General features: G+C 33.5%; 1 protein-coding gene across 2 annotated transcripts; it reads right to left on the bottom strand.

The window, feature by feature from the left end:
* Window positions 1–17,197: 17,197 nt before the first annotated feature.
* On the bottom strand, window positions 17,198–58,373 carry LOC123551988 (uncharacterized). Of its 2 annotated transcripts, XM_045341326.2 has the most exons (4): window positions 58,091–58,373; window positions 25,499–25,636; window positions 24,927–25,056; window positions 17,198–23,179 (listed from the first exon to the last, which is right to left on the bottom strand). In XM_045341326.2, the coding sequence occupies exons 1-4, from the start codon at window positions 58,193–58,195 to the stop codon at window positions 22,695–22,697; spliced, it is 858 nt and encodes a 285-aa protein (XP_045197261.1). In that variant the 5' UTR covers window positions 58,196–58,373; the 3' UTR covers window positions 17,198–22,694. The 2 variants fall into 2 exon arrangements, with proteins under 2 accessions (XP_045197261.1, XP_045197262.1); XM_045341327.2 differs by lacking the exon at window positions 25,499–25,636.
* Between the last annotated feature and the right edge of the window lie 13,716 nt (window positions 58,374–72,089).

Below are 72,089 nucleotides of genomic sequence, written 5' to 3'. Positions count from 1 at the left end.
CTTGCCCTAAACTTAAAATACTAACTTAGTACCCTTAATACCCTGAAAATCTTTAGTTAAACCGAATGAAAACCTTTGAGTTAACCAAAAAAAAAAACATTTAGTCTTTGGTCCGGACTGACCAATGCTGGACAATTAAAATACTTTAAAATCCACAGATTTTAAACAGACTAAAAAGTTTTAAATACATATGATATAGATGAGTTTACAGAATAAAATATACTGATTGAATGAAAGAAGATTTACTGATAATATAAATCCTCATTATGTTACAACAAAAAAACGGGAGAAAAATGATAAAGGCTACTTGTTCATCTTGTGGAAAAATGAAATCAAAGTTTGTTAAAAGTACAGGGGGTAATTTAGATATTCACAAAGCAATGTTACCTTTATTACCTAAGAAAGGTTTAACACTTCCAGGATATAATTATTGTGGGCCAGGAAATCCCCTAGATAATGGACCCCCCGTCAATGAACTGGATGCAGTATGTATGGACCATGATTTTTGCTATGACAGTGGTGTAAAAAAGGGTATATGTGATAAGCAAATGCTTTCCAATTTAAATAAAACTAAATCAAAAACATTTGGAGAAAAGATTGCAAAACATTTAGTTGTAAAACCAGCTATCAAAACGAAATACACACTTGGTCTCGGACAAAAATCAAAAAACGGGAAAAGGGGGTAGAGTATACCCCCGGAATCACATGGAGCGATGAATTAGCAGAAGAATTACACAAACCAATTAAAAGAAAATTTAGGAAACGAAGAGTGATAGTTAATGATATTTATGATACTTGGTCAGCTGATTTAGTTGACATGCAAGCTTTTTCAAAATATAATAAAGGAGTAAAGTGCTTGTTAACCGTTATTGGTATATTTAGTAAATATGCTTGGGTTATTCCATTAAAGAATAAAACTGGAGAATCTGTTACTGAAGCATTTAAAAAAATAATTTTAGAAGGACGATTACCAGTAAATTTATGGGTAGATGAAGGAAAAGAATTTTATAATAAAAAGTTTGAATCATTTTTGAATAAAAATAAGATTAATATGTATCATACATTTAATGAAGGAAAGGCTTTAGTAATAGAAAGATTCAATAGAAGTTTAAAAAGAATAATGTGGAAATATTTTACAGCAAATAATACTTATACTTATTTAGATAAGTTGCAGGATATGGTTGATAAATATAACAAAACAAAACATTCTAGTATAAAAATGACACCAACCGAAGCTAGTAAAAACTTAAATAAAGGTACTGTTTACTTTAATTTATATGGTGATTTAAAGATACCAAAGAGTAAAACAAAATTTAAAATTGGTGATCGAGTTCGTTTAAGCAAACTTAAAAAACATTTTGAAAAAGGATATACACCAAACTGGACAGAGGAAATATTTATAATTTATAAAATTAATAATACAAATCCCAGAACATACACTATAAAAGATTTAAATGATGAAATAATTCAAGGTTCATTTTATGAACAAGAACTTTTACCTACTACACAAGAAGTTTTTAGAATAGAAAAAGTTATTAGACGAGACTATAAGAAAAAACAAGCTTTAGTAAAATGGAAAGGTTACAATGAAAAATTTAATAGCTGGGTACCATTTAGTGAATTGGAAGAAATTTGATTTAAAAAATATATTATATAAATGAGTCATAAAAATTTAGTTTCTAATAATGGAATAGAAACAATAGATCAGTTAATCATTCACTTAACCAATCTAGCTGCTGCTTACAGAAAAAGTTATAAATTTTGTGGGAGAGTATGTACCGGATTATATATAACAGCAGGTGTCTTTGGTTGTTCAGCTGCATTAGCACTTGTTCCAGCTATTCCTATATTTGTAGCAGTTGCTGGCGCTGTTCCATCAGTAATTGCCATATTTACTAACAGACTAAAACTTGACGACAAGAAATTTATTTTAAAAGCACATCATCACAAAATAAAACAACTTATAACAAAAGCACGGATTGCAGCTTTAGCTGTTCATGACCCTAATGATCCTGGAAAAGTAAATAAAGAAGAAGAGAAACAAGTTATTCAGGATATTTTTACAATACTATTAGAAATGCAGAAAGAAAAAAAATATTCAATGCCTTTTGAAACGTATATGAAGGAATTTAAACTTAACGGATATAAAAGTAAAAAAGAAGAAGAGTTGTATTAAAGATTATTAAAGATTTATTAAAGATTTTTTCTATAAGTATTTTATATAAATGAGAAAAATTATATCAGTTGAAGGTAATATTGCATCAGGAAAAAGTACGTTTTTAGATATTATTAAAGAATATAATCCTAATTTTAATATAATTCCAGAACCAATTCACGAATGGCAAATGTATGAACCCAAGTTATAATTCATAAAACCCTTTTTGAACTTGCTGCTCAAGAACCTTCCAAATATTTATTTCCTTTTCAGCTAACAACTTTAAACAGTCATATAAAAATGTTATCTTCTGCTAAACAGTTTGATGGTGTTTCTATCCTTGAACGTTGTTATTTAACTAACAGTAACGTTTTTACAAAACAACATCACGACAATGGTGTTATAAATGACCCGAGTGGGGAGTATACAATCTTTTCTTAACTGATCATATTATAAAACCATACGGAAAAAATCCAATTGATGGATTTGTTTATTTTTAAAAAACCGCCCCAAAGAAATATGCTTTAAAAGGCTTCAAAAAAGAAACAGAACGGAAGAAAATAGAGTTGGTTTAGATTATTTAGAAAAACTACACAAATTACACGAAGAATGGTTAAACAAAATGTCTCAAGAAGGTATTAAAATTTTAACAGTTGATAACAATTTAGAAAAAATAACTTTAAAATCTTATTCAAAAGATATAGATAATATTACCTATTTTTTAAATGTTCTTTAGGTGCGTTTTTAGAGATTTTTTTTCTATAAGTATATTATATATAGATGGTTAATAGAAAGGTAGATAGAATGATTATGCCAAAATTATCTAGCACTTTAGGAGAAATAATGAATCCAGACAAAAATTCATATAAGAAAGTTCTTAAAAGAAGAAATGTTATTAAATCAAAATTTGATCAAATAGTTAGCGATGAATATAAAAATCATGTTATTGATAAATTACAAAATGTTATAGATCCTTATCTTTTAAAAAATAATTTATTTGAATGGAACTGTGGTTGTCTATTAACTGAAGAAGAAAATGCTGAAAGATTATGTGATTGTCCCAGACCAAATAATATTCGAAACAATCCTAAAAAAGTTATTGTAACCGACTGTGTTTACTAATGAAGAAAAAACATATAAAAGCAATTATGCAGCGTCTAAAGACCTTGGTATTAATTCTGGGTTAATAACAATGTGCTGCAAAGGAGAAAACCGAGTAAAATGTGGAATATCAAAACTAATGGAAAAAGATATAAATTTAATATTTTATTTCTTCTTAAAGATAATTTAAAACTTTATTTATTTTATCATTTTTTAATTATTTTTTTAATCTTTTTTGCTTAACAAATTTTATTTTCTAAATATAATATATAGATGGAAATCGAGAGATCTACAAAACAATATTATAAGAAATTTGAAATTAAAATTACATATAGACAAGATCCAAAGAATCAATTATATTTAACTATAAACGACTCTTATGAAATACTTAAATCTGAACTTAAAACTTTAAAAGGTATAAAAATAAACGTTGTTTTAAAAATAAATTTAGAAAAAAATGGATAAAACTGATACAATATAAAAATTCAGCTTATTTTCAATCAAAGGCTTTAGAAATTATTAACACAACGAATATAAAAAAAAATTTACATCAAGTTTTTGTTGAAATAATAAATAGAATTGGTAATTGGATTTCTGAAGGAAGTGGCTGGAGAATAGAGTCAGTTGATACTCATTATATAAATAGATATAAGTATAGTCCATTGGCTGCTTCAAGTTATTTAGAATTACCAAAACCATTACAACATCCAATGAAAGGATTAATAAATATAAAGAATGATGATAACGAATGTTTTAGATGGTGTCATTTAGCTTACAAATTTCCTGTTAAAGAAAACCCTCATAGAGTTTCAAAATATAAAAAAACATATAAACGATCTTGATTATACGGGAAATTTAAAATTTTCCCTGTTACATTAAATCAAATACCTAAAATTGAAGTTTTTAAATGAAATATCATTTAATATATTTGGTTATGAAGAAAATAGTATCTATCCATTGTACATATCAAAATATCAATACGAAGAACACTGGGGAATGTTGCTAATTACTAATGATAAAATAAATGATAAAATAACTGATGATGACTGTAAACCCCAAGAACTGTAGTCCAACATTATGTTTGGATAAAAACTTTAATAGATTAATGACTAACAAAACCAAAGACCAACATAGAAAATATTTTTGTAAAAGTTGCTTACAACATTTTACTCAAAAAAGATATTAAATGAACATATTCCAAATTGTTTAGCTATTAATGGTACCAAGGCGTAAAAATGCCAAAAGAGGGAAGTAAAGTACAATCTAAAAATTATCATAAAGGTTTAGCAGTACCTTTTGTAATTTATGCTGATTTTGAATCATAACTAAAAAGTTTTAACTGCTTTACCATCAACTAAATCTTCATTTACTGAACCATATCAAAACCATATAGATTGTGGTTACGGCTATAAAGTTGTTCGTTGTTATGACGATAAATATACTAAACCAACCTAGATTTATAGAGGCCCTAATGCAGTTTATAAATTTATAGAAAAAATGCTTGAGGAAGAGGAATATTGTAAAGAAATATTTAAAGAGCACTTTAACAAAGAACTAAGAATGTCTAAAAAAGATGAAAATGAATTTAAAAAGCAAAAGTTTTGTCATATCTGTGAAAAAGAATATAAGGAAAATGAAAATCCTGTCCGGGATTATTGTCATATAACGGGAAAAATTCAGAGGAAGTGCTCATCAGAATGTAATATTAATTTTAGACTAACACATAAAATTCCTGTATTTTTCATAATTTAAGAGGTTATGACGGTCATTTTATTATGCAACAAATAGGAAAATTCAAAAAAGAAATTAATGTTATTCCTAACAATATGGAAAGATATATGGCATTTAAGATTTCCGACTTGGTTTTTATTGATTCATTTCAATTTATGTCTCAATCATTGGATAACTTAGTAAAAAATATTCCAGAATTTAAATATTTATCTCAAGAATTTGATAAAATATAGAATTATTAAAAACAAAGGTGTTTTTCCATATGATTAAATGGATTCATTTAAAAAATTCAAAGAAACAGAATTACCTTCTAAAGAAGAGTTTTATTCAATTTTAAATGAAACACACATATCTGACAACGAATACGAACATGCTAAAAATGTTTGGAATGAATTTAAAATTAAAACAATGGGAGAATATCATGATCTATATTTAAAAACTGACGTATTACTTTTAGCTGATGTATTTGAAAATTTTAGAAAACTATGTTTAGAGTACTACAAATTAGATCCTTGTCATTATTTTAGTAGTCCTGGTTTAGCTTGGGATGCAATGTTAAAAATGACTGGAATTAAGTTAGATTTAATAACTGATATTGATATGTATCTTTTTATTGAAAAGGGACTGAGAGGAGGAATAAGTTATATTTCAAACAGATACAGTAAAGCAAACAATAAATATATGAAAGATTATAATCCTAAACTTGACAGCAAATACATTATGTACCTCGACGCCAATAACCTTTACGGTTGGGCCATGTGTCAACCTTTGCCCTCTGGGAAACTTTAAATTTATATCCGAAAAACAATTTAAGAAATTAATTGCAAAGGTAAAAACTAACTTTATAGTTGAATGTGATCTTGAATATCCCAAAAGAATTACATAAAACCACAGCGATTATCCTTTAGCTCCAGAAAAAAATTGAAATACCAGATCAATGGCTTTCTGATTATAGTAAAAATATTAAAACAGAATTTGAAATAGGAAAAAGTAATGTAAAAAAATTAGTCCCCAAATTTAATGAAAAAACAAAATTATGTAGTTCATTATAAAAATCTTGAAACTATTACACAATTAGGGTTAAAAGTAACAAAAATACATAAAATATTAACTTTTAATGAAAGTCCCTTGGTTAAAAAAAGTATATTGATTTTAATACTCAAAAAAAGATCTAAAGCAAAAAATTCATTTGAAAAGGACTTTTTTAAGTTAATGAAAAATTCTATATTCGGTAAGACGATGGAGAATTTACGCAAGAGGGTTAATATTAAAATTAACTCATGATGAAAATATTTTATTAAAATACATAGCCAAAACCTTCATTTGTTAGTTCAACGATGTTTAACAAGAATTTGTTTGGTATTCATAGAATAAAGAAAGTCTGTTATTAAACAGACCTTGTTATGTTGGAATGTGCATTCTAGATTTATCAAAATATTTAATGTATGATTTTCATTATAATTATATTAAGGAAAAGTACGAGGGTAATTGTAAATTACTATTCACTGACACTGATTCATTATGTTATGAAATAAAAACTAAAGATGCATATGAGGATTTTTATAAGGACAAAGATTTATTTGATAATAGTGATTACGATAGTAATTCAAAATTTTATTTTAAATAATAAAAAAGTAATTGGAAATTTAAAGATGAAGCTGCTGGCATTCCCATTGTTGAATTTGTTGGATTGAGAAGTAAAATGTATTTTATTTATTAGAAAACGAAGTAAATGTTAAAAAATGTAAAGGAATTAAAAAACTTGTTGTTAAGAAAACAATAGTTCATAAAAATTATAAAGATACTTGTTTAATTCAACCCAAAGTAATCACACCTTTAAAGTTATTCGTTCTAATAAACACAATCTTTCCAGTTATGTTATAAATAAAACATCTTTATCATGTTATGACGATAAAAGATATATTCTTGATAATGGTATTGATACATTAGCTTATTCTTAAATTAAAACTTAAATTAAAACTTAAATTATAGAACCGTAAATTGTTAACTGAATATGCATAACGTTTAAAGAATTAATATAAATAACATCATTTATTTTAAATCAATTTGCATAATTAATAGAAATAGATTCATTTTTTCTGTTATTTTTTACATGATAACTTTGAAGAATTACATTTTCTTTATTTTTTAATTGTAATTTAGCTTCTCCTTTATCTAATTTAATTGCATCAACAAGAATAATTAAAATGCAATTAAAATTAATTCTTACATTATTACCATTTTGAACTAAATCAGGACTAACATTTACAGTTTTCCATTGAAATAATCCACCATCGGTATCTTGGGTATAACATGTTAAAAACAATGGAGGTTTTCTTATTAATTGTCTTTTTATTTTATTTACTTTTTCATTTATATTATTGAATATTCCCATTATATTAATTATTCCAGTTTATTTACATGTTCTTATTGGTTAAAACAACTTATAATAGTTTGTTCATTTACTCGTTGATTATTAATTTTTAGTATTTTATACAATAAATCATACAACGGTACTTTATCTTGTAACATTTTAATGAAAAATAAACAATAATATCCACAGAGTGTACTTGTTTTGTATTGATATTGAACATTGTTGTATTTTACATTTGGTATATACTTAATTACTTCTTTTGGTGGAGGAAGTCCAAATGGATCGAAATACAAAGTATTAAAGTAACAGACCCAATGTGTTCCAGGACCAACAGAGTCATCCAAATTTATAATTCCACACTCGTCCTTTACTTTTAATTTTGATAAATTATTTCTACTAAATACACCCCTAAAGTTTTTAATTTTTAATTGTTTTACCCATTGTTCAATTTCAAAGTTAGATATTGGTTTGTTTATAAATTTTATTTTTTTTTTTACTATAGGAATTCGTCTGTAAGGTCTCCGTTGAGAATCAATCTGTATACCCTGGTCATGTCTTTTTCCACTTAACAAAGATGTAATCAAAGGTATCCCTAGACTAGCAGCCAACATACCTAAAAACCCACCGTCTTGTTTTTGTTTTTGTGTTAATTTAATCACTCCAGATCCTACTAGTTGCTTTCTTTGATTAGGTGTAAGATATGGTGATATCATATTTCTCTTATCATTAGCTACTGAAATCATACCATTTCCAAGTATTTTACTAACACAGTACTGGCTAGCCCAGACAAAGCACCAATGCTAGAGGGGCTAATATTTTTGGAGCTATTTTTGCTGCCATTGGAAGAATTGTTTTTTCCTAACAAACCAGCCAAAGTCCCAAAAAATCCACCATTTTGACCTTGACTGGACATTTTTTTTTTGAAATTGTAATTTCTAATCCCTTTTATTTGCAACAGCTTTTTTAATTTGATTAATTTGTGTTTTTGTTAAAGTAAAGGGAGTTTCCACGTAATTGTTCATGTTTTAATCTAAAAGTATGTGGAATTTTATTATTATAAGCTTGTGCTAAATTTTTCTTTTGTCCGTCTGTAAGGTTAACTTTATATTCAATATAATTTGATGTCATTATATATAATTTATATTTATTTTATTTAAACAATAACAAGTTCATTTCCAATAGTATTTATTTCAACTGTTTCCTCATATAATACAATTGCGTAAATACGATATCTTGCAGTGGGAAGTGTAGTTAACTTAATTGTTAATGTAATCTGCTTAGGATCTTCTGTTATTACTTCCTTTTTATATTCCAAGTTAAAATGAACAAATCCATACAAACTTCGAAAATTAAATCTATTTAAGAGACTTCCAGTAGTCTTATTATTTTGTTTATAATAATAATTAATTACATCATCATATATTCTTGATATACATGTATATTCTGTTTCTGGATAAAAAACACCATTACCTACTTCAAGACGACAAGAACTCAAAGTACAATTATCATCTGCTGCATTAATTTTAAATGTATCTAATAAATGTGGATTATGTTCTTGTGAATTACGTTTATCAGGTCGTTGTAAATAAACAAAAACATGTTGTGGTTTTGTTACACCAGCCGTTATTCTAAAAGTTGTATTAATCTGTTGTGTATCAGTTGATTGCGTCATCATTTCCCGAAGGTATGACCATCTTGCTTTTTTAAATCTTTCAGTAGCAATTAGATCAAACCCAAATTCATTAAAAATTAAACGTGGAACCCATAGAATTAATTTTGTTACAATCACCCTACCTGGATCAGCAGCATTAGCTCTAAAAATTAATTCATCATCATCTGTCAGCTGCAGTGTTATTTGAATTTGACTTGGAGGTAAAATATTAGTTTCTAAACCTTGAAAAAATGAATAATTATTTAATGGAATTTTAGTATTTACCTCATTATTACCCTGGACTAATTTCTTTCTAAATTTAAAACCTGAATTATTATCAGCGGTAGCAGTAGCAGTAGTATCTAAATAGATAAATTCATTTGTTCCAGTTGATTTTGCATAATCTTCAGACAATTCAACCAAACTCTTTACATTTACTACCTTATATAAATTATTACAATCATAAACAATTTTTCCATTTTGTTTAACCACTAACTGATCAATTAATGAAGCTGCATTATTAATTAGAGCAATTTGATCTCCATCAGCATAATTATTACCATTAGCAAGCTTATTTACTTTAAAACTTACTTCAAAATAACCATTAAACCAATCAAAATATGAACTTCTATCATTAATTGTAAAGTGATATCCGTTTTCTTGTTGCTTAACATTATTTCCCAAGACAGATATTAAAGCTGTATCTAATTGAATAGGAGTTAATTCATATCTTTTACAATATTGTTTTGTTCTAAACATGTATATATTATATATTATTTTATTTTTCATTTTATTTTTTATTAATGTTAAAACTTTAGTTTTTATAAATTAATCTGTTAATACGTTTACGCGTCCCCGATCCTGACAATAATCTATTTAATCTTATATTAATATCCTCCTCATTATTTTTACTGTTATTCTTTTCTTGTAATTCCTTGGCAATTAAATTACCAACTGCTGGAGCAGGTTTCTTTTTAAGTTTTTCAACAATTTTATTAGTATCTCCAGTGAAGCTTCCAATAAGCTTCGCTGCAGCTAAATTTCCAACTTCTGTTCCAACCTTTTTTGTTCCACTTTCAAGTGCTGCTTTTCCTGCTGTTTCCAAAGCTTTTTTTCCAGCTGTGCTAATTGAAGATGCGGCTGAACTTGAAAGCAATTTCGTTAAAGTGTCAAAGATACCTGTTCCATGTATGATTTCTTTTCCTGTGTGAGCATCAACATAAATAAATATTCCTTTATTTTTGTCATAAACTTTCTTGTACATTATATAAAACTAAAATTTATAATTTCATATTTCTTTTAAAATTAGTGTAAAACTTGTTTCAACTTCATTAAAATTAATTATTCTACCAAATACATCTGTAATATATATTCTAACTGAATTTATAATATATTTATTAATTTCAGAATATCCAACTCTTTGTGGTTCTTTTGTAAATGGATAAGCTCTTGTTAAATCTGCAGTACTTAAAGCATAGATAATATCACTGAAATTACCATCAACAAGTGAATTATCAATAAGATCACAATGAATGTAAATTGTATCCACAGAGTTAGTTATATTTGGTGTTGTAGTTCCCCATTCAGTATTTTCCATTTTTTTTCTCAAATCCAAGCAATGTATGAACATTTGATATTTCCAAATCCAACTTAAAATTATCTGTAATTGAAATCAAAATCTTAAAACTACTTAAATCAAATTCCAAACTTATTGGAGCAATTTCTGATTTATTAAATTCAAAATCATCATTACTTATTAATGTTTCCCTAATATAATTATTAATATCTGTGTAACTGTAAGAACCATTTGTAAATATGATATCTTTCCATTCTTTAACATTATTGTAACGAATTCTTTTATTGTCATATTCATCACTAATATTATGCCAAGAGTAGGTCATAGTGTTAATACTATCCAAACCAAAAACATAAGTTTTATTTTTATCTAAAATTAAAGAACGACTTAATCTGGTTGTAAAATCACTTGGTTTATTTTTATCATCTTTAACTGTTTCAGAACTTAATACTATTTTTTGTTCCATTTATATAATTATTAAACATATCTTTTTAATTAAAAACTAAAGTTTTAAAACTTTAATAAAAGTGTAAATTCAAGAAAAATAATTTTTATATAACATTTCATGTTGTTCTGGTAAGAGTGAATTCATTTTTAATAGTTCATCAATTATTCTAATACCTTCATTTTTTAGTTCTTCATTATTATTTCCAGCATCAATTGAACCACAAATTAACTCCAAGTCATTAACCAATTCTTTTGGATTACATGGACAAACGTCATAACCTTGTCCCCTAATTACTTTTTTAAATTTCATAGATCTTTTATTGATAGGTAATCCTGACTTTTCTGTTAATTCTTTAAATATTTTTCTTGAATGAATTGAATGCTTTTTATTATTGTTATATCTTTTATTAATCAAATCAATTAAATCATCATCTACTTTAGTGTTAATGACTTCTTTTCCAGTTATTCTATCCTTAGCAATTAATTTGTTTTGACCATAAAGTTTATTTAAGTTAATACTTAAATTACCATATTGTCCATTTGGTGAAACTTTATATGGGTTATGATGTTTTATTCCTTTTCCCATATACTTTGTTCCTTGATTTAAAATATCAATGATTACATCTCTATATTTTCTTAAATTATCCGACTTAGCTATAATTGCTTCCTTTCGCTTCAGATCATGATCTGTTTTGTTTTTCTTTCTAGTTATTACACCAGATTTGCTACCCAATTTTTTCATATCCTCTGATACATTTTCTATGATATCCTCTACTTCTTCCCTAGTCATTTTTTCATCAGGATTTTCAGATTCAGTGTGAAAAAAAATCAAACACTTCTTGTGGTGTGCTATATTTTTTTATCTAAAAGATCTAAATCAATTTCTTTATTAAAATCAACTGTAAATTCTTTTGGTCTTGCTCCCAATTCTTTATGCCAGATTCATGTTTTAGAATGTTAATATGTGGATCTTCTGGATCTGGAAAAACAAATACATTAATGCATATACTTCGAAAACCTCTTATATATTATGATAAATTATACCTATATGCTAAAAACTTAGAACAATCTAAATATCAAGATTTAATTAACAACTTAAACCAAATTGCAAAAAAAATTAAAGTAGATCCAAATGAAATACTTGAATGTTCTAATAATGAAATAATTGATGTTAATGATCGAATCAGAAAAACAAAAAGTAGTAATATTTGATGATTTTGTATGTGAAGATAAAAAAGTTCAAAATGAAATAACAAAATACTTTATTCAAGGACGTCACAAAAACTGTTGTGTTATTTATTTAAGTCAGTCTTACTATAAAACACCAAAAGATATTCGAATTAACTGTTCACATTATATTTTATTTGAAAGTCCAGGTAAACGAGAAAATGATATGATTTGTAATGAACAAAATATAGATCGTGATTCATTTGCTAATGCAACAAATCAAAAATTTGATTTTTTATATATTGACAAACCAAGGAAGTTTTTAAGAAAAAACTTTACTGGTAATATATAATGGGAGTTTTTAATAATATAGAACAAATAAGTAAACCTGACAGTATAAGTAAAGTTAAATTTGATATTGGTTTAAGTGATAATGCTACTAAAAAACAATACAAAAAGCTTAGAAAGGACATGGAATCATATCTTCACAGAAATAAGGAACTTGATAACACAATGAACAGAGCATTAGATATGGGAGGTAATAAAATAATCAACCTAGGAAATCCAGATAAATCCGCTGATGTAGTTCCAAGATGGTTTTTGTATAAAAAAATTCAAAGTGTAATAGATGATTATAAACTTGAAGATGTCAAAAGTATAAAACAAACACTAGAAGCAGAAGTAAAGAATACTGAAGAATTAACAAAAGATTTTAAAAAGAATTCATTATTAATAGTTGAATTACAAGGTAAAATTGAAGAAGAAATGAAAGCTATGGTTGATTCTATTAAAGAACTTGAAGAGAAATCTGATTTGACAGATGACAATATAAAAAAAGTATTTAGAACCAATTTTGAAAAGTTATACACTCAAGTTCAAGAATTAAAAGATAGTATGATTAAACATGAAGAACTAAAAGACAAGATTATTGAAGCTGAAAAAAAGTTACAAAATATGTATCAGTTAGAAATTAAAACAGAAATAAATAAACTAAATACTGAAACTGAAAATAAGCATAAAGATTTATTAGAATTAATTTCAAATAAACTTGCAGAATATAAATCTGAATTGGAAAAGGCAGCTTCACAAAGAGGTGATGATCATGACACAGCATTAGATAACCTTAAAGAAGAGCTCAATTCTAAAATAGATGACTTTAAAAAACAAATTCGAGTTTGGATTAGTACTGTTGATACACGTCACAATTTAAAGTATGCAGACTTAAGTAATATTACAAAAAAATTACAAGAAGATATGACGCAGCTTAATGCTAAAGTTGAAGAACATAAAAATGAACTGGACTTTGTAGTTGAAAAATCAGTTAAACAAGGAGAGTTAATTACTGCTAATACTGAAGCAATTAACATAACTAATAATCAGCTAGAAAATTTGAAGAAACAACTTGTAGACCTGATTAATAATGTTGATGCACGTCACAATATAAAGTACGAAGAGTTAAGTAAACTTAAAGGTTTATTACAAGAAGATATTAATAAATTTAATGATCAAATTAAAAAATAATAAATGATTTGGACTCTGTAGTTGAAATATCAGCTAAACAAGGAGAATCAATCACTGCTAATACTTAAGTAATTACTGCTAATACTAAAGCAATAACCGCTAATGTCGAAGAAATTGCTACTAATGATGAAAAAATTTCTAATAATTGGGAAAAAATTATAGAAGTAAAAGATGCTTTCTTAAAACAAGAAACACAATTAGCTAGAACAAAGAATACTGTTGACAATCTATCTGCTTCTGAAGTTGCTATAACAAAACGACTTGATGATTTGGCTGAAATAATTCTTAAACTTAAAAAGAAAGACAGGAAAATAGAAGAAAAACTAAAAAAAGTAAAACATGAAGTGTTTCTCTTTCAATACTATAATAACACTCTTTATGATTACGTAAAAATGAAAAAGTATTTCACCAGCCAGAATGCCTGGATATATTCAACATATGAAAATATGGCCGGTCTGAACTATTTAAATACATTTGAATTAGAACCTGGTAATGTCGTAGATTTTAAAGATTTTATAAACATAAACCAATAATATAAACTAGCTGTACTAGATGTGCCTTTGAAGGGTGTGTTTTCAGTCAAAAAATCCGGAATTTATATAATAGATATTAAGATTTTATTAACGGGTGCGAGCCCTATAGGTGAACCGAGTAAACCTGTTAAAAGCCCAATATCACATTTTATATTTAGGTGGTGGAATAGTGATAATGATCTAATTTTTAATACATTTAACCGTATTATAAATATAGCAGCTGAGGCAGCTGAGGACTTTGACACTGATCAGTTAATATCTATGTATAAGGGAAAAGTTAAAGGTTATCTACCACAAGGAGCAATGTTTGACATTCATCCTTATAACGATTCAACATCTACAGAAGTAACATTTTCGCTTTTGGCGGATAGTTACGTCAGATTCTACATATCGGATGAACCTATATCGCTTCAATATGTATCGGATGAACCTGTATCGGATGAACATGCATTCCATGATATAAACAAACTTTTGAGTTAAAAGCTTAATTAAAGTTTTAATTACTATGTGTACTCTAATAATATACTTACTAATTGAAAATAAGATCAAATACATTACATTTTATTAATAAAAATAATCTGCCAAAGTTTTGCCAAAAGTCTGCCAAGTGGCAGCAATGTGGCAGTGTCTGCCAAGTTGGCAGAAAAATGGCAGGCTTTTGATTGGTTGAATTTGTGGTTTCCTACATTATTATTTTTAAAAAATGCACTTGATTTACCTTTGACACAACAGGTACATAAAGGGCAAGTATGTGTCTTACAAGTAGGACAAGCTCTCAATACACAATAGAATTGTATTTGTTATAACCTAGTATTTGTTCTCCAGTTAAACTGAAATCTGATCTTTATCTTGATATGCACTGTCAATCAGGAAGTAAATACTCGGTGTATAGATATTTAAGTCAATTTTATTTCAGCTTGTATCTTTGATAAAACCTGTGGGTTTTTAATTGTCTAACATTGGTCAGTCCGGACCAAAGACTAAATGTTTTTTTTTGGTTAAATCAAAGGTTTTCATTCGGTTTAACTAAAGATTTAAAAGATTTTCAGGGTATTAAGGGTACTAAGTTAGTATTTTAAGTTTAGGGCAAGGTTAAAGTCCACTTATAGAATAGGGACAAGGGGTCAGGGGGGTGGTCATACTGTTTCAAAATCGGTATTTCTAATACTACTTTCAGGAAACTGAACTTACATAGAGGTCTGCTTCCTGTCCATGGATTGAACTTCCGGTCGAGCTTAGTCGATATCTGAAACGTGACGGGTCTGGTTGACACATTCAATTTCTGGATCATTGCATAGAGTTTTGTCAGCACCGTCGTCGAGCAGAGCGTAAGTTTGATAAAAGTAACTGTTTCCCTTAACAGTAACAGGTATAATCATAAAACATGTTTTAACATATGAACCATTTGTAGCAGCACAGAAAGACGAAGGTTGTGTTACAGCGTTAGCAGAAGGTGTTTGGACTAAATTATGTAAAAGTGAATGGTGTTTGATAGTACAATCAGGAACAGTGCACATTTTCTCTCAGTCTCCTACATTGGAAAAACACATTGTTACGTTTAAGGCAATTAAAACACAATCTAGACTTGACAACATAATTCTTCTATCTTCTAAAGACATATTTATAAACTTATCACATGGGGCTAAGTTTGTATATGTACCTGAGCAACAATAGCATTTTCTATCGTATCTAGGCCTTTGATTTTCTGTGTATGTAGAAAGAGCAGTGATTTTACTTTTCGCAACATTTTCCGACGGACCATGAGTCGGTTCACTGACTCGGACATTTTGTTTTACTATATTAATGCCGTACACTGAAGTAGCGACACGTGATTGTTCATCTACAAAATTTGTCTCTCTACCTGACTCAAAAATAGAGTGTGCTATCTCTGCCTATCTCGAACTTAAATGCATGGGAAGACGTCTAACAATTTGCCTCAAATTCTCAGAGTTATCTACATCTGATAATAAACCCTAGCTGTGATATTGTGATTTAGCATGTTTGCATATTCAACGCCAATATTGACAGTCCATCAACATCAGAGGCCTTAATTTGAGGACCATATAACAATTTGTCAATGTGACTTCCTGCAATAGCATGCGGTCTACCATACCTAGACTGCAAAATCGCCTTAGCGCGGTAATACCCTACATCCGAGTCTAACAAAACACAATCTTCTATACATGACTTTGCCTCACCAGTACAATATTGTAAAAATGTAGCTTAATCTTAGTCTATTACCACTTACTTTACACTGTATGTTCGTCTCAAAATTGTTCATGAATTTGCAATGATCAAGTGCAAAACCACTAAATGTCAATAGCTCTGTTTTTGGCAAGTGAAACCCATCTTGTAAGATTGAAGCTAGACTCCTTCTCTCTACGTTCAGATTGGAAGCACTTTTCTGCCTTCTTTTAATCTTGCGTCGCTGCGCCTACCGGAATCTACGCCTGCAGTGTCCGTAAAATCCGTATGGCAATCACGGGATGCGTTACCTCCAGCCATCCTGTCTTTTGCGAATACTAGCGTGTCTTCATCCGATCAGCTCACATTGCTGCTAAACCGTTCATTACCGGAAGTGAAGCTTTTAACTGTAGTCTGCTTCACATATGTAGAATATGTAGAATCTTGCATATGCTCACCAGTGCTTGTTCGAACTCGTATTCGAACTTAAATTCTTGTTCCTGAATTTCTATCTGTCTGCGCACTAGCTCGAGTTCATGTTTCTCATGTGATATCATTAGTTGCTCCAGCTCCTTGTAGAGTTTCATGAGCTGAGCGATTTGCGCTGCACGTGACCTATTTAGTCCTTGAAAATCTTTGTTTTCAGATTCCGCCATTTTTATCGTCACTGCTTCTCAGTGGATCTTCATCGAAGTAGACGATAATTCGAGAAATTTTGGAATCTGGGATATTCAAAACAAGTATGCGCTGGTATCTCTAATATTTATTCGTCAGTGATTCTCTCTAAAGTAAAACAATAAATAAGTAAACAAATGACAGCAAATTTAAAGATTTGAATATTATGTCAAATTGTTTTCATTTCTATCTATGATATCAAATTCTAAACCTAGGTATAATATTCCATGTATAAATTTACTTGTAAAAACATAATACAAATTTAGCTCTTAACGAATTTGACATCTGCAGCATTTATAAATGCTTTAATAACTTCCATTTCCAATGTTGTTTCAAACATTTACTTGAATGCCGTCAAATATAAACAAGTTACGTAAAAATGACGTCGCGCCACAATTCACGTCAATCGACGTCAATGCTTTAGCGTCAAAAAAGACGTTTTATTACATTAAAATAATGGAAATTAATAACGCGTCAATTTAAGAATTTACAGAAATATTACATTAATAATTTCTTTAGGTTAGCTAGTTTCTTTAACTCTTGATTAATTTGCTCTTGTCTATCATATCGTCATTCTATCATCTGTTTTAAGTAGACTATTTTTGATGACGCTAAATAGGTTTTCATTTCTGGGGTTGTGTGTTCCTAAGAGTAGAATTGTTGGAGTATCATCACTTTTACTTGTCTAAATTCACTTTTTAAAATTTTTTGGTGACATTCTTATGCCATTTTCAACAAGTGAGACTGAGTGACTGCAAAGTAAATGACATTTTCTAAGTTCTGAAAGTCGATAATTACACTGGCATGTATTTGAAACTATAGCACATCCTTCTTGCAAGAGAGAACGGAAGATTTACTTTTGTGCGTTTCGGTCGACAATAATTAAAAATTAAATGACATTGTTCGTTGTCCGTTGGTTTATAGTAAACATCTGTTTCTAAACAAGTGCCTGTTTTTTATTACAAATATCTAAGAAGTGTAATTCAGTTCTGCATTTCGATATCGTAAATTTTAGATTTTTATTTGAGACAGTATTTCTAGAATTTCTAGGTCTTCAATTGAACGCTTCCATAAAATGAAGATGTCATCAAACAAGAGGGTAATGAGGCCCTGTATCGCTCACCTGTCCTATTGTCAATGACCTAAAGATCATCAAGATTAATTCTGACCAAGTTTCATTAGATTTGGCCATATATGTGGCCTTTAAAGTGTTAAATAGCTTTTCCTTCGATTTGACCCAGTGACCTAGTTTTTGACCAAACAGGATCCAGATTCAAACTTGACCTAAAGATCACCATGATTAACATTCTGACTAAGTTTCGTGAAGTTAAGTCATAAATGTGGCCTCTAGAGTGTTAACAAGCGTTCCCTTTGATTTGACCTAGTGACCTAGATTTTAACCCCACCTAAACCAGATTTTAACTTGACTTATAGATCATCAAGATTAACATTCTGACCAAGTTTTATTAAGATATGGTCATAAATGTGGCCTCTACAGGGTAAACTAGCTTTTCCTTTGATCTGACCTGGTGACCTAGTTTTTGATCTTACATAATCCAGATTCAAACTGGACTTTGACCTAGATTTGAACTTGACCTAACGATCATCAAGATTAACATTATGACTAAGTTTCATGAAGATACAGTCATAATTCTGACCTCTACAGTGTTAAAAAGCTTTTCCTTTGATTTGACCTGGTGACCCAGTTTTTGACCCTGGATGACCCAATACAAAATTCTTCCAAGACTTTATTAAGGGTAACATTCTGACAGAGTTTCATTAAGATTAGGCCCAAATTGGGACCTCTAGAGTGTTAACAAGCTTTTCCTTCGATTTGACCTGGTGGCCTAGCTTTTGACCCCAGATAACCCAATATCAAATTCTTCCAAGATTTTATTGAGGGTAACATTCTGACCAAGTTTCATTAAGATTGGGCAACAATTGTGACCTCTAGAATGTTATCAAGCTTTTCCTTTGATTTGAACTGGTGGCCTATTTTTTAACCCCTGATGATTCAATATCGAACTCTTCCAAGATTTTATTTAAGATAACATTCTGACCAAGTTTCATTGAAATTGGGTTAAAAATGTTACCTCTAGAGTGTTAACAAGCTTTTCCTTCGATCTGACCTGGTGACCTAGTTTTTCATCCCAGATGACCCATTATCGAACTCGTCCATGATTTTAATGAGGGTAACATTCTGACCAAGTTTCATTAAGTTTGGGCCAAAAATGTGACTTCTAGAATGTTAACAGTCAAATTGTTGACGACTGACGACGGACGGACGATTGATGGACGACGACGGACGACGGACACAGGGCGATCACTAAAGCTCACCTTTGCGTACTTCGTGCTTAGGTGAGCTAAAAAAAAATCGTTTCCAGTGATCTTTGAAATAATTTTTGAAATCCTTCAGAAGAAACGTCATTATGTAATTTGTTTTCAAGATGAATTCCTTATCAAAACGTTTCTGTTTTCTTCTTGATGTAGATTTAACCAGTAGTGTAATGCCTCCAGTCCTGTACACACCCGGTACATTAGAGTACAGAGGTTCAACATCAAAATACACTAGAATTAATCCTTGTGTTGTTTTTTTCTGAAAGAGATTTTACAAAAACTGTATTATCGCGTAAAATAGCTAGGAACATGTTTTAAGTGGTCTTAGTAAAATATCTAAAACATTATTGAGTCTGTATATTTGGCACGCTGGACCAGCAACAATTGGTCATAATTTCAAGTCTGTAATAATTGTATCATCTAGTATTGTTATAAGTTATAACCATTTTTATAATATTTTGTCCAATACGATAGAAGCACATCTTTTCTCATCCTTCGTTATTAGTATGGTATCATCAAGTATTGCATTCTTAAGAGCATTTCTCTCAAATTTTGATATATAGGATTTTCCATTTTGTTGATTGCCAGACCTCTGGCAAAACTCTCTACAAATTGATCTAAAGAAACATTTCTTCCTTTTAAGGGGGTAAATTCGCTGTTGTTCCTTACCATTGATATATATTCATCCTCATAGACTTCAAAAAAATAGCTCTGCTAAACGTATACTTCTAGTAAATTCGTTTATGTCTGTTTTTAATTATTACAATTTTTCTCAACAGACTCAGTCAAATCGAGTGTGTCATTATTCTTGCATTATTTGCTTCCAAAGGACTTTCAGAGTTTATATTCATATTTAACTTTCTAAATGATATATTAATAACTTGAATATTGACGGCATTTAGTTAATCATTAACAATTACTCTGTTCTGTCCTGGAATGCAGGCCTGTTAAAATAATGTTGCGTGTTTCTTCTCGTAACGACTTTCAAACCTTGTTGTTTATTTTTCTGTGTATCGACCATTACTCTGTGTATTCTGACTCTTATTGTTAAAGCCATGATAAGGATATTCCTGGCATTTCTTGAATTGATTTGCGGGCTTTCTTTGCTGCAATTATTGTTACTACTTTGTGCAAACTGACATCCAATATATGTTGTTTTTCCACCTCTGTCTGGTTTCCTGTGAATTTTGGATATCATAACAGTTGCGTATGTTGGAATGTTGTAATATCCGTTACCGGGTGCTCTTTCATCAGCCCTGGTGCTAGTATTGCCAAATGCCCTGCTAACAGGCCCGCACTTTTAATCTATTTAAAACTCGAAAATACAAACATTTCTTCATCTTTTATTTTCTGTTAAAGGACATATGAGAAAGTAATCATCACAAAAAATGAACACATGGCTGACCCTTTTAGAACATGTTAAGCTATTTCAATTATTTGTTGAATCTCTAAGATTGGTAATTTTATTTTTCATAATGCATGGGTTTTTTGATTGCTAAATTAAATATGAAAAAAGCCCAATAATAAACATATGAAAGGTTTTTTCCAATCATATGAAGCCCTTTCCGGAATTTCGTCATACCGGCTGTATTCCCGGTGTCGTAAAAGGTGATTGAAACATGAGCACTTTATTGCATTTTAATTTTTAAAACAAGATTTTTTTGTAGCTAATTCACTTATTTCGGAACGCTAACCAAGCTTTTTGTTGGATGAACGATTCACGATAACGCTTTCCGTTTATATATCATTTGCGTGGACGATTACAAAAATAACCGTTAGTGAAATGGTAAAAACGGAACTTTTTAGAAACGTGTTTACTCCATTTACAATCTAAATTACATTCTTTTGTGCGGCAAGCAATTTGTCGTATTTAGCGGTAAAATAATCTTGCATATTTTTGGCAGGAGCACTTTGCTTTGTATATGTGTAGCAGAAACACCGTTCTATATATGACTGGAAGAAGCACTTAGTCCATCTATTGCGAGGCAAAAGCACTTTGCATGGTATCCGTGTCTCCGTATTGGTGACGCAGAAGCACATTGCAGTTTTTCAGCTGCATAAGCACTTTTATAAGTGACAGAATTACGTTGCATAGTATGTGCTCTAGAAGTCAATTGCCCCCTATATGTGTGGCAGAAGCACTTCGCCGCGTATATATATGGCAGAAATACGTTGTTCTCTATGTGTGTTGTTGGGCACATTGCATAGTACATATGCGAAAGAAGAACTTTGCCCCGTGTGTGTGTCAAAAGCACTTTGACCAGTATATATGTATCAGACGCACTTAGACAGTTACTTGGCTGGCGGAAGCACTTTGCCCCGAACAGGAAATGGCACTTTGCCAAGTATCTGTGTGGAAGAAGAAGCACTTTGCCCCGTGTGATTGTGTGGCGAAATCACTTTTCCATATATAAGTGTCACAGAAGCAGTTAGCTAAGCACATGTGAGGCAGAAGCACTTTGCAATGCATATCTGTAGAGGAGCAATTTGCCCCGTACCACTGTTGCAGAAGTATTTTGCCTCGTAAGTGTATAGCACTTTGGCTTGTATTTTTATGGCATCAAACCTTTGCCCCGTGAGTGTGACAGAACTTGTGCGGTACAAGCACTTTGCCGAACACGTGCAGCAGAAACTTTTCCCCGTTTATCTGCTGCAGAAGGAATTTGCTGTATACGTGCCGCAAAAGCTCTTTGTCGAGAATTTGCTTTAAAAAAGAAAGTCTCCCACATTTTATGCAGCAATTTGCCAGTAACTATGCGTCAAAAGCACTATATAGTTTATGTGCGGCAGACGCACATTTTCCTGTACATGTGCTGCAGAAGCACTTTACCTGATAAATGTGCGGCAGAAGCACTTGCACAAGACTAAGTATATTATGGAGCGGTTAATCACCAGGTATATGTGTGACAGAAGCACTTTGAGGTATATGTGTTGCGAACGTTTTATTGTATACATTTACACAGTCTGAGCACATGTACACATAAACATATATGAATGCAATCGTTAAAACGTGTTTATTCTTCACCAGGAGAAATTGTTGTTATACTGATTTATAGTTTGCACTGACTGAACCATACGTCATATATCAAGTATTGTGAATATTTCTATCCGTTTGAAAAAATAAAACTGGCATTTGACCAAAAACACTGACCTCAATAATAAAAGTATACGTTTGTTAAAACTACTCCAATTTGACTTAAAACCTAAGACCGAAAATATTGTCCTTTTTCTCAACTATCATATTAGGAATCAATTGACAAGTTGTTGACCACAGTTCGTAGGAAAACGTTTATATTTCTCTGAAGATTTCTATGCTTTGCGCCCTTTCTAATGTTATTTGTTTCCTGTGAATCATAGTGAAATCCTATTTTTTCCATTTCAGCAATTACATATTCTGGTGATCGATTATTGACGTGTGAGTAACCTCCCTGCCCAGGTATAGCCCAACTTAAAATTACTCCTTCACGAGCATGACGCTTGATATTATCTATCATTATGGCTTCAAATTCTTCTGGTATATGTTCAGCAACTTCAAGACACAAAATCCAGTCATAAACAGGAAGCCCATACTGTGGTATGGATAGATCAAGAAAACGCACAGAGCCATTACTTGTTTCTTCACAAAACGGTGCTCCGTCATACGCGTCATAATCTTTTACCAATCCTGTTGTCAGTATTTCCATTTTGTATGCCCCAGGACCGTCTCCAAAACTTCCTACTGTTTTTCCTTGCGAAAAAAATGTAAGAGAGATTACTATAGATAACTGCTTTGTCTTTTGTGAAGCATTTGGTGAGTAAAATATGTATCATTTTGTTGCTTTGATATCTAATGAGTATAACATAGGTACATAGGAAGTCATGATAAGCCGAGAGAAGCATTTAATTTTCGTTCTGTTTATTTATTACCGGTCACCGTGACCCTGTGGTTAAGGCGTCCGCCTCGGAATCGGGAGGTCGAAGGTTCGAGCCCTATCGGGAGCGTTCGTCCGGGGGATGTTTGTCATTGGACTCGTTCGGGAAAGGCAGGTCCGTGAGCCGCGAGTTAGTTAAATGAATGGTTATCGACTTTATCCGTCTGGTGCCTGCCATAGTGATTGGAGTTGTTAGGTAATTGGTACGCACAACAAACGTATCTCATAAGCCAAATTGGCTGGCCCTTTCAATAGGCGTAAAACTATAATAAAAAAGACTTTTACCTTTACCTTATATTTAAATCACAATTAGTATTTTGAACAATTAAACCGTTCGTGCATCAAATTTTGAAACAAATGATATAGAAACGTAAAGTGTAGTTTTCATTTTTTTTTCTAAATCATGTATTTAATATCATTGCAGAAGTTTTAATAACAATGAGATAATCGGAGGCGTCAATGTCATTTGTGATACATGGGAAAACAGCATATAACTATTTATGTATTGAGACATCGGCGTAACTGATTGTTTTATTAAGTATGCTAAAATGTTATTTTACTTTAACGTTCAAGAGTTTCCTGCTTTAAAAACACCATTCATTTTTTTACTCATACGTAGGCCTTAACATTTTGTTTAACGTCAATGAAGCGTTTCTAACAAAACATATACCGGAGCTAAAAGTAGGTCTCTACATACGTGTGACTTTTATACAGATGTATGTTCACAAGTATTTCTCTTCAAACCCACTTTGTAATATCAGTAATATCTTGAACGCTTAGGAAAATCAATATGTCTCTGTTGAATCAATTGAAATTTTAATTTAAATGTTAACGTGTGACTTTTTCCCATCGTACCTTCAATTCAAATCTAGAAAACAGCCTGTTGTCACTTAACTCTATACATTGAAAACTTTACCATTTTAGAATTTGTGATTTTAGCAAGACGGTAATCATAATAAAGAACATGATTAAACAAGGCAAAGACAGGGTTATCAGACTCAATGACATGAATCGGGCAAGACGTCTTATATAATGAAAATTGGGAGGTATGAAATTTGTGAAATGCAAACCTCAATGTCGTAATGGATACTTGTGCCCACGATGATTCCACTCATAATATATTAAATAATAGATTAAAACGCTTTCCTAACCGTGCTGTCCTTAAAGATAAAATTTCGGATACAAGTTTTAAAAAGATGTTATGAAGACCTGTTTTGCGATAACATATGAAACATTGGTAACATTTTTGTATTTAATGTCTGTTCTGAATCAACTGTGCACTCGCCTAGTTTGCTTATATGCTTATTCATAGACAAACCATATTTAATGGTACACGAAAATAATATCGTAAAATAACCAAACAGACCTTCAGTATGATGGTCAAACAAAATTCACCAAATGTATTTCAAATGTTTTAGATTTAATACCGATATAAACCAATTTCGAAGGTATGAATTATAATGTGTGCACAAGCTCACATGTGTCATCGCTACACCATTCATCTATATGATGAACATGCATATATCCAAAAGTTACAGTAAATCTCTCTATCAAAGCGCTTACCTTTAAAAAAGTGTGCCAAAGTTGTAGCAAGACTTCTATCAAATCCTAAATGTTTTGTCTTTGTGGCTATCGGGCACCAGCCCCCTTCTTCGGTTGTCTGATATGCAGATGTATTTGTATCTCTTAAATACTTAAAATATGGGTAAAGATGCGGTAAGAGAAGTGTTTAAGTCATAATTCTTGTATATTGATTATTAAATTTATTACGAAATTCTAATTATTTTTAGTATAAAAATGAACATTGTATCAGACAAAACATTTTATTGACTATGCCACTTCGCTTTCTGCGTCATAATTAAGACAGTTTGCGGACTATTTCAAGTGTGGGTATTGCATTTTAAGAAGGAAGTTATGCCATATGTATTAATAGATATTACATTATACATATATTATTTGTACATAGATAAGTAACAATTTCGAAGCCTTTACCGAAATAATGTATAACCCTATGTTCAAGATGTTTTAATTTTGTTTATATTATAATGAAATGAGTTCTGTTCGTATGTTTGCGAAATACACAATATTTATTATATAAGTAAGTACAAACAATATATTTGTCTGTATCGTCTTACGTTGCATTTCATTTGGCCATTGACTTTTTGCTTTTGATTTAGCAGTTTAGAAATGTCATTTCTTTGTTGAACAAGAATATCTCTCTCAGTAGTAAAGCAGCTGTGTAAGCATTGCTGCTGGAAAGTACTTTTCACGATCTGCGTCGATAGAAATAAAATATTATACATGGTAAATATTATGTAAAGGGCCAAACAATAAATATATTTTATAGAATCTAGCTTTAAAGGTCCACTATTAAAGCCCGAACGAGTGTTATTGGTCTGTGGGCCAGTGCCAGAAAAATTGGATGTCGTAACCCAAAAATTAGACCAAGGTTGGGTGAAATCATGATGTTGTATCATCCTTTAAGAAACTTTTAAGGCTGGGTGTCGCCCTGAGCATGATGTCATTAAATTTTAATGACGCTTTAAAAAGGATGTGTTTCAAATATATTAAACTCAGCCTAATATTTGCATGACCTTGCTTTTTCTTCTTAAAATGAGACTTTTATATCAAAAATATTATTTTTATTTGCATTTATTAATTGATAAATAAATTTAGTTGTTACAGCATGCTACATATTGCGTAAAAACTGAATTGAATGAAATTCGACGGGATCGATTTACCCCACCCACTACAAATTTCCGATTCAGTCAATAAAAAAGTCAAAATGAAATCTCAGTTTGCTTTCACTTTTAATTTCCACAACCAGTTTAATTTACGGAATACCAGTTAAATCTATGTTAACACGTTTTGACTCCCCTGTAGAGTGTCTATGCGAATGACAATATTTGAACTTTTACATATATTTTCAATAACTTCATATACCATTTGATTACATAATAAATTGAAGTAGCTGTTAAGTAATTCACTCATCTTCGTCCAAGTCAATCTCGCTATGGCATGTATCTCGTCCACATCCACAAGATGGTACACATCGTAACTGATTTCTTTGGCAACTACAATTCCTAGAGCATTTCGTTTTACACCCACAGCAACTGCAGCAATTGCTTTGGAGCAGGCTGTCCATCTGTTAATATCGGTAACATGTCGTCATCTCAACCATGAGATTTTGGTGTTTCCATAGGCGGATTGGCAAGAAGACAATGTTTCCAGATATAAGCCTGGTAATTTGCCCGTTTCAAATGCAATGTTAGAGTAGTTTTACAAGGTGGTAGTGCGATGTTCTGTTTTTGCGATGTCATGCAAAGCATATATCGACACTTGTTGATATCTGTACACTCACTGTTTTTCATGTAGCAGTTTACTATAAACAGTTCGGCGTTTTTAGTGTGTTGTCAGAGATATTTAATGTATCCCCGAAGTTGTCAAGCAATGCAGTATCATTTTTGTAGACACCGAATGCTTTTGGTTTTCCGATTCCATAGAAAGACGAAACACTATCACAGCCAGTAAATGCATGCATCGACAACAAATTATTGGCCAAACTGTCACCTATTGACTGTTGTATGTCCAAAACTGGAAAACAACGGTTTTTATTTCCAATGTTAGTTACAAACTGTATCAGGCTGTGTATAATAACGCGTTCGAATTCTTGGTCGAACGCGTCTTTTGTATGCAACACAATTCGCGTATCTGCTTCCTCATGAGAACAATAAAGCATGTGTATATCTTTAGTTTCACCATTGTGAATACGTACACAAAGACTTCCGTCCAGCTGGTCACAACCCGCTACATATAAACACTTATCACTGTGGGTTTTGATAAACTCTAACAAGAAGTTAGCTAACTCTGTTTTGTTTCCAGACACGGCAATGAACTTTTCCCATTGATTTGGTAATGGCAGAGTGGGTCGGTGTATTTTAATAATCATTTTGCTCTTTTCATTTGTTCTTCGACTTTTTTTATGAGTCTTTATGGACTCCTTTTTTATCATACCTATCTGCTACGATATCAATTCTGTCACTGTGACTCGACTTTGCAATTAGTACCGAAAATAGTTTATTAGCATATGCTTCGAACGTTGATGTCTCATTTGCAATATATTTTGACTTTTGTATCTCTGCCATCAGGTCAAAAATGACAGATGCATTGATATCTTTATCAATATTATCTGTTACTAATATCTTATCTTTAACATTTTCTTCAAGAATAGCCATTAGGGCAGTTTTCTGTGTTTATCGTATACCGCCATCTGTGGTTGCTATACTCAGAGGTATGTTAGCCAGTTCATAGCTAAAAAAAATTTCCAGGTCATATTGAACTTGAGCCATTATAACTAGTCGAGCGAACAGTTTTGGTCGTCACTTCCTGTTTTCGGGTGACGTTTTAGACTTTTCCCGCTTGTGAGCAAAGGTTTTCAGGTAATTTTTTTTAAGCGGGACATAAAGTCCGTTAGATGTCTTCAGGCGTTCTTCTACAAATACTTTCAAGGCTTCATTTCCAATCTGTCTTGCATGTTTCAGATCGCTGAATATTTCTTCTCCAGCTACCTCGCCTGATTTAATGTTTACAAGCGGCAAATGTGGATCATTTTGAAATGGACTGAAGCAATCGTTAAGCTGATTTTGAATTTGCTGCACGTCAGTTTCGTCTTTAGTTATTCTTGTTTTACCTAGTTCCTTGTGATGTGTCGCAATGTCCTTAGCATCTGTCAACTCTTCGACATTACTTTATAGTCTTGCGCGGAAGTGATCGGTTTTGTCCATCTATGTTCAGTTTCATCTTTAAGTGATACACCTATAATCCCTCCGTGCGTTTTGCTGTCTTTGTCTAAGGTTTGCTCTAGCGCAAGGTCAACAGAGACTTGATCGAACTTGTTCATTGATCGGGAAACAACAAGGTTGCCGTCCATGAATTGCTCATACACAAGAGGAGCAGTTGTCGGTAGGTTTAACATTTGTATAAGGTATATTGTACCGAATCAGGCGTAATTTGTCCGATCAAAAGCAAAAAAGTACGGTAGCATAGCTGCAAAAGATGATAAGTGCAATGCCCAGTTGCCTGTCGTTTCTGCTCTTATAAACTGCAACATTGTATTGACCATACACAAATATTCAAACCAATATTCAGCAGTTGGAGAGTTACTTTTTGAAATATAAACAGAACGTTCATTTCTAGTGTTGTTATTTCATTTTTCATCTCATTCACTTCCTCGGAAATAGATTCTAACTCTCCGTCTTTAAACTTTTTATATACGCTCTCTGCTGTCATACCCAATCCATCATTAGTTTGTGTATTTGTGTTAATTTCAGCATCAACATGCCGATGTAAAGCTTCGAAGACAAGTTTATGTGCCCTTACAGCTCTATTATAAGCCTTTCCAGACATTACCGCAGGTACTGATCTCTCTGCTATACAGCCACTTTCAACCAATATGTCCTCAAAACCGGAGCATTCTTGTTATTTACCTAGTACTGCTAGGAATGCCAGAATTGTGTGAAATTCACCTAAACGGATTATTAAATTCTGAAATTCTTCAAGACGATGAAGTGATATTGCAATCGCTTAACAGTATATTGCCTGGTCTAATACTAAAACTGTGTGCGTTTGTCCAACAGATTGTGTTATTTTACATGCTAAATTCATCACTGTATAAACAATGGCCGAATCGGATGGAGCAGCATCGATAACGGGACAATATTCTATGATTGATTTACATGGAACACGCACAGTTGAAAATTCATTAAATGCTATCCAACCAGAAACAGCCTGTTGCTGTTCATCTGAATCAGTTTCTAATGTAGCAAGTTTAAGGAGGTAGGTTACCTTAATATTTGTATGTGCGCATGTCCAACCGGAAGCTACCGTGACGATTTACGGCGACGTTTACGACAAACAAAATTTGTGTGTATATCCATTCTTCTGAAAACAAATCAGGAACCTGTCTCCGATTTGATGCTTTATGGTTTTATAATGCAGAAATAATGAATACATTGCCGCAGAAACGCTTCAAAACAATGTTGCCTTAAAATAACGCCATTGACGTCATGACGTTACGTGTCATTTACCGCGCAAAATTTATAGCTTTTATTTTGAAAATACGTAATTTTGTGCATTTTCTTTATTTTAACTATTTTCAAACAGCCATTATTTGCTGAAATATTTTTTATGAGTCTTTTGCTCTGAATAAAAATTAATATTTTGCTTCTTTTATGTAGTTATATTGAAATGTTATGCGGAATGTAAGAAAATGGATGTTGGTAACCAATGTTATTTGGAATATAGTTTCGTGAAAGGTCACTTGTTACGGCCATTTTCAAATTAAAAAAAAAAAACTGGCAGTTCGATTTGTTATAATTATTTTTCAGTTTTCTTAGATAATGTGTTACTTATATACTAAAACTAAGCTCTAAAATTGTTCAAATCAGTTGAAAATTGTGGTTTCTTGAAGTGAATTGATGTTGCCATGGACACGAAGCCCGTGACCTATGTATCTAAACGTAAAATTCAAAAGCGTTGACACTAGTCTATTTAAGGAACGCAGCCTCTGCTTTTTATTTTCATATCAACAATATCCACGAGAATAATAGCAGCATGCATAACAGTTTTCTCCATGAAAAATGCCAGACGAAGGATACTGCTATAAGTATGTTAAGCTATGAAATATGTTTGAATAAATGCAAATACCACGAAAATATATCTTCCGTTAGAAATAATAATTATGTTTTAAACCTACATTAACACGAAAGATAATTTTATTCAATATTTTTTATAAGAAATTACGATAAAAAGCAAGATATAAACTAATTTAAACAATCATGTTGCCAGGGTTACTTTAAATTTTAAGAAAAATAGGGTACCATATAAAGTGCCTGGTATTTTGCTAGCAATATTACCAAAATATTCCATGTTGGCCATTATCAGAATGGCACTGAAGCCGTTCGAAACCCCTGTTTTTATTGTAATCACCACCTGAAATTATGTCGCTTGCAATGTTTGCATTTGGATGCTGTATAACAATCATGTTTGTACAGTGAGTAGTACTCTTGCCATCTATTGTCTCTTTTAACAGATCGCAGTTATCAGCAGCTCTCTGCGTGAATAAACCTTGTTTAATACAGCTTGGAATAATAACGTCATCCTCATTACTGTATTGTTGTTCCTGTTTATTAGCCTCAGCTGTAAGTATTCGTGAAACTTGGTCACGTGAAATACTGTGACCAAACCGATTCAACATTTTTAGTTTTTTTGAGTCTCTTTCCCTGTGATGAATAGCAATAGCAATACCCACATGTTTAGGAGTTAACTCTACACCACTGGACGATATAAACAGAATATCCTGACAAATGGATAAAACTCGCTTTTTATTTTTACTTGTCGTGTTGAGATTATCAAATTCATGCTGTGATACTGTAAGCCAGGAAATAAATCGTTTCAGATTTTTCACCTATCATTTTTTCAACAACATCTCTAGTTATATCTTGATCATCTGGAGGCCAGTTTTCAATGCCTGTCGTTTTCTGTAGCTCTTTCCTTAAGATCAATGCAGCTTTGTATAATACAGAAAACTCATCATGCGTTTCCGACATATCATGATTGATGAATTCCTCTTCAGACTCTAAAGATATCTTCCTAACCAAGTTATCTAGCAACAATACCGAACAATCTGTTGAATAAACCAGTAGACTCTCGGAGCGGTTAGCTGGTCTATAGAAAGAAATTCTGTCTCCAAATACATTGATTAGCTTTTCTTTAAGTCTGTCTGGTTTAGATGTCTGGTCTATGCCATTCTGCACAAGAAGTTTACTATACCTTTCATTTATTGAGGAAAGTCTTAATATTTTAATATGCTGTTGGAGAAGTCTCTGTTCTAATTCCGAACAAAGTTTACAGAATGCTTTCCTTTGAGTCTCGTTTTCATTAGCTGAAGAACATTTTGCTTTATCAACATACGTGTAATTTTTCCAACACATTCTATGGTATTTGCATTCTTTTGCAATTAAATCTACCCCAGATATTTTTGATAACATTTTCTCGTCAACTTTTAATAAAGCAGCATTCTTAAGAGTCTCACGTCCTTCAAATGTCAAGACCTGCGCTAAGATACCAATTTTTCCACTCCGCTGATTCCCGGTATTGCAAATAATGCATTTCTGCCAGTTTTCTTCAACATCAAATGAAAGACGTGTTTTCTTAACATTACTGCTTGATGGTGTGTCATTTTTGTTTGAATCTGCACGACTTTCTTGTATATTCTTACCAGCTATTTCTTTTTTTCTACTAATACGATCAATATTGTGTTGACTTGTAAAAGAGGAGTAACATGATTTATGCCAGACAGCCTCTACATTCATAAGTTCTAGTCTTCAATAACTGTTCAGAGATGAGACATTTTCTGGTACTGAAGAACACGCTCTATGCCTAAAGCAGAAGCCTTCCTTAGTTCTTCAATGCCCTTTTTCTGACAGAGCAAGCATAGCGACCAAATAATTAGGTCTTTTAGGTCTTTTATAGGGGATTCAATGCAGTCGGTTGCCATAACAATTTGATTTTGATTACCATCGAAATGCATTGTGAATGCAAATGCAACAAGAATGCAAACACTATATTTTACAAACTGTATCTCAATAAACACGTCTGTCCTATGGATAGCAGAAAGTGAATGAATGAATTACGTTATCTGCCTTTTATCTATCAACTAAATTCTACAAAATGTCTGCTTTACAAAACTGTAGTAAAGATAATCACGTCTGTACTCTACGACACAGGTGTACTCTACGAATGACAGTTACTGAATGAAGGAGTTATGCTGTCTGCCTAATCAACAAAATGACGTCACGATTGCAGTTAAGTTGTACGCCGTTTGAACAGGCGGTGTACGAAAGATGTATGTAGCTTCCATTAATCTTCAGATTTGTTATCCATCTTAAAAGATATAAAATTATGGTTTCTTTACACCTTACCTTAACTATATCTTTATCAATAGTCTGATTATATCAAGTTTTATTAGTAATTCAAACTTTCTAAATTTACACTTGAGTGGGTAGGGTATTTCAACCCCAAATTTAGGTTAAAAATATTAAGAAATATAGGACATATTGCTCCAGCGGGCTCAATTTGTTTTAAAACAAAGACTTTGATGCTATGTATGTATAAAGGTCAATAGTAATAATGGCTTCTTCAAAGATACTAGGTGTTTTAAAATGTGTATAATTCCGGTTTGACATACAGTAGAAAGCGACATCCGGCCTTAAAATGTTCCGAAATAAACGTACTAACTTGTGGAAATAATGAACCTTTGCCTACTTTCTGGGTAACGAAATCGAAAAACTAGAGAAAAACTACAGAAACTGACGCACAGACCATATATGAAAACCAGAGTTTGTAGCTGAGACTCCATATTTACTTAAAATACGACACACTGTTCGGATTGACCAAATAGTTGTGGATATATTCAAGATTAACCAACAAAAAACTAAAACCTTTTGTCTATTTCAAACCGAAAGCAGGGCACCAGATAATTTTTTTTGGCATATGGGTATTTACTCGTCATAATTTTTGAATTAAATCTTAAATTGACTAGTAGTAATTTTACTCCTGAAAACTGTGAAAAAATCAGTTTTATAACATATCTATTGGGTGTTACGTCCATAATTAGTTTGCAGTTCAATTTCAATTCAGCATATAAGTGTTTGCTTCTTTTTCTCTTTTTGCTTGCTTTGGCTTCACACCTATTATCAAATCCAATAGAATATTCGACAACATTAGTGTAATAACTTTGTTTAGACAAATATTTTTACTGGTTTAAAGAAGGGCTAGAGCCCTTGTTCACTTTTAACTTTCTTAAAAAGAGACATTTTTGTTGTTTACTTCGCACTGGAAGTGATATTTTGTATCAACACTGCTTTAAAATACACTACCGTACCATCAATATTACATTGTAATTCCTAACTATTCGATTTTTGCACGCTTTGAGTGTATATTAAATTATTAATATAGTTTTACCTAGGATTATAGAGAACCATTCTATGTGTACATACAATGTTGCAAAATTAATGCTGAACTTGCTCTGTTACGTAAAGCGATTCAGATTTTGTTTGCGCTGGTAAAAAGTCATTGTGTGAGTTTCTATAATTTCATACACATTTTAATACGCTTAAATATTATCAGACGTGCGTATATGCATTATTTGAAAGCGTAATTTACGCTAATACGCATCTTATCTGGAGCCCTGCGAAAGTATGTTTTCCGACTGCTTACGAACCCGTCGCGCATCCTCGGATTTTTTTTTTCGGAAGGATGCTCGGAAACGAGGCTATAATTAATAAATAGATCCAACGATAGCGTGATGTTTACGAACATAGCATAGGGAATTCAACATTTTTGTAACTTACAAAAACTTCATGAAACTCATTCTTATAATACAGATAATATACAGCTATACTACAAGTTTTCGGGCGGACAATATAGGCCCTTCCTGAATAAACGTGTTTTCACAACCTGATCTGCAAAGCTATTTAGTCAATCTCCTTTCAGAATAGTTTTGAGAATAAAGATGAATATCTATCTTACACTTTAGAAACAAAATGTGATTGAAATTTACCTACATACACTGATTTATGTACATATTGCTACATTAATTTAATAAAATTTTATACATTAAACACATTGTCTTGGCCAAACATATGGCACTGTCAGTTTAAAACGAAAAGCTTGTATATCTCATATTTTTCACGCAAATCATGTATAATTACTATCATAGAAATAGACAAAAATAGTTATTTTGTCTTTAAACGGACATTCGTTTGAATTAATTTTAAAATCACGTGATCCCGAAGAATTTCCGATCGGTTACGGAAAAACGATAAAAAAAGAGAAAGTAGGACAAAATGACCATCCATATCAGTCTAAAAAAAGTATCATTCGTTTCTCTGCGCAAGTTTTGACTTAAAGGGGATATTGCACGACTATCGTAATGTTTAGATGTATATTTCAAAATGGGTAGTCTTTTTTTAAAGATTTATGCTTTCTATTTGTCTTTATTTTGTACATTTAATCGTACGATTTTTTTTTTATTTCGGTAACATTAACACTCGGCGTCAACAATATCGAACTATCAAGATATATATTATCACTAATCGAATCATTTGCTATTTAATTAATTTCGTTAACACAGTTGTATATTTTGTTACAGAAATACAACATGTGTGCGGGAATACAGATATGTACGTAATATGATTGATCTTCTGACAGATTTTGTTAACTATCACAACAACAACCTTTAAGTGCCGTGTGGCGGCTGTAAAAAAAGTCTCCCCATTCTTGGATTCAGTGTTGTTATATTTTCTGGCCCTTTGGGATCATGGAGTTCATTCAGCATATGTGTAATAGAGGTCCGCTGAAGCCGGTGCTAGGGGCGTGAGAGGTGTTGCACATTTCATTACCTCTCATGAACAGACTCAATCAAACAGAGTCTGTTATTATTTTTCTTGGTTGCATTCTTTGCTTCCAACGGACCTTTTTACAGTTTTTATTGTTTACGACTATCTATTCGATAGTTCCTCATCCGGTGTAACGATCCCCGAATAAAAAACGCTTGATTCTTTCCCCGGGGAAAAATCAACTGGTTGCTTTTCATTCCTTAGTTAGCCCCCACTCGCTGTTATGCACAAAGAAGGGAGTAACACCTGGACAGTTGTGTTATTTCCACCCCCCCCCCGGTTAGTTTTTCCCACTATTTATTTTCTTTTCGCAAAAATACTAACTTAAGGGGAGAAAAAAACGACTAGACATAGAAAACTCTGGTTAAAGTTTTGCGTGCAAGTTACTATTTCCAAAAACGAATGTTAATTTGAAACATTACATGTACCTTTGGGGTTGTAAAACTAGTTCATTGCATTTAGTCTCATAACTCTGACATACATTTTGGACAAATAATGTCCATATTTGAACTTAAAACTTCTGGTTAAAGTTTTTAATGTAAGTAGTTACTTTCTCAAAACCTGGATTAAAACTTTATAGATATTTAAAAGTTTACGGTAACATTCTTGCTTTTTGGCCAACAATTGGAATTATCGAGCATTGGCGGTGTTACGGACAGCTCTTGTTGTACAAAAATAAGAGAAGAAACTGACTAGTTGTTTCTCCCCTGTAGTTATGTATGTATCTGTATGTTTGAATAATAGACAATGAAGGGGGAAGAAACTGACTAGTTGGTTCTTTCTCCCATTGTACGTATATACCCAATGATAATAGATGGTGTAGGGGAATGATACTGAATAATTGGTTCTTTCACCCTAGTGTATATGTATCAGCATAGGCGAGGAAGTGGAAGAAATTGATTGGTTGGTTCCTTCCCTCTATTCACCCCCCCCCCCCCCCCCCTCAGTTTATTTGCATCTAAATGTCTGAATAATACACAATGAAGGGGGAAGAAACTGACTAGTTGGTTCTTTTCCCTTAGTACGTATATACCTACATACCGAATTGTAATAGGTGTCGAAGGAAAGGGAGGCTGACTAGTTGATTCATCCCCCATGATATGTATGTATCTACATGTTTGCATAATACACAATGACGGGGAAGAATCTGTCAAGTTGGTTCTTTTCTCCCAGTGTATCAGCATGTATGAATAATAGGTGGTGAAGGGGTAAGAAACTGGCTGGTTGGTTCTTTCCCCGTATGTATGTGTCTACATGTGTGAATAATAGGCGGTGATAGGGAAAGAAACTGGTTTGTTCTTTCTTCCCGCCCCCAGTATGTATGTATCTACATGTCTGAATAATACACATTGAATGGAGAACAAACTGACTAGATGGTTCTTTACCTCCTGGTTTGTATATACCTACATACCGAGTGATAATAGGCGGTGAATGGTGAGAAACTGACTAGTTGGCTCTTTTCCTCTTAGTATATATGAATCTGCATGTTGAATAATACATGATGAATGGGGAAGAAACTGTCAAGTTAATACCTTCCCAATAGTATCTTAGTATGTATGTATGTGCAATTCTGAATAACACACTTTGAAGGGGGAAGAAACAGGCCAGTTTGTTTTTTCCCTCCTGGTGTGTATGACTATGCAATAAATAATACTTGGGAATGAAGAAGAATTGTTCTAGTTGGTTTTAAATTTCTATCTCTCTCTCTCCCACCCGTCGGTCATATATACATATCTGAATGTCTGAATATTACACGGTGAATGAGGAAAACTGACCAGCTGGTTCTTTTCACCTAGTATCTTAGTATGTGTGTATCTGCATTAATTTCTGAAAAGCAAACAGTGAATGGGGTGAGAAACTGACTTGTTGGTTATCCCTCCTCCCCCACCCCTAGTGTGCATGTATCTGCATGTCTGAATAAAACGTGGTGAAGGGGAAGGAAATGACTAGTTGGTTCATTCCCCCAAGAATCTTAGAATATATGTATCTGCATTTCTGAATAATTCACATTGAAGGGTGGAAGAAACCGACTACCATAGTATGTGTATATCAACATACCTGAATGACAACAGACTCTTAAGGGGGGAAGAAACTGACTGGTTGGTTCTTTTCACTCTACTATGTATATACCTACATACCTATATGTTCAGTTGTTTCGTTTTAAACTGGTATTCTTAGATCACATATTTCCCTTAGTTCAGCATTTGTGTTGATCCGTCTGATTGATGAGATTGCTACATAAAACTAACCAGGGTGGGGGGACTATCCATGGGGCTGGGGATGGGGTTGCGGGGCTAAACAACCCGAGTAGGGAGCAAAAGAATGTATTGAATATTATTACATCGTTTGCAAAGCTAAAATACCTATAATACTTTTTCCATGAATTTAAATAAAGTAAAGGCTCATTCTTTGCACTTTGTAAATTATCTTCACTCGTACGAAAAATCGATGGGTCTAATTTTCCCATATGGGCGGGCAGTTAACCTAACCAGTGTTTCTGGATTCTGTACCAGTACAAACCTGTTCTCCGGAAGTAAGGAAGTAACTGCCAACTTCCCCACATGAATGAGGTGAATGACTAATGATTTCACACATAATATCGTTTATCAAATAGTCACGGAGAACATACGCCCTGCCCGAGAATCAAACTCACGACCCCGCGATCCGTAGACCAAAGCTCTACCTACTGAGCTTAGCGGGCGGGCCGAAATGGTGCATGCAAGTTACGTTACACACACAGTTGTAGGACTTTTGCCTCACCTTCCCATAAAAATGACCCAAGTTGAAATGGCAGATAAGATATTTGTCCCCATCCCACTGCCTATTTTTGGAATGAATATTTGCCCCCAAATTTTTGTCCTCTATAGAAATAGATATAACTCTGTGTGTGTGTTTTTTATCGTTAAAATAACTCTTAAGGGAATTTGTTTGTAAACATACTACTTTATTGTTAACCTTTTTGATTAATATATTTATTACATTTAGATGTAAATGTAACTAAAAGCTTAATATTGATTAATAAAATTGCTCATAACAACGTTACAATTTTTTACTTTGTGGAATGTTTTTAACACTCAAACTTGTTAACTTGGCAATAGTGTACTACTAAATCATAAGAAACAAAGACGTTGTCACCAGCAATACAATAATCATATTCTACTTCACCTCAGCTACTAAACAATCACTAGGGGACAAAATACTGTGTGCGGGGGTAGGGGTGGGGTGGGTGGGTGGGAGCAAATGTCCGTTTGAAAAATAAGCACTCGGGGTGGGGGCAAATGCCCTATCTACCATTACAACTTGGTGGGGAAAACAATGTCCAGCAATCAACTTTTTCATTGTGGGCATGTAGTCCAGTCCCTGAGGGGGTGTCTGTGTGCACGAGAGGTCCGGAGAAAATTTCTCTAGAAATGATTAGAAGAACATCTAAGATGTTAGAAAATTGAGGGTGATGGTGTCGCATCATGGTGCGGTCCAAGAAAATCCAAGATGGCCGCCAAAAATTAAAAACTTCCCTTTTTATTTGATGTGGTTATTTTCAGTGTATTTAATAACTAACTTTTGATTTGGTCTTGATAATTATTTAAAACGCATGTCTCAAAACCAATATACCCTCTTTTTCATAATAACTTCAGCAATTTCGAATTTTTCGGATTTTTTGTTAGAAAAAAAAATAGCTTTTTTTTTTCAAAATATTCTTTTCCGTGTGTTATAGATTTTTAGTTTATAGGCAAAACATCCATAAATGTTTGTTATGCTATGGGAACATTCACATAGAAACAAATATAAGCTTATTAACAATTTATTGATGGGTATTTGTAACATGCACAGCTCTGAAAGTGTGTGGGGTAAATCAACCCCGGAAATCAGCAAATTTGGAATTCACATAAATCGAATGATTTTCATTCAAATTTCATATTTACTGTGCCAAATATTAAATTGTTGCTATCTGTGGAATACATTTACTTATAATTGGCCCTGTAAACAATTTAAATAGTAAAAGTTTGAGTGGGTGGGGTAAATCTATGAAAATTTTGGTAATTTTCTTTAGATCATATATTTGACCAGTTTTCTTAATTTCTTTTATCATTAGCGGTTTAAGCTGATTCCAGTTATTGATAAGCGGAACAGGCAAGGTTAAAGAATATTAAAAAGTGACGTTGTTGCAGCACTGTACAGTACAAAAATACAAGATGGCCGTCAAAACTGAGAAAAAGTCTAATAATTATCTTAATCTGTTATATAATGATAGAAATGTATGTAATGTTTGGTTTATGTTATGTGAAATTTAATATCTTTAATATAGATCTTTAATATAAGTAATCTACACAAGATCAAAGTCTACACCAGGAGAAACAATCTCCATAACTCTGATTTGAATTTTGACAGAGTTATTCCCCTTTTTAACTTAGAATTGTTTGGTTTAAGTTTTTGATAAAGTCAAATATCTCTGTTACTTTCAAAGCTTTTGACTTGAAACTTAAAATAGTTATTTACTATCAAATAAAATCTGTAAGAAGATCCGTTGGAAGCAAAGAATGCAAACAAGAAGAATAATACGGTATCTGACTCGGTTTGATTTAGTCTGTTCATGAGAGGTAATGAAATGTGCAACACCTCTCACGCCCCTAGCACCGGCTTAAGCGGAACTCTATTACACATATATTTAATGGACTCCATGATCCCAAAGTACCAGAAATTATAACAACACTAAATCCAAGTACGGGGAGACGTTTTACAGCTGCCAAACGGCACTTACAGACTGCTGTTGTGATAGTTAATAAAATCTGTAAAAAGATCCTTTGGAGGAAAAGAATGCAATAAAACAGAATAATAGCTGACTCGGTTTGACTGAGTCTGTTCATGAGAGGTAATGAAATGTGCAACACCTCTCACGCCCCCTAGCACCGGCTTAAGCGGAACTCTATTACACATATGTTGAATGGACTCAGTCTTCATCAGGAGAAGCAGTGCCAATAACTAAATTTTGACAGAGTTATGTCCCTTTCTAACTTAGATTTTAAAAAGTTTTATCAAGATTTTTACTGGCAAAGCTCTATTTCAGAGTCAAGCACTGAGAAAACTCGAGCTTGCTGTCTTACGGACAGTTCTGGTTTACCTGACTCTTTCTGTCACAGTTTAACACATACAATAGGTATGTGCAATAATAAAACTCTATGGACACTCTAAGACACCATTTGGAAAAGTTCACGACACACTTTGACATAAAACTACAGCTGTTTGGCATATACGACACTGCTTGACAAGTTCATGACAAACTTTGACTTAAATACATAACTTTTTGACACGATAATATGATATAATATTATAATAAGAAATTATCTGGACAATTTCATATGCTACCTAAACATAATAACATTACTCTTTGACGCAAAAAGATACTATTTAAAGAAGGTCACACCATGCTTTGACATAACAGACTGCTGTTTGACATAATAAGAAACCATTTAGGCAAGTTTATATCACACTTAACATAAGAAGACACAATTTGAACAAGTTGACACAACATTAAGACATAATAAATATAGTGTGATAAAATGAGACACTTTGCTGAAAGGTTCACCCCGCACATGATAAGAAACTGTGAACAAGATAGCAAAAGCCTTTCGCATAACAACACGTCTCATAGACATTTTCACATTAGGTGTAGATAGGATAAGATACATTGACAAAATAGTGCTCTACACCCGGCATGTTAAATAACCAGGCTGTCTTTTCAAAAAGAGCTAGGCTTTGTTAGCCGCCCATTGGAAGACACTTTATGGACAAGTTAGCACACTTTGAAAAAATAACATGCATATTTCGTGTCTTAGCATGTTTTATACGGTCATAGACAAGATCATAGTACTCATAGACAAGATGACAGTCATATACTTTCCACATAATAACATAATTGTTATATATTATATTGACATTTCATACCACTCTTTGACTAAACAACACAGTCATTTCACATAATAACACGTTCTGTAGACAAGGTCACATTATTCATAGATGACTTACATGTTGGACGTACATGTGAAGGTGCTGTACATGGTGCGTGATAAAGAACGTGGCTGACAGATCAAAACAAGCTTAGCTTTGTTAGCTTGACTCAACTTTCTAGACATTTCTTTCCTTCTAACTCTTTATCCCTCGATTATATCATCTTATAACTGTAGCAACCACAGCTGATAAGCTAATCAGGCTTCATTAATCTGGAAATTTCCTAATTTTCATGGGTCACTGTACTTTTTTGGCCATAAATCAATATTTGTAAAGATACAGTAATAAACAAACATGTTTAAAAAACGGTCATAAAATGCCCATATGGCTATATAAATCGTTTTCCAGCTGTAAAAACCCCACTGAGACCAAAGGCTTTGTTTTTCAGAGCACCCATGACATTTCTAACAAGTTGCCGATAATCCCACTAAAGAGGCGTTGCACTCGTCAGGTACCTTCTTCAAATCAAAATCGAGTTACAAGATTCTAATAAATTTTAAAATAATTTATTAACAAGAAAGCTGTTTGGGATGACCTTTACGATGGTAGGCGTAAAATTTAAAACGTCCGATATTCAAGAGCCAAGATATAGTCCCCTAAAGTCAACTTGAAAACTTTGACAAAATACGCATTTTTTCATATTTTCACGAAAAGTAAGAAAAATATAATTTTTGCTTTTTAAATTTTGGGTATAAAAAATATATTTCTGAGTTTACTATAAGTATACCGCATTTTGTTTTGAAAACGCGACCTTTCATCTACAGAGGTCAACACCGTGCAATCCAATATGGCGGATCACGGCAGTTATCGCCGAGTACACAAAATTACGAAAGCCGTAAATACTGGCAAATTAACAAGCGTACATCATAAATATTTCGATCTGAATCAATCGGTAAAGTGAATAATTATTTTAAAATGTTAAATATTGTTATTAATTTAAGGCAAGATTTAACGTTTTTGATGCAAATATTGGAAGGAACATCATGTTTATAACCGATCTCCGGATTCGTCCCAGTTTTCCCGATGTTTCCCCGAAGATATTTTCAACAGCGAAATTTTTTGGCAAAATTTTGTTACAATAAAAAAAAATTGGTTTAATGAAGTAATCTGCACCAAAGATTACTTTTAATTTTTTAAACCACTTAAAAATTTTTAATGTTTATTCGTTCGGGTCTTTCGAAACCAATAATTTTCGTACCATGACTTTCGCAGATTAAAGCATGTCATCATTTTTTTAAATCGAGTTTATTTAACGTTATTTAGTTTTTTAAGTTTTATAAATCAAAAATTATTTTGACTTTAAGGTAAATCATAGCTGCAAGTTTAAAATGACCAACTTGCCTCTGTTTATTTCCAAAAATTTAATAATTAGTCTTTTTTTTCTAATTTCAGCGGGCAGAGATGCCTCCCCTTGGACCTTTTTTGCCAGTCCTCTGGCATCACTACAGAAATATTAAGACAGGAAAGTTTCCTTTGTTGGCAAGCTTAACCAATGGACTTGTGTTAGAACTTAAACACTATCAATTCGAAAAGTTTTACGCTACAGCAGTTTGTCGATTTGTTGTCCCGACTCAGTCCAATGTTTTCAGCAGAAAAATCGGTAAATCAGTGTATAATAGAGTAATACCTAAAAGAACAGAAAAGAAAATGCATCTAAGAAAAAGGTGAAAGGCTGAAAAATGTAACTGAACTCCTGAATAAAGAATTTCAGTAACGCCAGGGGTAATAAGTACAGAACAAACTGAATTGTCATCAATTTCAATTGGGAGGCAGAGGTATGCAATGATGTCCATCCCGCATCAGAAAAACACAAAACAGAAAGTCTGCAGAAAACAGACATCAGCGTGCAAACAGATGGAAATCCTGATGATGATGCAAAAACTACAAACAAGAGGGCCATGAAGGCTAACCAAATATCGAACTCGTCCAAGATTTTATTAAGGGTAACATTCTGACCAAGTTTCATTAAGACGGGGCCAAAAATGTGACCTCTAGAGTGTTAAACCCAAGCTTTTCCTTTGATTGACCTGGTGACCTAGTTTTTAAACCCCAGATGACCCAATATCCAACTCGTCCAAAATTTTATTGAGGGTAACTTCCTGACCAAGTTTCATTAAGATTGGCCAAAATTGTGACCTCTAGAGTGTTAACAAGCTTTCCGTTGTTTTGACCTTATGACCTAGTTTTTGACCCCAGATGACCCAAAATCGAACTCGTCCAAGATTTTATTGAGGTAACATTCTGACCAAGTTTCATTAAGATGGCCAAAAATGTGACCTCTAAGTGTTAACAAGCTTTTCCTTGACTGACCTGATGACCTAGTTTTTGACCCCAGATGATCCAATATCGAACTCGTCCAAGATTTTATTGGGGGTAACATTCTGACCAAGTTTCATTAAGATTGGGCCAAAAATTGACCTCTAGAGTGTTAACAAGCTTTCCTTTGATTTGACCTGATGACCTAGTTTTTGATCCCAGATGACCCAATATCGAACTCGTCCAAGATTTTATTGAGGGTAACATTCTGACCAAGTTTCATTAAGATTGGGTCAAAAATGTGACCTCTAGAGTGTTAACAGTCAAATTGTTGACGACGGACGGACGGACGGACGACGGACGACGACGGACGCCGGACACAGGGTGATCACTAAAGCTCACCTTTGAGCACTTCGTGCTCAGGTGAGCTAAAAAATGGAACATGAAAAAGTACCTTTGTAACAAACAAACTAGACAGTTGAGGAAAATACAAAAACAAATCAGAGAACGTGAACAAAAAATGCAGAAAATAAGCAGTCGTACAGGAACACATTCAGTAAAAAATTTTGAATAAGCGTGATGAAAATTCGAGAAAGAATAGTCTTCTTTTGCGTAAAGTTCCAGCAAGGCAGGGCACAACAGTTTTAAAATCAAAAAGTTGTCGGGAAAAAAATGTGTTGACTGAACGAAAGATTGAAAGAGATCAAGAAGAATATATGCATTAACGGGACAGAATGAAAAATTTAAAAGATATAAACCGATCTCTTAAAGAGCTGTCCCCAAAGTGAAAAGGACAAAAAAGTGCTAGCTCAGAAGTCCAACAGCTATCGAGAAAGGAGATTTCTGATCTGCGGACAAATTTAAAGAGTTGGTCGACAGTGATTTTTTTAAAATAGAAAGAGCACACATAAATATGTAACAACTCCATTAAACCAAAAGAAGTTACTCTTGGATGAGAAAGAGCAACAAATAAATGAATTACAAGAGAAGCAATAGAAAAAAAGAAAATTGACACTAGAAATGGCAAATGCAGTTTCAAGGTACAATGTTCGCCTCGTGTAATGGAGCTCGCTGCTCTTGAAGTTGCGACAGAGAAAGTGTCGAAAGTGATTCAGTGTGTTTCGTCCCATTTACATAAAATTTTAGCTTGAAAAATGACGAGCTGCCAAATTCCTACAACCAGTGCAGACAAAGTTGAAGAGGGGCACTTCATAGCCAAAAACATATATCGCTGACAAACTTGACGAGTCCAGCACATGGGGTCTCATCGCGATGGGTTTCGACCAGGAAAAAGAAAAAGATCCTCGACACAACGGTTACATTAGACGATGGGAAAGTAATCAGCCTCGGTTTTAACCCAGGATCACGTGAAACTGCTTTAGCCATAACAGATTACAAAGTCCCACCTGAAAAGAACTTTCCGAAGACACGAAGCATCAGCTCCTCACAATCAAATCTGGAAGATATAAACATCAGGTGAAGAATTTATAGTTAACTCTTTGGAAAAACTTGCTTTTACTAGATGACAGAGCAGCCAATGAAAAACTTTCCGATAAATTATTAACTGAATGGAGGGAAAATATGTTGTTAAATGCAGAAGTTTAAACTGAAATTTTGCTCCGCAAACATTTTTACTGTATGGCTCACGTCTTATTAGGCTTTCACGTTAAGTGGTAGATGAAATCAAGGGCAGTTGAAAAGGAAATTTTAGAAAGTGATGGGCCTATCGGCAGGGACAGTCTGCCAGTTTTCAAATTTTGGTCTAAAAAGGAGTCGTGGGTGAACGTTAGTACGAACACAGCTGACACTTTCGGACCTGTTGGCGAACATACAGGCTTACGTGATCGTTGGAAGCTCACTGTGCAAAACACGGTATTAAATCTGTCAATGGAATTACAAAGACAAAAGATTCAATGGACTTTTCGAAACAGCTGCTCAGATTTATGTGCATCTCAATGACTTTCTACATGTCATAAACACAGTTAAAAATCCTAACCTCAAAATAAAATCTGTTCAAGCAGATTCTTAAGTCGAAACAGTGTTGACACTGCTACTAATTTCGCTATACTCTACGTGAAAGTTACTGGGCCCTACGGGGGGCTTGTCACTTCAGGATCAGTGAGCTAACTTGAGCTTCACACACATATCCAAAGTCTAGAACTCTACCTGAAAAAGTGTGAAACCGAACCACTCTCTTGCTAAAAAATACCGATTGGCTAGGTGACCTAGAAACACATATACCAAACATAAGGAGTTCACTAAGGTTATCAACATAGAAAAAAAACCCCCAGGTCTGCTTCTGAAGTTGCTTGCTGTGTCCCTTTCCCCGGCATTGAAAACTGTTCAAAAACAGTTATGCGACTTTCTTGAGGAGGTTCCCAAATTTAGTACCAAGCCACAGAAAAGATCTGTCCAGAACAGGGTATGCTCATGTAACAAATCTAGGATGCGAACACCATTTGGTGATCTTGACTCGAGCCAAAAGAGACGCCCTAACGCTTCCATGCACATCATTCCCTCTATTCAAAATCCTGAAAAGAATAGAATGATATGATAAAATGGATTGATAGCATGCCAGAAAAGGATAAAGAATCGCTAATGGCAAGTGCTAGGAAACGCGGAAAAAAACTGCGAAAGCACACCGAAGAAGTGAACCCAAAAAAGTGCAGACCGAAATACTGGAAATGATGGAGCTGAACCGAAAAAGAAACGTCGAAAAACTGCTGTTGAAGTTAAACCCGGAACAACCGTATGAGGATGTTTGTGTAAGTCTTCCAGAAGGTGACTTCAGAGTTAACGATTATGTCATAGTTGCATACCAAGATGTTGGTATCCCGGGAAAAGTGACACATGTTACCAGCGTTTCACTGCCACAGTCAGCTTCATGGGTCCATGCAAAAAGGGGGCACATTCAGCTGGGCCCGTCAGAAAAGATATTCAGGAAGTGAAGAAAGACTTTATAATCAGTAGGGTGATGTGCCTGAATGTAAAAAACTCTGTAGACAGTGGTAACTTCGCAACTATGCTGATATAAAAGCAACAATTTGAAGCTTTTGCTAAACAATTCTTTAATTAACTTTGCTTTTTTAGGAGTGATTTTAAAAAACACTTTAGTGTACATATATCATGTGACAGTGTTAGAGTGGCAAAAAGAATTATTTTATACTTGAATATGTTTTACAATGGTTATGAAATGATTTTCATTTACAGATTTTTAATTGCAGTTTTTGCTTAATTTCTTAAAATATTTCATAAATAATTTATTAAATAAAATATAAATTAATTTTAACTGCTTTGCTTATTTACACTTACAGAAAAAAAAAAAGGTTATATGCCGGTCATATACAGTGGAATTGGTCAAAAATACAGCCTATATGAGCCAAAACTGAAAAAAAAATTTCAGTATAAAAAAAAAATGTTTTATCTGATCACTGTTCTTGTGGAATAGCAAGATAAACCCCCTTTAGATATGGTTATGAAAACATCAAAAATAACTTCTAGAGAAAAAAAGCCATAAGTATACCCAAATTTAAAGAATCTTTAAAGATAAAAAAGTTTGCAAAATTGAAGTATTCTGTTTAATCGCTCGGGTCCGCTTACATCGCGATATTTTACTTTACTTTATATAGAGAAAAAATTCCAAAAAAGTCGCTTTTCATGAAACTTCCAATACTGCAAAAACTTTTTAATTTTTAAGATATTTTGAAAAATTTTAAAAAGTTCTGTGCTTGTTTATTCAAACAGAATAAAAATTAAAGTGTTATAACGTGAAAATTCATGTTTGAAAAAACAGCTGTGGTTGCTAATAACTGGCCCTTAAGGGGAGGCATTTCAGGCTCTGAGTGGCTGCGTCTATCTGTAAAGGGCTTTTTTTCGATTGTGTATAACACTAAAGGGTGCTACATGTATATAAATTTTGTATGGTGTATACGAAGGCTTTATAGCTGTATGACTAATTGGACAACACATCCTGACATAAGACAAATGCGTCATTGCATACATATACAACTAAACTGTATCACTTGCAATGATAGGAACATAAGCATTATTTTCAAATATTGGCTCCATTTGTGCATCTTCTACCAGTTGTATGGTAATGACATTTAAAAACAATAGTTGTCTTTCAAAATCAGTTACACAACTATGTGCAGTTATCTCGCTTAGATTTAAGGATATTCAGTTTAAAGGGCCAAAATTAGGTGAAATATGAAAGGCGTTTCATGGCTACCAGTTTGCTCCTATTGTTTAGAATACTCTACTGTACTATGTTACTACAATGTTAAAACTAGCAACGAGGAAGTTTGAAGTAAAATGTAATAAAGTATGCAGAAATACCTAAAATGCTAACTGTACTTAAGTTTTCAATTCGAGTTTCACAGTCATCCTTTCATATCTTTCATATTTCACTTTAAATAAAATTTGTTTTTGCCATGCATGCCTCTGGTTTTGTTTTGAGGTGCTCTGTGGTTCCGGAAATATTACCCTTACCTTTTATCATTTTCGGTGTATCTAAAGTGCACTCTGGTGCATCTGTTCTAATAATGGTAATATAAAAGAATTAACTCTTTTAATTGTTCAAGGTAAACAAAACCCAGTATAGCATGCTTTGCTTGTGTCATACAAATTAATCAATGTGGATAGTTTTCTAGTAATGATAAAAGAGCGTAATGATTTGGGCCATTCCATGACTTGCACTAATGACAAAAAGTCAAAATATGGATAAATAAGCCTTTTAAAGAACACAATCTTAACTTTCACAGAAGTTATCTCCACTATTTCAAGAGTCACAGTGCCTTTAAGAAAATCACCGATTATGTTAGTATTTTACATTTTGTGTCCACTTTAGAAACCCACATATAAATTTGTTTTGTTTTTTTTTGAAATCCTTAATATTTGGTTCTTTGAATTAATATTTGCTTCAATTCAAAGAAGCTACCTGCATATCAAGGACCTTTTAAATCCAGTTTTACTCGAACTCGAAAATGGAAGACCCTTAGGTCAAACCAGTGAAATAGAAGGCTTAAGATTTTGTTTTGTTTCTGCATGGCTTAACGTAGTTTAAGAACTTTTCAGTTGACCTTGTTAATCTTATTAGCATTCCAAAAGGTGATATGATGCTACTGTATCAAATTAGTGTTACCGTGTTTGCATATACAATGCATAAATGGAATATGAACTCATTGGAATCATTGGAATTGTCATTAAAAGTTCTTTTAAATATCTACATGTTGCCATTTTTTTATATGAATCATTTCCAGTGATTAAAAAGTTACATATAGCACGTAGAAGCCAACCAGCACAGCATTTTACCATCTAGCTAGCAGTGGATAAGTAGAGTTGCATAAAATTTCAACATAGCTATTGTGTGCTTTTTTCTCCGCTCAATCTCCGCGTACTTAATCGAAGACAGAAGCATCTGAGTAAAAGCACATGGAAAAGAAAATGTTATTTTTAAATGAAACTAGCTGCCAACCACTAAGAAGCTGTTAAAAAATAAATTTCCAGTGCAAGCAATTGTTTTGGTTTGTTTTCAATTCTGAATCAATGTTAAGAACGTCAAAATGAAATAATAACATTGATATTGATACAAATACAATGAAACCAAGAACTGAATTACAAGTATTTTATGATTTTTTTTTTTATTTTTCATCATTTTGCTCACTATTTTCTTAGTAATTATGTTTAAGATGTCATTAAATATCATGCTTATAATAAATTAGTGTAAGTTTATACTAATTTATTTTCGCTCGATTGTAATAAAAGCTTTAAGCTTATCTGAACCACTCTCGAGTCCGCTTCCTGGAAAGACCAGTACTGTTGTCATATGAGAAGTCATGGTCATGACTCCAGTGTGGCTCGAACCCATGACCGGGCTGAGCGACCGACATCTTAACCACTAGACCACCGTTCCTCTTAAGATCTATATTAAAGATTTATAGATCTGTATCAAAGGTCTATTAGATTTATATTAAAACATCACGTAACATAAACCAAACATTATATACAAAATTTCTATCATTATATAACAAATTAAGATAATTATTAGATTTTTTTTCTCAGTTTTGACGGTCATCTTGCAATTTTTGTACTGTACAATGATGCAACAGCGTCCCTTTTCGATCTTCTTGAACCTTGCATGTTCCACTTATCAATAACTGTTTTGCCTATAAACTAAAATCTATAACAAACGGAAAAGAATATTTTGAAAAAAAAGCTATTTTTAGCTATTTTTTCTTACTAAAAATCCCAAATATTCGAAATTGCTGAAATTATTATGAAAAAGAGGGTATGTTTGTATTATCACTGCGAAAAAAGAGTTAATATACGGGAGTGTACGGGATCCCGTATATTACCCGTATACGGGAAGAAATACGGGAAAACTAAAGTACGGGCGTGTACGGGGCTTGTATATTTAAAAGTCCGTATACTAATAAAATACGGATTTCCGTATACTATGAAATACGGAATTCTTAGTATACGATACCCCGTATATTATTGAAATACGGGAAATTCTAAAAAGGGTTATTCTGATCTTATACAACACCGTATATTCCCGTATATGTCTGGTGTACGGGAATACATAAATCCGTATATTACGAAAATACGGGACGTATATTTCCCGTATATGTTTCATATACAACCCCGTATATTTCCCGTATATTCTGGGTATACGGGATATGTATAGTTTGTATATTTCGAAAATACAGGGATTAAATTTCCCGTATATTTTTTGTATACAACTCCGTAAATTTCCCGTATATGCCGGAATTACGGGATTTAAATAATTTGTATATTTCGAAAATACGGGACGTATATGTCCCGTATATGTTTCATATACAGCCCCGTATATTTCCCGTATATTCTGGATATACGGGATATGTATAGTTTGTATATTTCGAAAATACAGGGATTAAATTTCCCGTATATTCTTCGTATACAACTCCGTATATTTCCCGTATATGCCGGAAATACGGGATTTAAATAATTTGTATATTTCGAAAATACGGGACGTATATGTCCCGTATATGCTTGGTGTACAACTCCGTATATTTCCCGTATATGCCAGAAATACGGGATTTAAATAATTTGTATATTTTAAAAATACGGGACTTATATTTCCCGTATATTCTTTGTATACAACTCCGTATATTTCCCGTATATTCTGGATATACGGGGTATGTATAGTTTGTATATTTTGAAAATACAGGGATTAAATTTCCCGTATATTCTTCGTATACAACTCCGTATATTTCCCGTATATGCCGGAAATACGGGATTTAAATAATTTGTATATTTCGAAAATACGGGACGTATATGTCCGTATATGCTTGGTGTACAACTTCGTATATTTCCCGTATATGCCGGAAATACGGGGTTTAAATAATTTATATATTTCAAAAATACGGGATGCAATCAATATGTGTAGTGAAAATTATATTCTCCGGCCATTTCAAAGGTCAAACGTTTTGCATGTTTTCGAACTTGTACGTGTATGTAGAATGAATGCCTATATTGAAAGAAAGAAATGTTTAATACTAATATGACATGAACTGAAAAAGGCATTCACGGACCAAAACAGGTATAAATTTAAAATCAAACATGAATGAATCCATCATTTCATCTAGCGCGTTCCCGATTTATTTTAACATTTAATCTAAATAGCCGATTGAGAAAAGGAAAGGATTAATCAATTCATCCCTATTTATTTGTAGTGATAAATACATCCGTGGATCATCGCCATTGTAAAAATCAAATGCAAGCATAAATTAACTCTTTTTCTGCACATTTCCAACGCTTGAGCATACAATGCAAATATTTATAGAAAAAAAGAGGAACTAATCCATTTATATTTTGTACTGAAAAAAGTATATAAGACATGCATTGATACTTTACTTATGCAATCAATTCTAATATTTCTACAGACGAAAAATAATCGATATAATGTGTCTGCGACCAAAGATTCGAACAAACGCCTTTCGTTCGATTTAATACAGTATCGTCTGCTACCGACCGAGTAGGTCGTTTTTTGTGTTTTTGTTGGGATGAACGTTGCGCTGACACACTTATTGGTCCTTTAGCGACTTTCCTGTTTTCTTGGTGGAGGAATACCCCAGGTGCCCTAACGTGCATTATTTCATCGTGACGAGCGAGCACCTGCTTAATGTCTTCCTCACATGGAGAATTTTAACACTCTGAGTGAGGCTTGAACCCGCATCGGTGATGGGCAACTGGTTTGAAGTCATCGATCTAAACCACTCGACCACGGAAACCCACTCCAGGTGGGTCGAATCTTTAAATCAACATGTAGATAACATAGCATTTTGGTAATAAAGAAAGCACATAATCTACCGAAGTCATTCAGTTTAATATAATTCAAAGAGCTATAAAATATGTATTTTATACCTTTTTGTTCAATGTTCACTTTCAACTGTTACTTAATTATAAATCATTAAACGAAAAATATTTTCATATCCGTTGACTTTTGTTTCGAAGTAATTCTGCAGATGTTCTATGTATAGTACGGTGGCATAGCGGGGACATAGGAAATACTTTATTTTTTCTGTGCGCACGTGTTAGCTACCACGTGCGTATGTGGTAATTCACAAGTGCGCGGGTGATAACTATCACGTGCGCAAGTGACAGCACGTTATACTACCATGAGCCCATGTGATAACTAACACGTGCGCACGTGTTAGCTGATCAATGAAAAAGCGTGAAAGATCTGCAATTTTTCTAAATGGATGTCTTTCATAAGGAAGTGTTATTTATAGTTAGCTGTAATTTACGAAGTAAGTGTTTCTTGTTTTTGAAAAAAAGGCTGATATCTCGATTAGTTTCGTTGGTAATATTTCACGTTCGCACGTGTCAGCTAACAACTGCGAACGTGATAGCTATCACATGCGAACGTGTTAGCTAAGATAGTTATTACGTGCGCACGTGTTAATCAACACATTCGCACGTGGTATCTAGCATGTGCGAATGTGGTGCTAACACATGTGCACGTGATAAATAAAATGTTTCCTATGTCCCCTCTATTCCACTGTAGTATACCCTGTGGCAGACTATTTTATTTCTCGTGGATGTAGGGTCTTTTAGTATTGACCTAGCACATGTGAATATTTCGTATATTTCCATAAACTCATTTTCAATGTCCAAACATAAATAGCGAAACAAATATTACATATATAATTCTTAGTTGATATTATACAATCGCATGTGCAGGTAGCTGGGCGGCAAAGCGTTTAGCTGCCAATATCAGGGTAGTGGGTTCGAGTTTTGGCCATACCTTTTCCCCTAAATTTATTTGCAAACTTTCCACTTATTTGTCAAACGCACCGTGATATTTATGGTCCATTTATTAAAAGTTATCATATTCACTCGATGTAAAAAAGTCAATTATTTGAAATATTCTAGACAAAAAGAAAGACACATTACCACTCACAAGCGTACTAAAAAATAAATACTTTAAGAGAAAAAATAAAATTTATAAAGATAAAACAGGTAGCGATAACATCACATTACTTTACTTTAAAGCAATGATAACCGTGGTAACGTGTATGGCGTGACACTGATTGACTTATAAAATACAAATATTGCTTAAAATTAACGAAAACGCTCGAAAAATATTGGCAAAGATTAATGAGTGTCTTTCATTAAATCAAATGATATAAGCATTTACACTGATTTACCCATCTCCACGAAAATAAACTGTACATATAATTTCTGCCGAACAGTTTTACTGCAACATTAATTGATAATAATTGTATGCATATTAACTAAATCAGATAGATAACCCATGTACCCTAAGCCTGGTAACATGCGTTTTAAATAATTATCAAGGACAAAATCAAAAGTTAGTTATTAAATAAATTTAGAATAGACACATCGAATAAAGAAGGGAAGTTTTTAATTTTTGGCGGCCATCTTGGATTTTCTTGAACCGCACCATGATGCGACACCATCACCCTCGATTTTCTTACATCTTAGATGTTCCTCTCATTATTTCTACAGTAATTTTCTCTGGACCTCTCGTGCACACAGACACCCACTCAGGGACTGTATTAATGATTGGGGGAATGAATGTCCGGATTCCATTACAAACAGATAGCGTAATTGGGTTCTCTTGTTTATTTTTGGTAAAATAATCTTAGCAGGCTGGGCATTTCTCCCAAGGGTATATCATCTCGATCGGTGTATAGTTCGGCTTTGAGTTTATACTTTAAAAAATGGAAATGTATGTTATTTAGGTAGTGTTATTTAGTTCAGTAGTGGTTCTTATCTCAATAGGGAGAGGTAAATTATGCTGACGTTCCCTAATCGGCATACGAGACTATAAATTGAACGTTTAAACGTCAAAATCAAATACTAACGTGGGTAACATAAGAACAATAGAAACTACTAACGTTTTGATAACTTTTTGTCAAAAATGTGCTAATACTTACACTATCATGACAACTTTGTATGCTATAAAAGTGCAGCCTTTGTACTTTTTACAAAAAGAAAAGTGATAAAATTGTACGCACGCGTGTTTGTATTGCTGATATACAAGTACAATGTATAGGTAAACCAAATCGAACATATAAACTGTATCAAATGTAAATTTTAGTTCTTTTCTAGATATATTGTCACGTTTATGTTCTTCCTGTTGTTCTTGTATTTCCCTGATCCGGGCAAAAAAATCCGACCGAGGTGATATAATGTACCCTGATCAAGCGCGCCAAGTTGACACAACGGAATGTGTTAAAAAAACCTGCGCGCACACTATCGAGAAGATGTGAAAACCTTCTATCTGTAACGGGTACTACTAATCAAGAAGTTTGAAGTTTGAGGCCTTTGTTCTCTGTGACATGGCAACGATTTCAATAAACATTATTTCGGTTAAAGGCGCTCTCGTCCTCCATATCTGATTCACATGAGGAAATTGCCAGTTACTTGTGGATGTAATGTCAATACAAGTATGGAATTTAGGAAACTAAGTGTTTTACATAAATTAAAGACTCAAGTAAATGGCATAAGACCGCCAAATCTTTGTGCAGCGCAAAATATATATTGATATTAAAGGAATAAAAATGTCAGCCTTTAGTTTGATATTCAGCAAAAGTAGAACATCTTTCACACGTGAAATGTGCTTTGACCAGTTTTCCACCCACTACCACTACCGAAAGACTGCATTTAAAATATTTTTAGAGCCAGTCCGCTTAGCTCAGTAGAACGTTGGTCTACGGATCGCGGGGTTGTGAGTACGATCATCGGGCGAGGCGTATGTTCTCCGTGACTATTTAATAAAGGACATTATGTGGGAAAGTTTGCAGTTACTTGCGGAGAACAAGTTCGTACTGGTACAGAATCAAGGAACACTAGTTAGATTAACTGCCGCCGTTACATGACTGAAAAACTGTTGAAAAACGGCGTTAAACCCAAAACAAACAGACAAATAAAATATGTTTAAACTGTAAACTTATTTCAGACACGTCCGCAAACGTTATAGAATATATCACGAACATTAAATGTTTTTATGCCCCGGAAGGTGGTTATATTAAAATCGCACTGTCCGTCCGTCCGTGTGTCTGTGAGTCCGTGCGTGCGTCCGTGCGTCCGGTAAATTCTTTTCCGGGCTGTAATCCATGAAGGGATTTTGAAATAACTTGGCACAAATGTTCACCATAATGAGACAACGTGTCATGTGCAAGACCCAGGCCCCTAACTCCAAGGTCAAGGTCACACTTACAAGTCAAAGGTTAACATGGTATGTTTCGTGTCCGGTCGATAACTCTGCCATTCATTAAGGGATTTTGAAATTACTTGTCATTAATGTTTACCATAATGAGACGTCGTGTCATGAGAAAGATCCAGACCCCTAGCTCCAAGGTTAAGGTCACACTTAGAGGTCAAAGGTTAACATGGTCTGTTTCTTGTCCGGTCCGTAACTCTGCCATTGATGAAGGGATTTTGAAATTACTTGGCATAAATGTTCCCTATAATGAGATGAGGTGTCATTGACAAGACCCAGGCCCCTAGCTCCAATGTCAAGGTCACACTTAGAAGTCAAGGGTGTTTCTTGTCTGGTCCATAACTCTGCCATTTATCAAGGGATTTGAAAATAATTTGACACAAATGTTAACCATATTGAGAAGATGTTGTCAAGGTCACAATATGATATGTGATTTTTTGCGAATACAACTGTGGCATTCTTGGGCATACTTCGGAGGCATTTGTCACCAATAGTAACCGCTATTGTTTACTTCTAAAATACAACTTTGTCATTAATGGTCAGTGCTAACTGTACGGAAAATCGTCACTAGCATATTGATAATTAACCTGGAGGAAATGTGTGGTGTTTGTATTTTTTTGCAATTATGTCATTGTCATTATTATTTTTTGTTAAATAGAATGTCATGTCTCTTAAAACATTCTCCACTGAGAGAGAAGATATGCCCGTTTAAACTTTCAGACAAATATCAAGATCTGTTTAAAAATGAATGTTAAAATTTTACAGCAAAGTCATGTTTAAATAAATTTTTGAAGATACGCAAAACTGGTCATTTTTTCACTTAAAACGGACATTTTTGAATCAAGTGATATTATTTAGGGAGTCAATCACGTACGCACCGTAAATGCACGGACTTCTCATGCTTCTTGTTATTGTTACGGTCGCTTACGCATAACCTGTAAGTTTAAATTTAATCTCTGAAAGTTGCCTAAGTACGTTGTCTCTTTGGCTCGGTTGTTTGAGCATTGGACTAGCATCAAATCGACCCAGGCTCGAATCCCGCTGCATGCAATGGGATTTTTCGTCGTAAACATTTTCGTGAAAACAGTAGAAATAGGACAAGTCTGGTTATTGTTATAGACCATTTAAGTGGTCCATAAGGTGTTAATAGACCTTATTGAAACAAAGAAGCCAGTAAGTAATTTGTATAATTGTATGTTTATTCAAATCAAGAAGCTTATGCACTTGCTAGTATTTGGAGTTAAGTACCACATACTTACACGTTTTACAAGGCGTAGATTACAGTCACAAGTAACCCTACTTCGCATTAAACAAGTCCGTGAATTTATATATGATATACATTATGTTTCTTTGATTGTTGTTTTTGTCTTTCCACTTAATGTATTCTCTCCGGTTTCGCATAGACAGAATTCAATTATCAATAATAGCTAAGGTCTCCATTTTTCAAACTGATAAAATTTTGCGATAAATCATACGAAAATCCGATGAATTATAATTGCGGTTTCATGTTTCCCTCCATCTTAGTTTTGGAGAAAACTTGTCACATATACACTGAACAAAATTCCTAATTGGTCAGTTTATATTGTATTACTATTTTGTTAATAATGCATGTATCTACAAGATATTTCACATACCGACATTTGAATAGGTACTGCAGTTAATTATTGATTTATTTTTGGCCGACTCACGGCCAGCGTAACCGCATTAGGCGTTTTGACCAATATTGCATATTTTGCACGTGCAGGGCATGCGCACCAATATGCACCTGTTAGTGAACATTTTTGGCATTCCTGACGAAAGTCCTACTAGAAAAACACATATCATTGTGAAATTGACACAAAAGCAACGCGCCCGGGCTGTCGGAATTTTACAACAAAACTCAAAATCGGTCATTTCAATGGATTGTCCTTGGGTTAAATTTTGTCAAAAGAGCGCGAATGGTAGATAACCAACGATTGAAGGTTCTTGTTAACGGAAATAAGGTTAAAAATGGAAATAACCATCAAAGTAACATCTACAAACAAATTATATCAAAATTCCTTTGAAATTGCAAAAATAATTACACACGTGCCGTAAATGTGTCCCGGTTAGCAACATTCCGACAGCTCGATCGCGTTGCTTTTGTGTCAATTTCACCATGATATGTGTTTTTCTAGTAGGACTTTCGTCAGTAATGCCAAAAGTGTAAACGAACACGTGCATGTTGGTGCACATGCCCTGCACGTGCAAAATATGTAATGTTAGTCAAAACGCCTAAATGCGGCTACTTTGGCTGTGAGTCGCCAAAAATAAATCAATAATTAGCTGCAGTACCTATTCAAATGTCGGTATGTGAAATTTTGTATGAATACATGTATTATTAACAAAAAAGTAATACAATATAAACTGACCAATTAGGAATTTTGTTGAGTGTACTAACAATGTTAAAGAAGCGGTATGTACCTTACAAGAGGAATAAATTCAAGTTGTTTGAAACTGCAGATCAGATAGATTTTACATATATATACAGTTAAGAATCTTAAATGTAATGTAAGGAAATCTATAACGATTATACTTTAAAATTACATTTTGAAAATTTTGATGTTCTGAAAAACATAAGAAGGAATGCTCTTTGAGTTTTAAGTACCGTGTAGCTGTTGTTAAAAGTCTCTCTGTATTTGCATTCATTGTTGTTATATTTGTGGTCCTTTGGGATAATGGAGTCTATTCAATATGTACCGGTGCTGGGGACATGAGAGGTGTTGCACATTTCATTACCTCACATGAAATGACTCAATCAAACCGAGTTCATTTTTCTTCTTGTTTGCAATCTATGCTATTAAAGGGTCTTTCTACAGATTTTAACTATCACAACAGCAATCTTTAAATGCGATGTGGCGGCTGTAAAAACATTCTCCGTACTTGGATTCAGTTTGGTTATATATTCTTGTCCTTTGAAATTATGGAGCCAATTCAATACATGTGTTATAGAGTACCACTTAATCCGGTGCTAGGGAAGTATTTAGGTCTAAAATACTTTAGTATTGTTCTTCAATCTAGTTTCAGTACATTTCATTTAATCAGAAATAGTCAGAAATATACATAGATTAAAGATAAAACATTTTTGTTTCTAATGCCTTTGAAATATTCTTAAACAAAATAGAATATATTCAAATAACAATTCTTTGTAAAGATAATAAAGCCATATTTTTATAATGATAAAAATCTAAACATCTTATTATGCCTTATTGAAATACTAACTTTCGAGTTTTAACGTGTTTGAATATACGAATTACCTTGTATAACAACGAGCTTATATATGAGTAGAGGCATAATCCAAATGCTATTATAAACATAATGAAACAAATTAAAACACAAACTGTTTTTAACACTGCTCTCATAACAATTTTACTCTCCGTAAAAGACAAGAGTAAGAGTATGTTCCGTTGTTAAGTTTTGTAAACCGATTTGCCGTATCTAGCTATCAATTTGTCGACCACATTAGAAATTCTTCACTGTTTGCTAATGGTATCGGCTTTTAAGTGTTCATTTTCCTGCGTCATAGAATCACTCAGCTTAATGAAGGGCGACTGTATGTTCTCTTACAGAACGAATTCGGTATATATATATATATATATATACTTGAATTCTTTGTAGTTTAGTATTTCTGTTAGTGTATAAAATATAACACCCGGAACCACCACTACGCCAACAGACAGAGACAAATATCATCTGAAAAAAATACAGTTCTGGTTAAAAGTCAGTCGTAACGCTTATCAAGAGGCTTTGGTTCGGATGCAGATCAGCCCAAACCAAAATTTTGACCCGCTGTAGAAAAGTCCTTGTCACCTATATTTTTGTTCATCTATGACAAACACATGATGAATTAATTACATTGAAAAGAGGTTCTTACATTACATTAGCCAGGGCATATATTTTGTATTTTCATACATTCAGTCGACTTATTTTTCTTCTTTCTATGTGCAGTAGGATGTGAAATATAAGCATTCTGTTCATTTCTGCCATGTCGCAAAGTATACTGAACCACATTATAGCCCTGTTAATAGCACAGGAGTACATCTGTACACCACAACTAGATGCAGTAATTTGAAAAAGGGTTCATTGTAACTGCTGATAGAATTTTTAATAGTATTTGACTCGGATAATACCGAAAATGATGGTTCAAAAAGTGCTAATTTTTGACGATTATGTCGGTGAAACCAATCAAAACAATATTATTAACTATTTGATTGGCAGCATAAGGCGTGTTCAGTTATTTATCTTACTCAGTCATATTACAAAGAAAATAAGACTTTATTGTTCTCATTATAATGTATTTGAATTATCCAGTAAATATGAAAACGATACGATATGAAGAGAACAAAATAGTGATGAACATAGTTCAAAGCAGCAACGAAGAAACAATACGACTTTCACCTTTTAAGCATGCCCAGAAAATTAATTGCCAGAAATAATTATGGAAAGTTGCAATTTTTTCTCAAATTCAAATTAATTCATTCTATAGCAAAATATTTCATAAATGGGAAATACAATAATACTAAAAGTTCAAGAATTGACGACTCTGTACCTAAAGTTAATTGTGATGTTGACTTATGCAAATACGCTTCTGAGCAACAAGTCTTAAATTAAAAACGAAATCATATTTTCATAATACCAAAGAATTGGATAATAAAATGAACAGACTGCCAAACATGGTTGGTAATGAAGTAATATATCTAAGAATTCAAGAAAAGCCCAGTGATGCAGTTTTATGACGATTTATATTTAGGAAAATTCAATGACTACAACACCAAAGACAATAAATATATCAAACAGACACTCGAAGCAAAAGAAGTTAATAACGCTAAAGAATTAAGAAAAGACATGAAAAACAATGAAAAAGTAATAGTTGAGTTATAATGTAGAATTGAAAAGGAAATGAATGCTTTATATGAATATATGATAAAAAGGACGATTTTAATTTTGAAATTGTCAATTTCCCCCACCTAACTGAGATATCCCTCGAGCAAAATCATACGGAGTCTATATTTCACAACTTATTCGTTTTGCAAGAGCTTGCTCAAAGATACTAGATGATTTTAATGACAGAAATCTTCATATCACCAAGAAATAGTTACAACAGGATTAATGTTGTCATAAGCTACGGAAAGCTTTCAGTAAATTTTACTACAGATCGTTGGAACTGTTAGAAAAATACAATACGAACCTAAAACACTTTTAAAACTTGAACTTACACACCCGGAATATTATGGAGATGTAGTTTATAAAATGCGGAAAATTAATCATAGTCATTGTTTTAATCAAATATATGTAAAATGGGTTAAAAAGTTGATCAAAAGAGGATACGATGCGAAAGTCGTGACGCAGAGTGCATGTTTAGTGATTGACCCCTCTATAGTTAATCGCTACGCTTTCACAGTTGATGGTGCGATGACTAATAAAGTGTAAGACTCCATGATGCTTTTCTCCTAAATCCTAAATACAATGGACGGAGGGAGTTGATTTTTGACTTACAGTTTTCTTAGTCGTGCCCTTGAAAGTTTATGAGTACATTGGTGTAATTATACCTTAAATTTACCTTAATTTATGTTTTACTTTATTAATCTGTTATTTTTGCGCTTATGTTAGAGCCTTTCTCAGCCTTTCTTTACATTGTGTTGTCTAACTTGTTGACAATAGAGTATGTGCGAGGTTGGCATGCCCTAAACGCGTTTAAACCACCTGTTTCTTTTATATAGGTTACTGACAGTTCAAAGGCGGTATCCCTATTTTCAACTGTTTTTCTGTCTGTCTTGTATTGTCTGCTGCGTATGTTTTCTTGTTGTATGCGGTTTTTCCTCCTCCTTACTCACTCTATTGCCCCCTCCTTTCCCCTTGCATGTGCGCTACTTTTTGCATCTATGGTAAATTTATCGTTACATCTCATGAATAAAAGAATAGATTTCACAGGAGATACGCAGACAACCGGACGGACGGACTGCCACATCAAATATAAACGCCTTAATTTGCGTCATAATAAAAATGTACCGGAAATATGATCCGAACTAGATACGTATACAATAGATCAAAAACGGTATGCAGTGCAAACATAATAAACAAATGGAACATGCGGACAGTTGGACGGACGAACAGACAGCTTCAGATACAGTCATGTTACAGCTTCTCTATCTCTTTTTGGCAGCTATATGTACATTAGAGTTACTTGTCTTGGTAAACATGTAAATCGGATTTGTAATCCGACTAGATTCACAAATAATACATCAAATACAGTCTGCAATGCTGGCAACATAAGTAAATGTCAAAGTAGAAAAGTTGGCCAAAAGAGCAAAAATGTCAGAGAGTACATTACTGACATAAAAAAAAAACAACAGAAGAGCGGACGGACAGACAACTTAAATAGATTCATGTAACAATAAAGCAACGAGTGAACAATAATATACATGTCAACTTAGTAATACTAAATAGGTTTGAATACAGACTAGTAAATCGACATAGAATGCAAAGAAAACACATTGGTAATTGTCTCGGTAGACATACAGACAGACGGATGGACGTAAACTGATCGTTGCTTTCAATGAATCAAGTTCCTTGTCAAACAATCAGTGCAGGCCATACATATACCAGACAACGTGTTAGCTCCGTTTTTCAAACTGTACGTAACCTAAACCCATTAAGTCTCAGCTTAAATCAAATACAACTAGCTATTCACCTACTGATTAGAAGAAAAAAAGTAATGATTAAAAAATGAACAATTCAATATCAATACAATTTTATAAAGCAACAGACGGTAGGTCAAATGTCGTTAGCTCACTACCTGTCAATGAAATATACTCGGTATTAAACAGAAAATCAACAAAATAGAGAAAAGTAAAAAACTTCACAGGTCGCTCAACACGACAAAAACGAAAATGTTGCAGGCTTGGTTTGATTGAGCCTGTTTATGGACGGTAGAGGAAATGCATGCTACCGTCTAAGCCATGCTAAATGGATTTATGTTTGTGTCAATCTAGCATGCGGTCAGACGGACAGACAGACGAACAGATATCGTCAGGTTATTTCTAAATAGCTTGTATGAGATGCACCAAATTATACATACACAATTATATCATAACATGTCAGTAAAGTTTAAACGTCTATATAATAAGTTTATTAGGCAACGTAAGTTATGTATTACATAAATGTTTTAGATGAATACATGCAATTATTATAAAGCACAGTCCAAATAGTAAATTTCTTGTTATATATGTAAACTGAATAATTGTCACTACATCAGATACTCGATGATCCGAGAGAACATGTCAAAACATACACTGAATCAGTTTTGTATAATTAGTTGTGAATACCTATAGATTTCTTGTAACTTATTAGGGCGTCGTTTGATCCAATGCGATGCGTTCTCATGTCGTTGTCTTTGATAATTATTGTTCCATCAAACTTCCAGGCACTGTTTACGCATCTTGCTTTAACGAGTTTTCGAGCGTCAAAGAAGATGGCACTCCTCTCGCGTAAGTAAGTAAGCAAGCAAGCAAGTCAGTTTGTCAGTCAGTCTGTAAGTAAGTAAGTAAGTAAGTAAGTAAGTAAATTTTTTATTAACTTGGCATGTGTTATATACAGTGCATACATATTACAACAAATGATCAACATTCACAACATCCGGCCCAATGGGCCAATATGTCACCTGTTAACTTGTTACATATTTAAAACATGATCTAATAATAGGAATAATATGAAAAAAAAAATATCATATTAACTCACAGCAATATGTGGATACTTTGATGATTAAAACAGTTTTAAATTTATTATATGTAAAAATTTTACCACCCATAAATAGTTCTAAGACTTATTATTTGCAATGATGCATATTACAAGTATATAGTATCAATAGTATCGCAAGCTTCACCGTTTAAAAAGATATGACACCACTAATGTTCTTAGCTTATCATTACTGTTGTTTTGGACGAATTGTATGTCTGATCACTGATCCCTAAATATGTTATAAATATGCCGAAGGCTTGGTTATCGTTCCTGTTATGGCAGGTTGACAGTTTGTTGTGATGGAACAAAACTAACTTTTTTTGCAAGTAAAACTAGTGTGAAGTGATGTAACTTACTCGGACTTATTGGAATTTTTACTGACCAGTTGAATTATTTTTATTGAAAATTTGAGCATTTTGCAATTTCAAGACTTTAGCTGTCGTTTACTTGTGTCAGGCTCTGATGAACATTTTCACTTACAATCAGTATATAGTCAGTGCATATCAACCCATTCACCTACGCTGAAAAACTTCCTGGGTATACTGAACAAACAGACCCCTGTCACGGATAAGAGTGAAAGAAAGAGGAATGTGCCCTCACCTATCGAGCAGAGCGAGCTTAAAAATTCTAAAGCCGAATCTTCCATGAGGCGCATTGATGAGTACATAGAAAAAAATTAGTTCTGACCAACCTATTAACAAAATTGTTCTTGACGAGTCTGACCTAGCCCAGATCATCCGAATGCTAGATGAATCGTTCTCTCACACCTTTGATAACCGACTTAGTGTTTTTGTAGCGTCTGTTGTCGAGGAAGTCATGTCACATGTCAGTCTCAAGCTTTAAAAGCTAGAGTCGGAAAACTCAGCACTCAGAGCCAAGGTCGCTTCCCTAAAACTTAAAGCCAACATGGCTGAGCAATACAGCCGCCGTAAATATTTTAGGGTGTCTGGACTTCCTCAAGAGCCGGAAGAGAACACTGACCAGAAGATCCTCAAACTGGCCAAGGATCTAAGTGCATATATGTCGATCGACGAGATTGATAACACTAAATCACCCATAGCGGTACATGGATTGGTAGCGGGGTCCGGGTTCGATTCCCGGCGCGGTAATCTTTTTTCTTGATTTGGCATTTTTAAAACAGTTTAAAAAAACAACATATATTCTAATCTTCATTATATGACCAAACTTCATTCTGTTCAGCCAAAATATGGAGGTCAGTGCCTTTAAATCTGTTATGCACACCATATGCTTCATGTCAATTTGACATATCATAAAGGTACATATGTATAAATACGTAAGCCGCATTCAAGAAATTAACGAGAATGTCAAATAAATTTGTGATATTATACTATTAAATGAAACTGCTAGTAATATTCGTGTTTGTTCTGTTTATCTTGAAGTTATTCATTTATCTTAGCCAATATACTTTGATTTCTTAACATCATTAACCAGTCCGTCTACTGTACTGATAATAGGAAGTAACAATTGTTGGAGTTTGACGCATGGGTTGCTATTAATTCACAAAATGAGTTCATTTCCGTACGCCGAATCCAGGCTTTATTCTACGTTATCCGGATAAATGACGCAGTGCCATCAGTTATGCAGAACTACGTTGAGAGGTTCAAAAAGGACATTGTATATGACACTAATTCGCTAATAAAAGCATTATGAAAACGTGCTTTTCGAAACATTGATCGTTTTTAGCTCACCTGAGCACAAAGTGCTCGTGGTGAACTATTGTGATCGCTCGCCTTCCGGCGTCCGTCCGTCCGTCTGCGTCCGTCCGCGTTGGTCAATCCGTCTACACTTTCCTTTAAACAACATCTACCATGTAATCATTTGGTGGAAGATGATGAAACTTGGCCTTGATGTTCCTTGGGTGGTGCCCTTCTACATTTTTGATAAATAGAATACCACACAGAACTCTTGTTGCCATGGCAACCGAAAGGAAAAGAAATGTCCAAAACAGGAAAACCTAGACCCTCGATATTTGGCGTATGGAATCATCTAATGTTCTTCTATGCAAATTGTTTAAATTATGCCCCTGGGGTGAAAAAAGGCCCGCCACGGAGGTTCCAAGATTTGCATAGACTGATATAGGAAAACTTTAAAAATCGCCTTTGATATTTGGTAGTAGCATTACCTTGTGGTCCTTTACCAAGACGGTTTAAATTATTACTCTGGGGTAAAAAAGGGGCCCCGCCCGGGGGTCCCAAGTTTTACGTAGACTTATATAGGAATGTTTTTCAAAAATCTTCTTGTCTGAAACTGCAAGGGCTTGGCTTTTGATATTTGATATGTTGTATTGCCTAGTATTCTCTACCAAAATTATTCAAATTACGCCCCTAAGGTGAAAGGAGGCCCCACCCAGGGGTTCCCGAGTTTTACGTAGATTTATATAAGAAAACAACTTTAAAAATATTACTGCCTGAAACTGCAAAGCGTAGGCTTCTGATATGTGGTATGTTACCTGATGATCCCAAGTAATAACGGGTCACTTGACTATGACCTTGACCTACGCTTTTGTGTTTTTCTTTAAGATACAGCTTTGAAATTTTGGATGACATATATAGTTTTGCACACCGATCTTAATAATGGCTTTCATTGACCATAAATCTGACCTACTGACCTACTTTCTTAATATTTTTGTTGACATTTGAAACAATGTAGCTTATACTACTCAGGTAAACGATCTAGGGTCATCATGACCATCTTGTTATTGAAATAGGGTCCCACGTGGCTGAGTAGTTAAGACCGCTGACTTCAATTCACTTGTCCCTCATCGATATGGGTTTGAGCCTCACTCGGGCTGTTGAATTTTTTCAAGTGAGGAAGCCATCTAGCTGGCTTACGGAAGGTCGGCGGTTCTACCCAAGTGCCCGTGATGAAAATATGTACGGAGGGACACCTGGGGTCGTCATCTACCGTCAAAGCTGGAAAGTCACCAAAATGACCTATAGTTGTGTCGGTGCGACGTTAATTCCAACAAATAAATTTAGTGAAATAAGACATTAAAACTTGTTTTGAAATGAATTTATTGAGGATATTATCATATCTTATAAGATCGCAAGTTAATCGTTAAACGTAAACTAAGGTAGTGTTAGAAGTGTCCTATAACCTTTTACCTTTTTCGCAAATTTCTGCTTAAATGTTCCTCTTCTTGCCACTGGCTATAACGATTGCACTGTCTGTTTGTTCGTTAGTCCGTGCTAACATTTACATACTTATGTGGCTAGAGTAACAACAGGTAACTGGACTTTTTCTTTGATGTCATTCATTCCGTAATCTTTTATGTGGCTATTTTTCTTTTACGTGGTGGCTAAAAAGAACAATAGAGAGAACAAAATGAGTAGCTACAATCTAGTTCATAGGTAAACTCAACAACATACAAACTGACCTATATCTAGATTACATTGACCTTCATATTATCTTTACCTTAAACTATATACGTCAAAAAACAACATCTTTTGTCATACACTCGGGGAATGATTTTGCGTTTTATAAACGCAGCTTCTTGTTTGATTGACCGTAGGTACCTCGGGATAATATTTTAGACCAAAACATTCGACTCGCACATTCATTAAGTGTACACTATATTGCGCGAAGATTCGTACAGATACAATCATAATATATAACCCATTGAATACAAATTCCTGTTTAGTAGTCTACTATTTTGTCCTGAGAATCGTTTGGACCAAAGAATTGTCCATTGTAGAATATTTGTAATGCTATTTTTCAAAAATCATATCCGAAATACAAGCTCTTTACTGTAAGTCTGCTTTATTGAAATATAGAAAATACATGTACCGTTATATTGTTTCCGAAAAACGTTTTATCAATCTTTCCTTTTTGCAAATTACGATGCTGACGTACCATGGTAATAGATAAAAACTGTTAAAAAAGACATAATGCACTTTGCAAGTAGATAGTTATTTTATAACCAACTTTGCTACGCATTGTGAATTATATTAGGGAATCGATCCTATTTGATCAAATCCCACTACGGTAACATACGAGGTAATCCAAAGAACACATACTATCCAAATAAAAAAATATGGAGTTCCGGTTTAGACCATGGGCCTGCGACGACCCCGATGAAATTCGGGATATCACGGTCTTCGTTAATATTAATAAGCGTCCATCAGATCAGTAGGCCAAACGCAATATGTGCATAATAAGATGTCTGTGACACGAAAGAATATTCAAAGGAAGCTGTTAATTTTGTTGCGTCACAAGCTAATTAGCCGGTAACATGACTACATTGATATAATTTGTGATACAAATATGCTTTATTCATTACTGAGTAGCATTTTTAAACGGCGACATTTTGAACATTTTTATCTTTACATTGATTTACAGTGAGAGTAGATACAGTTACACTGGCGCCGACATTTTGAAAATTTGAGAAAACAAAAACTTTCTATTTAAGGTAGTTCTGCACGTTTGGATTGAATTATTTTCTACAATGTAGTATTGTATTAAACTCTGATTTTTCAAAACTTCAGAACTTTCCTAGAAAATTCAGCAAATAAAAATGATCGGGTCGTGTTCTTGATATTTTGCTCGGTTGTTTCTAAAAAAAATGGACCGCACGCTATATTTCTATGGGAAAATCATAACTTTTATAACGTTTCCACGAATAGAACTTTTTCGACAATGTAGATTTTGATGAAACTTCCCACAGTTGTAAATAAACACATGACCTATAATTTGATGAAATGAAATGTGTAGGTCCGTGAGCAAATTTTTGAGATATTTGACCATGATTAAAGGGAATAGGACATTTCATGTTAATTTTAAGACATTATTTTGGATTTTTTAACGTGCCATATGTTTTAATATCATATTTTGAATTTAGAAATATAGCAACAGTGTGCCGAATCCAGGCATTATTCTACGTTTTTCGGATAAATGGCGTTAAGCCATCATTTCCAGTTTTTCAAAAGTGCAGAACTACCTTAACAAATTTCTCCCGCCATGCCAATATATAATTGGGATCATCTTATTGGCATGAAAATTGAAAAATTGCAAAAAAGATGTTAACCCTTAGACCTTAGAAATTTCAAAACAGCTGGTTGTCCATGTTTTCACTATTTTCAGGCATCTTGGTCTATTATACAGAGTATTGTTGTACTGCTCCAATGTGCTTGTTGATAGACTGAAACCACTTGCTTGCAGCTCATAAGGTATTTCTATCTTTCTATTTCTTTATAGTTGCAGCTGTGGGAAGCAGTTTCAATCATTCAAAAAGCATGGTATACTGAAAAATCAGAAAAATCATTAGTATTTGTGTGGATAGATTTTGTGGTTGAGTCAGTGCACAAAATCAAATATCAAGGAACATTAGGCGTGAAAAAAAATGTTTGTTTCCGGTATCCCGACCTACTTTAATTTTTTGGTCTGACCCTAAATGTTTTTATGGCCTTGGAGAACATTTTTTCAACTTTTTGAGAAAAAGTTGCAAAACTGCACTTTTTATGCTTTAAATTTGGTCAGTGATGTTATAAATCAACTTACTGATGCTCAAGAGGCATAACCTCCCTATTTGTATTCATTTTTGACACAAAAATAATTTCCGAAATGTCTCCCTAAAAATAATTTTAAGTTTTTTTGACTTACCTACCCTAATTTGTTAGCATGTTACCGGAAAGAAAGAATTTTTAGGCCTTAGTAAAGATCCATTTAACGTTCTTGATGAAAAAGCATTTCTGGACAATACCATACAATTTGATAAAAATATGCAAATTTAAACAATTATTAGCTCACCTGTCACAGGGTGACAACATGAGTTGATGTCCGTCATGTGTCAACAATTTGTAAAAAAATTTCTTCTTCAGAACCACTGGGCAGATTTACACGAAACTCACAGGAATGATCATTGGGTGGTCCTCTTTCAAATTTACACAAAGAATTTTATTCCGTGTAGAACTCTGGTTGCCATGGCAACCGAAATGGCAACCGAAAAGGAAAAATTTGAAAATGACTTCTTGTCAGAAATTGTTAGCCGGCAGGGCTTTTCACCCTTATATGACAGAGGCCTATATTCGGCCACTTCCCGGTCCAAAAAAATATTGCATTTTTCCCAAATTGTGGCAGAGAAACATCCCAAAATGCAAGGTAACATTTCCCAAAAGTCATATCAACAAATGGTTTAATTTTGTTTACATTTTAGTATTACCGGACGAAGCGGTTCTCGGGTGTTGATTTTTTGTCTTACTTTAGCACACAGTACTGCGTGTTACGCATTTAAATACCAGTCTAATCTGTTATTCCGTGTCCCAGAGTTTATATTTTAATCCGTGCTTCAGGGGAGATAAATTTAATTCGTCTTTCGGTGTTTACTTCCGATTGATTATTCTCCTGACAAAATGTCATATAACGGGAAATATTAATGCAAATCTATCAAACACGTGGCGGTATCAAAAGAAATTTGAGGTAATATTTCGACTGTGGGGTAAAAATGCGTAACTTTTAGGGTACGGGTAATAATACCGGAGAAATGGTCTTTGATTAGATTTGTAAAACTTGAAGTCTGAAAAATGCTGAAGTCTCGTCTATTACAGTAAAAATTAAATTTGAGTTGAAAATATTTATTACTGTTCAAATTTATACACTAACACCATCTTTCAATGAATAGCATTTCTTCCCAAACTGGACAGTTATCGCGCATAAATTTCCAAATTTTAAAGGCCTTGGCCTCTATCCAATTTGCTGGTGAAACGCCATGGCTGGATTTCAAAAATATTTTATGGAAATGATCTCTAGCTGACCCTCTACCAAAATTGGGGGCTCCGTGGCCGAGTGGTTAAGGCCGCTGACTTCAAATCACTTGCCCCTCATCGATGTGGGTTCGAGCCTCACTCGGGGCGTTGAATTCTTCATGTGAGGAAGCCATCCAGCTGGCTTACGGAAGGACGGTGGTTCTACCCAGGTGCCCGCTCGTGATGAAATAATGCACGGAGGGGCACCCGGGGTCTTCCTCCACCATCAAAGCTGGAAAGTCGCCATATGACCTATAATTGTGTCGGTGCGACGTTAAACCCAACAAAATAAAAATAACAAATCTACCAAAATTGACAAAACCATTCTGTTTCGGTTAAAAGCAAGTTCCTCTACCAAGTTAGTTCAGATTATCCCCCATGGGTCATATATGACCCTGCCATATGGTTTACATAGACTTGTTTAGGAAAAGCTTTGGCCAACTCTATATTGAAACAGCTAAAAATATTTCAAATTGTTCAGAACCATGTCCAGTTTGTAATAGAAATTTTATATTTATTTGTTTTAGTTTGCCTGCTTTCTGAAAGCTTTGAGTATGAAAACATGTATTTTTGTTGGGGTCTCCTTTTATCAATTTACAATGTTTGATTTGTGTTCTACAGGTTTACTTCTTGAGAGCAGGCAGCTACACTGTCCCGGTTCTTTAAAGTAATGCACGGAGGGGCACCTGGGGTCTTCCTCCACCGTTAAAGCTGGAAAGTCGCAATATGACCTATCCTGTGTTGGTGTGACATAAAATGCAACAAAATAAATAACGGTTCTTTAAAACGGTTTTTGGACAATAACTTCAGAATGCTTGGGATGAAGATCACAAAATTCAGTACAATGTTGGTCATGACTAGCAGATGACCCGTATTGATTTTGAATTCCAAAGGTCCGGATGACCCGGAACATTTAAACCTTTTTCCATACAACATCTTGAGAACACTTGGATGGAGGATCATGAAACTATGGAGATTGATCTGGACAAGCAGACGATCTGTATTGAATTTGAGGTCATTGGGTCATAGCTCAAGAAAGTGCTGCTTTGACATTGGCTTACTTCATTGATAAAGCCATATTGTGGGGGTATAATTCGTCACTCCTGTGAAAACTCTAGTGTTTAGCTCACCTGATCACAAAGTGCTCAACGTGAGCTTTTGTGATCGCCCTGTGTCCGATGTCCGTTCGTCCGTCCGTCGTCAACAATTTGACAGTTAACACCCTAGAGGTCACAAATTTGTGTTGGGTTTAACGCCGTTTTTCAACAGTATTTAAGTCATGTAACGGCGGGCAGTTAACCTAACCAGTGTTCCTGGATTCTGTACCAGTACAAACCTGTTCTCCGCAAGTAACTGCCAACTTCCCCACATGAATCAGAGATGGAAGACTAATGATTTCAGACACAATGTCGTTTATCAAATAGTCACGGAGAACATGCGCCCCGCCCGAGGATCGAACTCGCGACCCCGCGATCCGTGGTCACAAATTTAACTAAATCTTAATGAAACTTAGTCAGAATGTTACCTTTAATAAAATCTTGAAATCATTCGATATTGGGTCATCTAAGGTCAAAAACAAGGTCACCAGGTCAAATCAAAGGTAAAACTTGTTAACACTATAGACCTCACAATTTTGGACCAAACTAAATGAAACTTTGTCAGAATGTTACTCATAATAAAATCTTGGACGAGTTTAATATTGGATCATCTGGGGTCAAAAACTAGGTCATCAGGTCAAATCAAAAGAAAAGCTTGTTAACACTCAAGACGTCACAAAATTTTGGTTCAATCTTAATGAAACTTGGTCAGAATGTTATCCTCAATAAAATCTTGGACCAGTTTGATATTAGGTCATCTGGTATCAAAAACTAAGTCACCGGGTCAGGACAAGGAAACGCTTGTTAACACTCTGGAGGTCACAATATTGGCCCAATCTTAATGAAACTTGGTCAGAATGTTACCCTCAATAAAATCTTTGATATGAACTAGTTCACCAGGTCAAATCAAAGGAAAAGCTTGTTAACACTGTAAAGGTAACTTTTAAGAATAAATCTCATGAAACTTGGTCAGAATGTTAATCTTGATGATCTCAAGGTCCAGTTTGAATCTGGGTTATGTAGGGTCAAAAACGAGGTCACTAGGTCAAACCAAAGGAAAAGCTAGTTTACACTCTAGAAGCCACATTTATGACCATATCTTAATGAAACTTGGTCTAAATATTATTATTGATGATCCATAGGTCAAATTTAAATCTGGCTTAAATCTGATGACTTTAATTTTAGTATTGTAAATTTTCCCCATCTGGATGGGGATGTACCTCAGGCTATATCTTATTGGGTATATATTTCTCAACTAATTCGGTTTGCCAGAGCGTGTAGTCATGTCAAGCATTTCAATGAACATGATCAATATATTACAAGTAAATTTCTTCAGCAAGGCTACCGTTATTACAAATTGCGTAAATATTTTTCTAAATTTTACTATCGTAATTCTGATTTAGTTTTAAAATTCAATAGTAATTCAAAGACACTTCTGTGAGAACGTATTTCTAAACCCGTTTTTTATGGGGATGTGGTTTACAAACTTCGTAAGATCTTGGGTCATGGTAATTTTCCAAATGTATTTGGTAAAATTATCAAACGCTTTATTAAAAGATGTTACGACCCAAATGTTTTAAGACATACCGCAGGTTTAGTGTTCAACCCGTTTACTGTTGGATACTACGCTACCCTCTTTGATTGCGTATGACGGAAGTGGG

This window comes from Mercenaria mercenaria, chromosome 4 (assembly GCF_021730395.1).
Source record: "Mercenaria mercenaria strain notata chromosome 4, MADL_Memer_1, whole genome shotgun sequence".
Taxonomy (NCBI): Eukaryota; Metazoa; Mollusca; class Bivalvia; order Venerida; family Veneridae; genus Mercenaria; species Mercenaria mercenaria.
The sequence above is the reverse complement of the archived record's forward strand: the minus strand, read 5'-3'. Positions and strand labels throughout refer to the sequence as shown.

What these genes read in the sequence shown, in the direction of transcription:
- LOC123551988 (XM_045341326.2), bottom strand. Translation starts at nt 58,195, where the DNA reads ATGAGAGCAGTGTTAAAAACAGTTTGTGTTTTAATTTGTTTCATTATG. An exon ending in ATGGCCAAATGAAATGCAAC is followed by an intron (nt 25,057 to 25,498) that starts GTAAGACGATAC and finishes CCATATTTTAAG; the next exon opens with TATTTAAGAGATACAAATAC. An exon ending in TTTGGCACACTTTTTTAAAG is followed by an intron (nt 23,180 to 24,926) that starts GTAAGCGCTTTG and finishes TTTTTTCGCAAG; the next exon opens with GAAAAACAGTAGGAAGTTTT.